At 39.3% G+C, this 72,089-nt stretch overlaps 2 protein-coding genes across 31 annotated transcripts in view; both read left to right on the forward strand.

The window, feature by feature from the left end:
• The first annotated feature begins 2,044 nt into the window (after positions 1 to 2,044).
• On the forward strand, positions 2,045 to 60,564 carry LOC143291129 (uncharacterized). Of its 30 annotated transcripts, none has more exons than XM_076600769.1 (22): positions 2,086 to 2,166; positions 6,912 to 7,018; positions 11,691 to 11,890; positions 17,297 to 17,422; positions 22,048 to 22,162; positions 22,950 to 23,033; positions 26,206 to 26,289; positions 29,131 to 29,214; positions 30,429 to 30,512; positions 32,285 to 32,368; positions 33,492 to 33,575; positions 33,897 to 33,980; positions 34,667 to 34,750; positions 36,449 to 36,532; positions 39,082 to 39,165; positions 42,004 to 42,108; positions 43,019 to 43,102; positions 45,879 to 45,962; positions 47,707 to 47,817; positions 50,659 to 50,816; positions 51,673 to 51,851; positions 52,457 to 60,564. In XM_076600769.1, the coding sequence occupies exons 2-22, from the start codon at positions 6,928 to 6,930 to the stop codon at positions 53,301 to 53,303; spliced, it is 2,940 nt and encodes a 979-aa protein (XP_076456884.1). In that variant the 5' UTR covers positions 2,086 to 2,166; positions 6,912 to 6,927; the 3' UTR covers positions 53,304 to 60,564. The 30 variants fall into 30 exon arrangements, with proteins under 30 accessions (XP_076456885.1, XP_076456884.1, XP_076456887.1 ...); XM_076600772.1 differs by having other exon boundaries at positions 42,025 to 42,108; XM_076600771.1 differs by having other exon boundaries at positions 17,315 to 17,422.
• A 5,015-nt stretch (positions 60,565 to 65,579) lies between these two features.
• LOC143291134 (zinc finger protein 706-like) overlaps positions 65,580 to 72,089 on the forward strand; it is an 11,469-nt gene continuing 4,959 nt past the window's right edge. The window contains exons 1-3 of the mRNA XM_076600803.1: positions 65,580 to 65,701; positions 71,284 to 71,435; positions 71,875 to 71,968. Of these exons, the coding sequence (XP_076456918.1) occupies positions 71,298 to 71,435; positions 71,875 to 71,964 (228 nt within the window). The 5' untranslated portion in view covers positions 65,580 to 65,701; positions 71,284 to 71,297 and the 3' untranslated portion in view covers positions 71,965 to 71,968. The remainder of the gene's footprint in view (positions 65,702 to 71,283; positions 71,436 to 71,874; positions 71,969 to 72,089) is intronic.

A 72,089-nucleotide genomic window follows, 5' to 3' on the forward strand; every position in this document is an offset into this window, starting at 1 on the left:
AAAATTTTTTTATTCCAGTCTATATACAGGGTCTAGTATGCCACACACACTGACACACCGGCACACACACATAGTACGCACACACCGGCTGACACTCACACACACACACTGACACACACACACATTGACACTGCGGTTACACACACACACACACTGGCACACACTCACACTACACACACACACATACACACTCATACACACACACACACACAGAGTGACACCAGCACATACATACACACACACACACACACACACACTGACACACACCGGCACACACACAGACACACACACTGACATACACACGCACTCACACACACTGATACACACACACACACACACACACACACACACACACACTGACACTGGCACACACACACACCGTCACACACACACACACACACACACAGACGGAGAGAGAGAGAGAATCTGTTCATGGAAAAAAACCCAATGGGATAAAAGACCATAATTTTTTTTTTTTCATCATCCCTCAATCTTGACTCACTCTTCACATTTTCTGCCTTTAAATCGTTTTTCTAACATCACGTGATCTTGAAAGCACATTCCTCCATTATTGGGCGGGACCGGACATGGAGCACTGGGAAAAATAAAAAAAAAATAAAAAAAAGAAGAAGAAGAAAAAGGCCCACCCTTCTCTCCTCTTCTCCTTCGCCCTTCCCCAACTTCAAACACACACACACATACACAAACACACACACAACACACATACACAAACACACACACATGCAAGCTTGGTCGACGGGTTGAGAGCAGAACACGCACACACATATTATCATATAAATTGTATATAAAGTGTGAATTACATAAATATAATGAAAACAACCAACCCCATACATCCTAGCTTATATAATTCCCTCCCCCACTCCTTCGCCCTTCCCCAATTTCAAACACACACACACACACACACACACACACCTATCAAAAGCCGGGTCGGGCTGGGAGCAGAACACGCACGTATATAATTTAAATTGTATATAAAGTATGAATTATATAAATAATGAAAACAATTAATGATCGTCGCATGATTGCTGGTGACAATACCGATGCTTGCGAACTCTACTACACATTTTTGACGCCATACCAGCCCGAAAAACGAGGCAGTCAAGGGACGGGCGGGATGTGGGAGGGAGAGGGGGGGGGGGAGGGCGGTGGTGTGACAACCAAAACTATTGTACAAATTGGCCTTTTATTTCCCCATCAAAACGTTTCAGTTTTAAACAGACTGACCGTGAAGACGGGCGTGATCGAATCCGAACCGGCCGGCTGAATTTCACCCGATGAAATTAAACGCGCGGGCATTTAGCCGATTGAGCGGGGCGAACGACAGACGAAGGTGAGGCGCGAACGTGGGGGGTAAGATGGAGGAGGGGGTGGCAGGGTGAAGAAGAACTCGCTCCTTCCCCACACCTCAGCGATGAGGGAGTGTCGACCAGACAGATGGTGGGTGAACAACCATGCGCACACTCCCTGTTAAAAAATTAGAGGCTTTAAAGTCACGAATCCAAGTTGATGTTGTTGAGAAACGATATCTGCACCATGTGTGCCATAAAAAAGAAAAAAATTCAACCCAGAAAATTGTTAAAATATGATCCGCAAAAAAATGTACGCGGGGAGGGGGGTGTAAGGGAGGTAATTAATTAGCGACCGCAAAAAAGGCAATATCTTGGTTCTGACGAAACATTAGCCAATATAATTTTACATAGTACTTTTTAAACGTTATATGTCCACATTCATAGCCTAAACTAGCCTCATTAATACTAAATTTTGCTATTTTGGAGCATACGAGGAAAATGAGCCCAATGCGCATGCCCAACGGGGTGGTGGAAGGTGCTTTGCCCCCCTCCAACAATGCAGAATCGTGTTTTTTCGATCTATCGTTGCTCACAATAGGTACAAAATTTTAAAATAGCTGAGAATAATTGGTATTGCATAATTTAAATCCAAATTTATGCACTTCGGGTGCCTGCATTCTAAATTTGCTTCGTGGAAGCAAAGGGAACACGCCCAAAATATATCAAGGGAGATAATTTTTCGGTACCTCTTTTGCGCCATAAGTTAAAGAAAAGACTTCCTTGATGTCCCCCGTTGGACCCCCAGATTCTTCATCCAGCAAGATTGACCAAAAACATCCAATCTTCCTGCCCTCTGGTAACTATTTTATTGGCCAATTTGAAGAAAACTTGATTTTTAAGAAACAAATGTTAGTTTCCAACCTGAATCGATTGCTCGTACGCCGGTTTTGATCGAAAATCATTTGACCCCTCCACAGCTTGTTTGTGTTTGCTGGGGAGGTGGAGGTAAAATGGGGGCGAGGTAATGGGGGTGACGCGGCAGTGAGTGGTGGTGGAGTGAAAGCTAAATTTATCTTCGAGAAATGTTCATTTTGTCATCGAATTTGATCTATTTGACTGTCTGCAGTATTTTAATGATGATATTTGAGGTAAATTCTTGCAGATTTTGCAGTTTTAAAGAAAAAGCTTATGAAATTAGATTTTTTGCGGTTGGTGGTGGGTGTTACCCACCCACCGTGACTTAGGGTTTGCCTGAGGCTGGTGAATTTGGTTTGCTATCGGGCTGTAAGTTTGGTCATTAGCTACTGTTGTTGCTTTTAAACGAAAACAAAAGTAAGATTATTACTTATTGATCAGGATTGATATTACAAGCAATCAGTCCATAATTTTTGTATAGAAGTCAATTTCTTGCTCAAATGATCGCTGTTCCATATGTTTCTTAATCAGTTAATGTAGAATTTAGATTATTTGATAAATAAAATCATTTAATCAGATGACCTGAAAAGGAAAGTTGGAACACATGGATTGCCTTCCTTTGCCCTCTCTTCCATTTCTAGACCTTAAGTTGAAATCAGTAAATTATTCAGCAATTAGTGTATTTCTGAATTACTGCAGATTAAGAAGAAAAAGGGGAGGTGAATAAGTAATTGTAACTTTTTTTTTTAATGATAATAAACAGTTTATTTCTCCTCCATTGAAACATTGATGACTGAACAATACAGGGGAAGAGTAGTAAGATAATTGGATAATTGAAGATTTTGCATTAATTAATTTAATTCCAAAGGTGATGAGCCCTGTTCATTGATAACTTTAAGAAAGTTTAAAGAAGTGGATATCCTCTTCAGCCTCAAGCCAGTGGTTATCCTTTTCAGATTACAGAGATAATCAAATATCTATATTACTATTATTGACAGTGATGAACTGCTGTACTCAGTACTGTTTCCACTTTATGAAACAAATCTTTTGCCTGTCTTTTATTGATAAATATAAGTGTGTTTATTTTAGACTGTTTGTATTAGTGGCCTTTTATCATTGGAGTGTTGTGCTGAACTTAAGTATTGGAAAAAAAATTCAGACATGTTTCTTTTTTCATATCGTACTTGTGATTAGTTTTGCTATTTTCAGTTGGGATTCAGTGGATACAGTGTCTTGTATAATTTTTTTTTTTCAATTTTATGCTTATGAATTTCTTTTAGATTAAATTTCTCCATTTGTTTCATTAGCTTTGTTTAGACAGTGAAGAATTACATGGGGTGTCAAGAAATATAAAACTAAAAGTAAAAAAGGAAAAACAGTTCAACTTTTTCTTCCATTTAAACTTTGAATAGACAGTGGGTAACTCATTGTGGAAGAGGCCTTGAGTTTATACTGAAGAGACATTGAATGAAAAAAAAGTTTATTGTCACTGCCTCATTGTAATTTTATTTATATCATAGAAGTTCTGCTTGAAGACGTCACATGATGATGATGACATACAGAACAACAAAATGCCAGAGTGTGTAGTATAAAGTGATATCCTTTCAATTAATATTCCAGTCTCTATAACAGTATAAGAACCTGTTTTTGTTGGCAGTGAGATCTTGTTCAGGATACTTGTTAATAGGCAGAATGTAGTGTTTTGGAATAGTTGTTGATTGCCATGGCAAAAGAAAATGGCTGCCAAAATGATGATCACAGTGTTTGTGCCTAATCTCTAACAGTCCAAGTTTAAAGTGAAACTTAAAAGGATTGAATTGTGTATGGGTTATTACTAATATGATTATGTTAATTTTTGTGCTTATTGTTTTTACATCTTTTTAGCATAACAGTTAATTGACTTTATGACTTCTAAAATAAACTGTTGTTAAAGCATCAGTTACATTTAAAAAAAAATCCAATTGATTTGATAGTAAGATTTAGGAGACAAAAAAGATCGCATGACATAATTTATGGAAACAAAATAAATATAGAAACGTGTCAAGTTTCAGCGCTCTGCATTTAAAAAAGTTCAGCACAGGCTTAACCTTTCTCTCCATCACCTTATAATAGTTATATTGCCTACCTTGGAATGTCTTGTCCAAGTCAACTACATGCTACTTACTGAGCTCTGCTCCTGTTCAGTGCTCTTGACATCAAACTTTGTCTCAAAACAAAATGGTTTCCCAAGTTTCTGATTTGTACAAACTGCAAGCAAAGGGAAATAACTTAACACTGTCTCCATATGTCAATTAGGAGGGAAAAAAATGGTTGACTAATATATTTCGTATGGTTTTCCCCATCAGTATGGCAAGGTAGTCTGCAGAGGCTGTAAACTCCCTTGGGTTGAATGAGTTAAAGTAAATTCAAGATTGTAAATATCTGAATAAAGAAGAAAAGAATTAAACACTTTCAGGAAAACAGTCCTGCCTTCAGTAATATTCTTCACTTTAACAAATACAACAAAAGCCTCATTGATAGTATTTAGGATTGTTGAATACATTTATACCATTTGAAACAGATGACTTTAGAATATACAGCATTTTATCAAAGCATTTCTTAACTCAGTCTCTCTTTCTGTGTACTTGCAGGTTTTGAAAGTAACTGTTCTAAATTAATGAGGGGAGTTCAAAAGAATGCTTTGTATTCTTGTATAGTTCTTTTATCTTCTCACACAGTAACTTAAAAACATTGTTATTCGAGCAGTCTGTATGCGATGAATTTTATTATGGATATAGATCTGCTGTGAAAACCTACATTTCCACCTGCTGCTTCTGCCTGTTTTTAAAAACATGTTTTAGTTTATATATAATCCATTAAAAATCATTTTGAATGCATGTGTTTGATCAAAACTTTGAATCGCTTTAGTCAGACTTCTAGTTTGATTTGTTGCATGTGAGGTTTTAAAATCAAAGGCTTTGTCAGTTTGTGTTTAAGCACCATTTGTGCAGAGTGCAAATGACATTGAAAAATATCTTTGAGATGAAACAAGTTGTGAAATTTTGGGGGGGAAAAAGGACAGAGGTTATAAGTTATTCTTGAATGTGGAACGAGCCATTACTTTTTGCGTTCAAATTTGATTTCATATAAAGAAAATCAAACTTTGCACAATGTGGAGACATTGTGTACAGTTTTTATGCAATTAACTGGATTGTTTCCTGTTTTTAATGTGTTATTGTTAGTGTCTGTGAGGTTAGATATTTAGATTTATTTCTATTTAATGATCTTCATTGGACAACAGGACTCTCTTCTCAGTTGCTGTGTTTCTCGTATGAGAAGGACTTCTTGAAAAGTCAGAAAACTAATGATTTCAAGAAATTTAACTGGTTTGTGTAAGTGGGAGAATGTGTGTTAACATTTGGATGAATCATTGGCTTCTTCTGTATGTTTAAAAAAGACAATACATTGCCAATGAAAAATTGAACGCTCTATAAAATCAGATGTGATTTTGCCATTGATTTGTTTGATTGCTTTGATTTGTTTATTAAGTCTGTATCTTTGTATTACTTTATTTTATTTCATCACCACAGTTTCACCTTATTTAAGAGAATAAAACAAGAAGAAAAATCTGTATTGTGAGACTTTTTATTTTATTTTCATATTTTTGATAGAATTGCATGCATCCAAGTGTTAAAAAGCCAGTGGTCTAGTGTAGACTTTTCAACTGTTGTCAGAAACATTTCAGGTGCATGATCATTATATGTAATTTGTGATCCCGTTGGAATTTTTCTGCTTGTTTGTGATTGTGGTTCAAGGTATTGCGCTGCTTTATGTAATATCTTGTCAATACATATGAATAAACTACCTAAAGAAAATATCAGAGTTAAGACTTTTTTCTTTCATATTTTCTGCTTTGATATTTCTTCTATCTTTAGTAACCCAGTTGAAAGAATTGATGATAAAATTACCTGACATTTTGAATTTGTTAATCAACTTTCTGTCGAATAATGCTTCATTTTGAACTTTACCACAGACTGGACCTTTTGTTATAGTACTATGCTATTATTTTATATATATACACTTTTTTTTATGAGGAAGGGGGAAGGATGGGTTGTCTATAAATGTTTTTTCTGGTCATTATCTACTTTAAACTATACCTTCTCCAGTGTATGATCAGCTGTTACTTACTTTTAAAAAAAACGTTTAAAGTTTTAATAGCTTTGAAGTTTTCACTTTTTAACAATTAAAAAAGCTAGAAACAGAATAAGACGTTCTAAAAAATCAGGTGAAAAAAATCATGAGTGTCTAGCTTTAAGAGGAAAGTGTGTTTATCGTTAATATCATTGCCAACTAATCTGAAATCCTGGTCTGCTCTAAGAAAGAAGCTAACTGTCTGCTGGGTGTGGCACACTAACTCTCTGTTCTAACAAAAGATTATTGATGATTGAAATAACCTGTTGCCTCTTTGATTTGTTTGTCGTGATTGCATGAACTGGTCATGGGTTAGGAATAGTGGACAGGCTAGAGAGAATGGACATGAATGCATTGCTTAAAAAGTATCCTTTGGATAGTCTCAGGGTGAAGGGACAGGTCAGATGCTGCCATTTCCATTGTCATGTGTTTGTGTCTTTGACTTGACTTTTTGTTTTTCACTCAGGCTGTATTATTTTTCAGCTTGAACTCTCAAATTGTTCTTCATCTTTGCAGACTTTTCTTTCTTTCCATGGATGAATTACTGAAAAATGCCAAGTCTTTGCCTAACTCAAGGCTATATGTTCAAGCTGAAGCCGTTCAGACAGTTGATACGGGTTATGGTAGGTCTTTTCCTTTTGATGATTTTTATCTGCATTAATAATGATAAACGATTTTGTCGTGAAGTTTTGTTTGATTTGCTGAAAAAATGGATGCATGCATTTTTTCTTTTAGAAGAAAAATATCATGTAAACACTTATGTCATTTGACTTCTGTGGCTCTAAGTACTTTCGCCAGAGGACTTTGGTAAAAGCTGATTTAAAAAAAGAAGAAAAAAGAAAAGGTTTTCCAGTATCCAGAGGGTAAATAGGCTATATTAGATAAAGTCTTGTTTAGAGAATAGGTGCTGTATAAATTCATATTATCTAGAACAGTAGTATTAAGTTATTAATAATTGTTTAGTTATTAATTATATTGTGTAAGGGATAATTTCTTTCTTGTTGTGTGATGGCAGTTCTATATGCTAACTTTGCAAGTTACTGAATCCAGACTATTTAAGTTTCATATGTTTTTTTGTGGATAAATCATCAAAATTTGATTATTTGCATTACTCTTAAGTGTACTGGTAGATTATTAATTAAAAAAAAAAAAAATCAATTTTGGGTTGTGCTTTCTTCAGGAGTCATTATCTCAATGCCACCACTGTTGCTTTTAAAAGGGTTGGGAGGGATTCGGTGTAATGCGGATTATCTGCAATGAAATCAATTCAAAACAGAAACAGAGACTGAGCACCACACCCTGTACCCAAATGAAACTGTAACCATAGTTGTTTTTAGACTGCAAAACTGAAGAACTCTTTAAGAAGACCAAAAACATACTGAGAACTGAGAAGAATTTCCAGTGTTCATAAGTTCATTGCTCTTTTCATCCAAACTAAATTCAGAAAAAGAACTTGAGTACCGTTAAGAGAACGGCAGATGAGAAAATGACAAAATTAAAGCCTAACAGAAAGTAACATATTTTCTAAAAGTAACAGTATAGATTAGCAATAAAATGATGAATGATAACAGAACTTCAACAACTTATGATCTTCTGTTCATTTGTAATTTATTGAAAAATAGTTATAAGATATGACTATTTAAGGTTAATACTTTTTCCAAAATTAGTGTTCAGAACTGATTCATTATTTTGATTATTAATGATGATGGAGATGGATTGTGTGTGATGCAGTATGTGTGTGACATTAAGGGTAGTCTTCATGTTCAAACTTGGATCAACCTGCATGCTGTTGCGTGAGAGCTTGTTGGTTGTTTTTACTGGACTGGCTACACACATGCACAGAAAATAATTTCTGCACTCAGTGTTTTGACATAACAAACTTTTTTTTTCTTCTTTTTTTTAACGGGGCAAAATTAACTTCCACACTCACCTTTTAAATCGTTTTTAATGATAATTACTGTGCTCTCTGCCCCAGTCTCCACCCCTTCCATCACTGTTATTCTTGTTATTCTATTGTAGACCTATACCCCCTTCTCCAGCTTCCCTTATGTAGGCAGTATGGCTGTATTGAAAACATTTATAATTAAATAGTCATATGCTATTTGATTTATGCTGATCTATTGAGTGTAGCAGATGCTGCTTAAATGAAACATTCGTCTGTCATATATAAGTTGCAGGTTAGTCAGCAGACATGAACTCTGAAACAGTTGACCTAAACTAAACGCATTGAACAAGTATGTTTCAGTGGATTCCATTAAAGTTGTGTGTAATTGTATTTTGATGCTGAAAATCATCACTGAGCCTGGTTTCTACTAAATTGACTTGAATGATGCAGCACACCTTTGTTTTGTTCTCAGCTGTCGTTTGTTGAGAATTATTGTCTTTCTGTATTTGTTGCTGGTAATTTCGGATAATCAGTTGAAGGTATGATACTTGGGGTGCAAGTCTTCAAATTAAACTCAGTTTCTGGACTGGATGGGAATATGTTTTTTTGTCTGCCTCTGAAATGGCAAGATTTTCCTTCGGTTGTTTCTGGGTACTGGCCAGATTAATATATAACAAGAGAGGCAAGGCCTTCAGGACTCACTTGTGATACACTTAAAAAAAAAAAAAAATCCAAGAGAGAAAGATCAGTTTAAAGCAAATCAACTCCCCTAGCATTAATTACAGAGTAATTTCCCTTTTTTGCTATCTGCACCAAAATGTTTGCAAAATAAATAAAACTTCCATGCTTAGCAAAAGAAGTTCCTGTTTGAACAAAAAATGATAATAATGACTGCTCTTGTTATTGGGTCAGAATATCAGATCAAAGTGCCAAGTTTAGAGAATACAAAAAATATAAATATAACAGTAAATGCAGTTTGCATATAATCAGGCTTCATTTATTATTTTTTGTGCCCATCCCAGAGGTGCAATATTGTTTTAAACAAGATGACTGGAAAGAACTGAATTTTTCCTATTTTTATGCCTAATTTGGTGTCAAATGACAAAGTATTTGCAGAGAAAATGTCAATGTTAAAGTTTACCACGGACACACAGACACACGGACACACACACACACACACACACACACACAAACGAACACTGGGTTAAAACATACTCACTTTGTTTACACAAGTGAGTCAAAAAAATGAATGGCACATTCTAGTTTGTCAGGTTGTGGTTTTAAGATAATTAGTCATTGTTTCTCATCCACAATGGAAAGGGAGAAGAAAAAGAAAAAGAGAGGCAAGGCCTCCAAGACTCACTTGTGATAAATTAAGTCCCCTAGCATTAATTAGAGTAATTTCCCTTTTTTACTATCTGCCCCAAAACGTTTGCAAAATAAATAAAAATTCCATGCTTAGCAAAAGAAGTTCCTGTTTGAACAAAAAATGATAATAATGACTCCTCTTTTTGTTGGGTCAGAATATCAGATCAAAGTGCCAAGTTTAGAGAATACAAAAAATATAAATATAACAGTAAATGCAGTTTGCATATAATAGGCTTCTTTTTTTAAATTTTTTTGTGCCCATCCCAGAGGTGCAATATTGTTTTAAACAAGATGGCTGGAAAGAACTGAATTTTTCCTATTTTTATGCCTAATTTAGTGTCAACTGACAAAGTATTTGCAGAGAAAATATCAATGTTAAAGTTTACCACGGACACACACACACACACACACACACACACAGACAACCGAACACCGGGTTAAAACATAGACTCACTTTGTTTACACAAGTGAGTCAAAAAAGATTGGCAACCCAAACTGCACTGTATACTGTATGAATTTTAAATGAAGACTTATTCATATTTGTAAGTTGCTTTGATACTAAACAGTGAAATGTCAATCCGATCTGGACAGGATTACAGAAGGGGGGAACATTCTCATTCCAGCATACACCATTTCTTTCTTTTATAATTAGATTTTTTGTGGTGAGCAAAGTATATTTGGTTTGACAGTAATTTTTTTTCTTCATGTTTTATTAAAAAGGAAAATATTTCTGGCTCTTTGTCCACCATCTTGTGTGCTTGTGTGTTTTTGTGTGGAGAGTTGAAAAGATTTTTTTATGTTTCATCAAAGTCAGCAGGTCGCAGTGAAGACAAAGAGAATAGGTTGATACAACTTCAAATTTGGTTCAAAAGTAAAACAGTGAAATGCTGATAAATGTGGGCTGACTTAGTTGGGATTCATCACTTTTCATTACACATGACAGTTGGTTGGCTTTTCAAAACTTGTTTGCGATGGCAAGCTAAGGATATTACTCAAGATGAATTTTTGCAGTTCACACTCTTTTTTTTTAGGTGTGTTTGCAGCTACTGACATAAAAAGATCAACATGATTTTTCTGCATGAAAAAAAATGGTAACATCCTCCACCCACCCCATCTCCAGTTTCCTTTTTACTTTTATGCATGAAGCATAGAGAATATGGGCAACTTACCCAGATTTGGGCCACTTGGTTACTTGCACCCCAGTGTGTGTGGTTTGCCACTTTTTGTTCCTTAAACTTAAAAAGTGCAGTGAATTGTAATTGAAATACCAGTGTGCTATATGAACATAAGAAAAAGGCATGACTGGTTTTTGTTTGTGGCTGTGTCCATTTTCTTTGATCAGAATGTTTTCTGTGGATCTGTTTTGTTGCACTGAGGCAAACACTGACTCATTCCCCAACATTCACATTTTGCTGACTGGACACGTGCTTATTTCACTTCCCACATTCCTTAGTCCTGTGCCCCTCAAGCACCAAATCCATTCAGTTCCCCCCAAAAAGATGATATGAAAAGTTTCATATGGGTACAGTTAATTTCATAAGTAGCTGAAAAACAATTTATTCAGATTAGTTTAATCTCTGAAGCACTTATAGTAGTGTTACGTAAAATGGCAAAGCTTTTCTTTTGAAATTTTGAAAATTATTTCATTAAAAAATTTTAATTGTGTTTTTGGTTTGAGGGGCCTTTCTTTGAATGCAGTAAGAATAATGTACAGAAATAAATGTAGGCTCCTCCTGTATCAGTCACAGTCACTGGCATTCACTTGATTATAGCCTTCTCAGAGTTGGGTGTTACATCCAGTGATGATTAGTCGGCTGTGCAGCAGACGGCAGGATATAATTTTAAGTCATTGAACATGAAGTACTTACTGTCACACACATGCACACGTGCACCCACACATTTACATGGACACAGGCACACATACATGTTTACACCCACCCACCCCTACATTTACTGACTCTCTCACATGTATGCACTTGCACACACACATGGTTATTTTAATAGACCTGCCTGGTGACACACTTTTCTTTTCGTGTGGCCAGGAGGGCCCCTGCCGCCAGCCTTAATGGACCAACTGGCAGCAGCGGCGGCGGCGCAATATGTGGTGCCACCTGGGCCTCAGCCCACGTCGGCACCACAGCCGCCACCTCCACCCCCCTCGCAGGTGCAGATGCCACGGACATCTGCTGCTGTTGATGCTTCTGTGCAGACTGATGTCTCCACAGTGATACAGAGCAAACAGGTGAGGATGTTTATGTTTTATTTGAATCTCACTTTGTGTGTATGTCATGTGTGTATTGGTGGTTAGATCCCTCGGGCAAGTGACATGCACACCCAGATTGTGGATAGCAGGTATTTCAAATTGCAAACATTGACTTGCATATACTCATATTCTTTCGTTCATGTATACTGTTCAGCATGTACTTGATACACGTTTTTGTGTGCTTGTCTGATGTAGATAAATTAATGGACGCTTCCAGGTTTGTAAATGTTCAGTTGCATACACTTCCACTTAACACAACACACGCACACTCGCATACACAAGCACTACTGTAAAATGCATGTTAGAATATATTCATTTTGCACACTCTTGCTCTGAAGGTATACGAAACTTAAGATGGATGTTAGCAGGGCTTCTGAAAATGTGTGAATATATGTCCTTGGAATTTGAAACTGGAAAGAATGCTCTTGAAATTTGGGTGGGTCCCTGGGACATCCAGAATATTTCAAGAATGAACACATGAAAAGAGTGGAAATCCTGACACTAGGATTGTTTCTCTGCTCTATTTCTTGGCCCAGAAACCAAGACAATGACAAGAAGTTGTGCATGCCTACCTTTGTGTGTGGCAATGCAAATTTAATTACAGTGAAGCATTAGAGTGAGCCTCAGAAGGTAGCCTGGGACCCTTTGGAATTAAGGTAAGAGTCACTGGGACCCCAAGATTATTAATTTATCAGAAGCCCTGACATTTAAGATCTTATTTCCGGTGAAATCTTCTTTATTTTATTCTTTTTTTTTTTCAGATTAGTATCATTGCTCTTAGTTGAGTGTTCGAAAAATGCATCTGATATTTATTTTTAAAGAGCTGTTTGATATGCCATGATTTGTGGGCAATAAGGCAATTTGGTCGTATGACTTCACTCTTTGAGTTAGATAAAAGAAAGATAAAAGAAAATTTCTTCTATCCATAGGTTGTGTCATTATTGTAGGGTGCACAGAATTCATAGTAAATATACTACAACCCAGTATTCCCAGATGTGAATCTTCCATATAAATATGGAAACGCATATTTTCAAGAGGCCCTCGGGTCATTCTCATGAATTGCACAAATCTGTTCAGAAATTATAGGATATAGCTACAGTGCATAGTCTTATAAAAACAAAAAGAGAACAGTTGATCCTTTCCATGCATAAAAATAAGGAAAATACTCAGAAAACTTGCATGGAGAGACCAGAATTTGCTCTCCAGAAAGTAAAAAGATCATACTCTCCCAAGGGCCTTCGCTACCTGGAATCTCCTGCCCGTGCACCCCATCAGGGCCAAGGCGGCCCACGAACCCAAGCCCAATATTCAGCATTTTTCACTGTTGCCTGTTCTCATCTCATATTGAATCAAAGTGAAAACAAAAGTAAGCTCATGTGATAACATAGGAAATGGAAACAAGAACATGAGTTAGATTATTTTAAATGCAGTGAAAAAGAGTGTGATCCGTTCTCTAAAAATCACCTGTGCTAGAACTGGTTAACATCTGACCTTGAATTCTGATGCTGAAAAACTGTTAGCATTTTTTTTCCCTCAGAATTTCAAACATTGCAGCCTCTTGACATCTTATCTTGTTTAATTTCTTCATTGTGCAATCAGCATTCTCATCATTACCAGGTCGTCCTAATGGAAACTAAATGATTTAGATTGGCTTTGTAGGTAGTAAAGAGTGGGTAACCTTTGAGCTTTTGTAGGCAGTGGTTAATGATATGGGATTTTTTATTCACTTAAGTACTGAAGTCAAGTTCTGATGATGATTGAGCACATCAGATTTGAATGCATGTTTTGACCAGTTTGTGCAATGACGCATTTGCAGGACTGTCATTGTTTTGACTGTTGATGTGGATGAGTCGCTAGCTTGGTTTAAGACTTGTGCAAGTTGTACAAACGGATGTCAAAACTGAGCTGACTTTGAATAAGTTTCTCAGGTCAAAACTGAGCTGACTTTGAATAAGTTGCTCAGGGGAGCGAGATGACCAATTCAAAAACAAAGAATGATGCATTGCCTTGTTGCCCCCGTGGTAATGAATGTACAAAATCCACTTAGACTTACTGAGACAAATGTAGACACTTGAGAGAAGTGAAGGTAGGTAATCTTGCTGTTTCATCACTATCCAACGAAAGGTAAAGCTTGTAAATGTTTTGTCTGCTGCTTGCAGTTTTATTTGCTCTGTGAGCAAATCTGTTCTTATTTTACTGTTGTTCATGTGTTGATTGTGTTTTTGCATGGTAGCAGTTTGTCTTGAAACCATGAAAAACGGCAAATAAATACAGTGCTGCTGTAGCCAACATTACACATGTACTATTATAGGTATTGTCACCATCAATGCACTGTCTCGTCTAGATGAGGTTGGGACCTCCAACTCTGTTAGGAAAAGGAAAGTAAAAAGAAGAGGGAGGGTTTGTGAGAAGAGGATTTTCTGGTGTTCACCAAAGAGTGATTTCATTAGTATTCATCGACTTCACATACACCAAAATTGTGGGACATTGTTTTGTTGTTATTGTCATTGTAAACTGATCTTCATTTCTCACTGACATCATGCATGCAGCAGGACTGTCATATGGTTTCCCAAGGAAACATACAGAATAAACTGGAAGAAGTTTCCTCTGAAGAAGAGTAATTTCTGCTGCCATTTCTGTGTCAGCAAGAGTGATACCAGCAGTTAAATGCAGATTTGATCTTGTTATTGCCATTTCCTTTTTCATTATTATCAAAGGTAAGGCATGTCACAAAAGAAAGGCCTTTATTTTGATTTCAAGACAGATGCATTGATGGTGTATGCATGTGTATTACTACAGTTTATTTGTCAGAGAGACATTGCCAAGCAGAACTGACTCTTTTTTTTGTCAATGAGATATAATGAAAATGATGTTGTGTATGTTTGGCAGATGTTTCCATCCTTGTTCCCTCTCCCCTTTTCAATCCCCTCCCTCTGCCTTCAGCATGTTGCTGACAGTTTCCAGTGGAAAGCATATGTGTTGATATGAACATGTTTATTGTCTTGTGTTCAGACTGTAGCAAATCTTTTTGTTAGCACCAAAATGGCAGCTCAGTGAACGGAATCAAAACCCAAGATACTGTTCACATTTAAGACTGTTTCTGGTTCTTTTTGCATTGTGTGGGTGTTGTTTTTTTTCTTTTTTCTTTGAAACAGTGATGACCCTTTTTCTGTGAATGGCAGTGTGAATGAAACTGCTGATCCACTTCTTGGTCACATTTTCTCAAAGTACAGAGTTCATTATGGACAGTGGAAGCAATGTTTTATTTTAAGTCTCAATAAGATAGTATTTGCTGCAGCATTAGGAAAATTAACTTAATTTTGAAACTTTTTTGTTGACAGAGATCTGTTCTTTTTTCTTTTTTTGTGATTCCAGTCACAAATCAGTTTTTGTTTCCACGATGCTCTTGATTTTTTGCTTATATCTCGCCCACTCTCACACACACACTTTCTCTATTTTTCTATCTCTCTCTCTCTCACAATGGCACATAGAACATTTGGATACATTTAAAGAGAGATGGAAATTGATGTAGTTCAGTTGCTAGATTATTCCCTTTGTTAAAATATGTAAAAATCAAAATTATTGATTTTCAGAATTCGTCAAATTACACGTCATTCACTTACGTTGTGACATCACCTCCCTCATTTTGAGGACTGACATGCAGTATTTTTGTTTTAGGGGTGATAATTCACAACATTCTTTTTACTTGCGAGTTTTCATAACAGTTGTACAGTTGAATTTTGGCTACACTGCATATACAAGCATTTTTCTTCTTAGGCCAGACATTGTAGATTCACTGTCACCACTTAGCAATAACAAGATGCAGCTGATATTTGCAAAACAAGCATTTTCATTCCAGTACATTGCATAAGAATTATGTTACAAAAAAAATGTTGTATGACCCCAAATACATTACAATAGAAACCTTCACAGAGTTGTGTATGTTTTTCTATGAAAATTTTGTTGATTTTTCATGTGTCACTTTTATCATGAAAATTTGTTCAGAAAATGCTACCCGAACCATTGTTTAGTCAAGTGCTTTATCTTCTGAATATTGACATTCACCTTTGTCACAATTATGTAGATGAAGCAGTTCTGGCTGATTCTTTTTCTTTTTTTAAATTTTTTTTATGAATGTACAAATGGGAAATGCAGCTTAAATGGTGATGACTGTACAATTTGGAAAATGATAATGAGTGATAGCAGTGCAGGGAAAAAAACTGCATCAGGTATGAAACAGTCACATGATTCACAGTATCTTGAAGTATGCACAGCCACAAAGCACCCTGTTGTCATTAGGAATGAGCAGTTAGTGCATAAAACAAGTCATCTTGTATCATAGTATGTCAGCTGCATGATGAGCAAAGATATTGGAGTGGTGAATCATACTGGCTTTATGTAACACATTTTCACTGTTGTCTATTTGAAGGATTAAAGATAGAGAATAAACTCACTGTTTAAAAAAAAAAAAAAAAAAATGCTGATGTGTTACAGAAACTGTATGTAGTGTGATGCAGAGAAGGAACTGTGGTAATGAAGAGAAGCAGTTATGATCAGATACACCATAAGATTTTCCCTGTTTTATTTTTAGTAGATTGTTTCGGTTGTATAATACTCTTGGCTTCATATATCTGTGCTAACTTAGCTGAATCAGTGAATGAGCTTCCTATTGGTCAGTTGACAAAAAATCTTTCTTACTCCTGGCTTGTATCTGTGGTCATTCAGAACTTGACTTTTAGGGATCGAAGTACCAAAATGATGCCCCGACTATTCTGCTTTTCTGTGGGTGCAATTGATCTGCCATGTAATTTTGTGTTTTAAGGGAAGACGACTTCTGCACTAGGCTAGTGTTAAGTCATTTAATTGTAGCTGTTGAATAGTTTATTTTGTATTGACATTTTCTTTTGAATCTTTTTTTTTTACTTGATCTGTATTAGTGTATATATATTTATATATGTCTTCAGGCATCAGAATTGTTAGAGAACAGTTCCAAATCTAAAATCCAGTGGGACAAAGTAACCAGTCATCTGAGCTATCTAAACTGTCTTGTAAAAATTCAGTTATCACATAAGGAATCCAACCTCCGGCACTATTTTGTTTCATGGGGTGAAAAGCTTTTCATCTTCAGGATAAGTATTATAATAGTATGCCTTAATAATTTCTCAGTGCGCTAGGTTAGGCTTCTGGAATGACCCCATCAAAATCTCAGCATAAATGTGTTGCTCTTCTGGTGCCCCTCTGGGCTGATCGAAAACATTGAGCTCGGTCGTTTTCTTTTTTTCTCTTACACAATTCTGATGCCCATGCTTAATTGCTTGTTTGTTTCATTGGGCTTGCACCTTCATCTCATTCATCTTTTGCCGCACGGGCAAATTATGCTTACAGTCTGTAACCTCTGATCAGGAAATGGCCAGAGCCCAGATAGCGGCCGCCAATCGTTTGTTAGCGTCCACCTCGTCGGGTTCCTTCAACAGCTGCGAATATTGTGGCCGGGTCTTTTCCAAGAAAGAGGTAAAGGAAACCTTGTTAACTTAACACAGCTGAGCAAAAAAAAAACGTAAAACAAAAAAAAACCCAAGAAAAACCAAAAAACCAAAAAACATTGACTGAAAAACAGGGTGCATGAGAATGGAGGTGTTTTTTTTTTTTTTTTTTTTTTTTTTTTTTTTCTCCTATTCATGTTTGATTTATTTTGTTTTGTTTGTGGGTTGTTCTTTTGTTTGTTTTTTTCTTTTTCTCTCTCTTTTTTTCTTTTTTTCAAGAGAGGGACACAGCTACCCCACTCTATCAAAGTTCTGACTGAAAAACAATTTGAAGTTAGTATTTAGCTTTTAAATTCAGACCCTTTTAAAATCAGTTGTACCCAAGTCACATTTGGCTTGCCTAATTTTACAGACATTATGAAAAATAATGTCCACTGCCCACCTAAACCTGTTGCGGTTGAATGATTAATTATCACCCTTATATTTTTGTTGAACAGAACATCACATTCCCTGGCTGCCATTTTGGTGTTAAAGATAGTGTTATATTATGTCTGATTTTGAGTGTATGTGTTTATAGTTATGCTTCACAGTTTTCTCTTTGTGGATGGCAGAATCTTGTACAGACAAGAGACACATAAAAGCAAGATTTGGAAGTTTAGAAGGTAAACAACAACAAAAATAGGGGCTGAGGAAGAAAAAAAACAACAAAAACAGGTCATCTGATGATGGAGAACTCAGAAGTTAAAAAAGATGAAGTGTGTGTCTGGCCGAGTACTCTGCATGATCACCAAATAACAAAGTCCCAAACAGTCCAGCAGATACAACACTGACATCTCTTGGTAGCAAGAGTATCCCTAAAGTTTGTATGGAAATCATCCTTGTCTGGCCATTTTTTGGAGGCTTCTGCAGATCTGTTGAGGAAACTTTAGGTTGTAATTTCTGCCTTGCCCACTGGTAAATGGTGGATGTGGAATGAAATGATTCACACGGAAAAAGAAAATAAGTTCTATAGATTTAATGGTACCACTAACCTGTTTTGCTTCTGTTGTCTTTTGAATGAATTTCAAAATTTACAACTTCTTATATTCTCTTCGGATACCCATGCTCATGCTTTATATCAACTGGAAATTGAAAACAGTATATTTCTTGGTTTGATATTACCTGGACTTGGCGCATAGAAAATAAAAAGAGAGCTCAGGATAGATTTGGAAGAAAAAAAATCGCAGAAACAATAACACAAAAAACAACAAAGCACATGCTCTCTCTCGCATACACAGACACACCTATATCTCCAAAATTTGTTCAGTGTAAGAATGTTTGCTGTAAGTGATAACAATGGCAGACATTCCTGCCCTTTCTGTTTTCCCAACCCTGTCTCAAGTCTTCCTTGATGGATTAATTAAATCTTAGCAGAATGGGCGGCTGGTTCATTTTTTCATGGTTTTGCTTTTCCAGCTTTTTTCCCCCCAGCCACGCAAACCATTTGAAGTGAAGATTGGTAGTTATTTTTAAACACCTTAACTCAGGTTTTCTATTTTGTTTACAGGTCCAACATACTTTCCTTATTCAATACTGTTTTTGCTTTGTTGATCAGTGCATTTGGCAGTGTTATACTTATTGTAACTTGTATGAGATTCGATATGTTCATTTTGAGCATCGTATGTGCATTAATAGCTGATCTGATGCACAGAGTACATGACCATCTGACAGTGATGAATGCCTAATTTTCTTTTTTCCATGCCATCAGTCACAGCATCCAGTTGTCTGAAATTCTGGGTGGAAATCCTGTATGCATGCTTATTCCTATATGAAGGCTGCTAGCACCCCAGCAGTATACCAGCAGGAAGAGTAAAAGTAAACTTAAAACATATTCAGATGTTATCAAGAATCTTAATCAAAGAAGTCAGCATTGTAACCTGGCCCAGTAAGAGGAGATGGAAGTGAAATCAAAAGAACAAAAGTGTATTTTGGGTTGATATCTATCAAATGGCATGAAGAGAGTGATGACAGTCTGGAAAACGATATTTCTTGATCAGCGATCCTCGAGAGTCCTTGGACAATGATCATAGATGGACACACTGTTCATTGAACCACAAGAACTCTAAAGAATGGTGATGCCTTTTGATGGGTCCCAACAACCAAATTATCCACATGGCCATGTGTGTTCACAGGTACAGGAATGCCAGAACTACTTTTAGGATTGTGACTGTTCTGTCTGGTCTGTGAAATACAGATAGACGTTTAGCCCTCTGCAAACTGTGCGTTCGTCTGTATAGCTGCAGCAGCAGCCACAGTGATTAGATAATTATTGGCATCATGGACATTTTGGAGGGGGTGGGGTGAGGGGGAGAATGGCAGTTACAAATAAGAAAAGTGAAATACAACAGAGAAGGGGGGGGGGGGGGGGGATCTTGCCAAGAGATAAAAATTTGAACTTTCAGGCACTAGGATCTCGTCCCTTTCTTTGTGCTGTACCCTGCCTGCTGAGACAAATGCATGGATATGCAGAAAGACGAATTCAAGTCATTAGAAGAAATGATGAGATAGGGCAAAATCTGTTCATGGCAGGGACAATGATACCCGTGTGATAAAATGATGATGGTGTTGATTATTTAATCATTTAAAATCATTTTGCTTTAAGCGCTTCATAACACAACAGTTAACTCTTTCCGGACGAAGGAATGCACACGCATTCCTACACAAAACGTATTCGGTTTCAGACGAAGGAATGGAATAGCATTCTCTGAAAGTAAAATTCCATCATGCGCTGTACACGTGATTTTGTGATTAGCCAAGCAGAGTGCGCTACTCTGGGTCACTCCATAATCGAACAGTATGATTGGTTAGTCTGAGTTGTGTGGCCTGCCTCGCACACACGCTGACAAAGTCACTGACCGGTCGTCTGCTCGCATGCCAGCCTGTTAGCAAAGCGGGCTCTTCTCAGAATGTTGTGAAGCGAACAAGGCAGTGACGGGAATGTTTTTGGGTTGCCGAAGTACTTGAAACGCTACAACCTGAAGGGTCGGACATCGAAGAGGTGGATGATGACGAAGAAGAAAGCGAATTTAATGCAGAAAGCGAGCATGGGTATGGTGATTCGGGGTGAAAAATTGGCAGTATTTTCTACATATGGCAAAACTGTAAAAATAAGATGAGAAATTTGATTTTTTTTTTGTATATGTAATAGCTCAACATGTAATAAACCAGTTCTAAAAGTTTCATTTTCTTACACAGTATTTTGTATTTTTTGTAATTTTTTTCCAAACCCTTACAAATGGGCCATCTGTGGGGAAAGGCAAGGGAGAAAACTTGTCGTCCCGTGTGAGTTAATATAGAAATACGGTCCATCAAAACAATCAGGTTGTTCCAACTAAGTAAGCTATATATCAGTCTCGGTCCATCAAAACAGTCGGGTTGTTCCAACTAAGTAAGCTATATATCAGTCAAACATACATCATTATATTAATGATAATAATGATTAAAATAACTGAATCAAAACATCACCCTTCATACAAAACACCCAGCTGCGCTGCACCAAAACTTACAATGTCCATACAAATAACCTCACACAGACATCGAAAATAAACACCAGTAGTAATCTATACATGGAAACATGCTAAAATTTCACATTGATAAAAACATCCAAAATGCACACCTGACATAACAACACCCAAAACATGCAATCTCACATGTTTTTATGATACCTGACACATCATAATACCTGAAACCAGTTCACAACACCCGAAAACTAATCTGAACACCCAAAACTGACCATGTACATCCCAACACCCAAACGGTGCACAACCCAACTACAACACCCAAAAATCAGCTCCACCCTCTCTCTCTCTCTCACTCCATCACACAGCATCTCAAGATCACACACAGCAAACAGAAACAAGCACACTCCCACACTGCCGCGGGCATCAGGAGATCGAAGAAAGGCAGTTTTAAACAGATGTGTCTGGAGGTTGGTTTTGAAGCTGGAAATGGACTCAGAGTGTCTTAATTCATATGGCAAGGAGTTCCACTGGACGGTGGTGGTGAATGTGAAGGATCTTTGACCGAAGGACATAGTCATAACAGAGGGAATTTGGAGAATGCAACTGTTTGATGATGAATGCAGTTGTTTTGTTGGAATGTAATAATGGGAAATATAAACTCACTAAGGTGATGACATTTTCCTAGTGGAGAAAAATTACTGAATTGTTCACATTATCTTTGTTGAGAGTCAGTTTTATTAGTCTTGTACTAAACACTCCGTATTATCCCTGAATTGGAGAGGGAAAAAATCTGTGAAGAAAGATTTTGTCAGTGTCATCTGGTCATATGTGATATATGGAGGGGAAAGGGGATGAGTGTGTCTCTGTGGATGAGCATTTTGGGGCAGAGGGGAAATGTTCTGAATGAAGACATTATTCCCCCCCCCCACCCCACCCCCACCCAACCCCCCATACTGCTTTTTAAATGCTTGTTCTTTTTCTTTCAGTGCTGTTACTGGTTAGCAGTTGTCAGTAACCATGTATTCCAGGACTGAGCAAAATACTTTCCATACGATGTTTCCATCCATTTTAGTTTTGTGCTCATTTTATGTTTGTGTTAGACTGCCTAAGTTCACCTGGCACTGTTTTACAATTGTCTTGATACTGTGTGCAGTATCTGCGTCGGCATGTGCGGATCCATACTGGTGAGCGACCTTACCGGTGTGTGGTCTGCCAACTGAGCTTCAGGCGTAGCCATCACCTGAGACGCCATGAACTGATGCATACAGGTATGTACATTTTCCTTTTTACTGTGCTAGAACCTTGTAGAGGTTGAACATGCTGAGATAGCAAGCGGGAAAGCATACAGACAATTAATGATAGAATATTGTAAGATGAGGTGTGCTGTATTACTTTTTGGATGGAGCTGAGGGGTGAGATTGGGGGGAGAGGGCAGGGGGAGTTAAGTGGAATAATTGATGATGGCACAGACTTTTAGAGCAGTATGTCACAGCTTGTTATAATTTGGATTCAGTCTTCATAGTTGCTGCAAATACTGTTGAATTTGGAAACAGGAGATTAATAACCTGGTCTTTCAAATGATTCAGTTGATTTTTTTTTCTAATTGATTTTTTTTTCTCAAGGCCTGACTAAGCACGTTGGGTTACGCTACTGGTCAGGCATCTGCTTGGCAGATGTGGTGTAGCGTATATGGATTTGACCGGACGCAGGGACGCCTCCTTGAGCTACTGATACTGATCAAATGATTAGATATTCTGTAGTCTGAAATATGAACGCATGAAGGAGAGTGATGTTCAGGTTATTCTGTGATGGATCTTGGTAGGGTGAGTGATGAAAAGGTTATAATTTCACCTGAAGAGCAGTAGATAAGAAAAAAGCCATAGTTATCCTGTGTCTTTATATGCAAGAGAGGGTGTGGTTATAGACGGAGGCTGCTGTTTGCTAAAATCAGCTTGAGTGGACATCTTCCTTGAGTGAGGCCTCTGAAAGGCTGGGATTGCTGGAAGTGGGTGTGTGTGTGTGTTAAGTGATGGATGTGTGGCTGGTGTTGTGCAGATATAAGACCATTTTCCTGTCATGCCTGCGACAAAGCTTTTAAACAGAAGCAGCACTTGGAGCGCCACCTGGCCAGCCACACAGGTGAGCTGCCGCTTTTAGCCCACAATTGCTGGAACGACAATCATACTGATTATGAAATGTGATTCTTAGTTAGTTTTCTTGATCACCTTACATTGAAACTGGCCATTTGGAACTGCACCTGTTAAAACATGCTGTGTAAAGAGTGTCTCGTCAGTTATTGGAGACCATGATTGTTTGTCTTTTACAAATACGGTTGGTGTAAGAGATGCTATATATAGATAAGGGTAGTTCCTAAGAAATCTTACTATTGTTGTCTATTGATTTGATGTGATTGGCTGGAGTTTTATAGAGGTTTATGAATACACATTTCTGTTTTCAGGAACTTGAGACTGTTGCTAGTTTTGCTGTCTTTTAAAATAGATATGTGTTTGTTTGCATTTCAGCTTGTAGAAATATTTATTGGAAAAAAAGAAAAGAAAAGAGGGCAACGCTTGGTCTTTCTGTGCTTATGTGTGTTCAGACTTGGAACTGTCGTGTTTATTCAGATTTTTGTGCAGCTGAAGGGATATGTTTAGCAGACTACTCTTTTTTTTTAGTTCTGTTGGTTGGATTCTGGTAAGAAGACATATTCTGAAGAGAATGTTGTTGACTGTTGTGCATAATTGTGTGTGAATATAATCATGTGTCATAATTTCAGCATATACTTAGAAAGTATGTGCTTTGCATTTGACCTTTTATTTTTTTTAACCCATCTGTTTCCACCCTTTGATTTTGATGATGAGTAAATGACCTCTTGTTACGTCCAGGTCAGTATGGGTGTAGACTTTCTCATGATCAGACTGACGTAGATGTTGTCTGGATTTACTTTAAATTCTACTGTCATCTCATTCTTTTCCAATATCATTTTACTCATTAATGTGTGGTGCCATATTGTACAATGTCTGTCTGTCTGCCTTGTCTGTATCTTTGTCATTCTTTCTGTGTCTGGTTGTCCAACAAACATATTGGTCCTGATCTTAAAGAATCTGTGATCCTTGCTTGTGGAGAGCAATCAAGATGTATTGAATGAATCTGTGAATATGCATATGTTCAATTGAAAAGTTGGGGGGTGGGGGGGGGGAGTGCTTGTACAAATTGTGAATTTGTCTCTATTCATTGGTTCCTTCCTCTTTGGTTTCAATTCATTGTTTCATTCTGTATGTTTTCTTTCTTTTAATTTCTCCCTCCCAATTATGTGCTGAGATATGTGGTTCATGTTTCATCCAACTTGATGATGATAAGAAATACAGGGGGTTGTGGTCAGCATCAACATGCTGAAATAGTTTGGGATGTCTTGGTGGTTTTTGTGTATCTTTTTGGTTTGGGCTGTTTGGTTTGTTTTCCGAGTGTGTCTTCAAGCTTGTTCAATGTGTCTAGACAGAGGAATAGCACAAGAAATGACATTTCTAATGCAGTCTCAACTTGATATCTTAGATATATATGTTTTGATTAATTTTGGTGAGAACGTTAAGTTGTATGCATGGCTTTGGTGCAGTTATTATTAATCTAGGGGACATTTATCTAAATCAGTCATGGCCATGGAGTTGTGAACTCAGTTGGACCAGAATGTTGTTGAGGGTTAAAAGCTTGCTGTTCAGCTGAGTGTACTGGTGTATGGCAACAAGCCCTAAAATAAAGTGCAGACTTGTTGAGTTCCTCCATCACAGGGTGTTTTTATGCTGGAAGCATATGGTATCTGGCCATTGACTTTTTCTCTTGCTCTGTACTATGTACCATTGTGGACTCTTTTCCTGTCACTCTCCATTCCCATAACATCTAATGTTTTACTGGGCTAGCACTAATGAACATCGATAGACAATAATGCCCCCATCTGCCACATATAGTACTGTTCTGGTGCTAATGAATATCATCTGATACTACTCTCAGTGGATGCCGTTTGTCCAGTCCAGTTGTCTCTTTGCTGTGCTAAAAAACATCATTTAGAATGGGCAAGTCCAGTCGGAAGAGAAGGGGATCACGTTTATATCACGGAAACATTTCACCAAAGAATGAAAGATTCCAACATTAGTCCCTGGAATTGGAGTACATAGTACATACCTCTCAACAAGATTTATATTTTGGAATGAAAGGAAATATTTGGTGAAGATTTCAGTATTGTACAAGAGTGGAGTTTCCAGAAAGCAGCCGTTGTAAAGAATGGAAGGTGTTTGTCATTTGCTGCCGACTTTAAACAATGCAGCATGGTAAATAATCATAAACTTGCAGCTTATTAAAGATTCCTTAGAGATGAGAAAGGATTGGGAACTTACAGGTAACAGTCCCATAGCCACTTGATCCATTAAGAAAGTGAAGGTTAAAGTAGGAACTAAAAAATATGGGTGCCATTTCATTCAGCCCATATTGCGGAATATTTTTTGGAATAACAATTTGACATGAGGTTCATAATAATTCTGCAGAGTAGCAGATGTTTGACACATTCAAATCAGAATGAATTACCACTTTTATTCATTACACACAGAAGTAAGCCTATTTGATTTATGAGTCCGTTCAGTTTATTTTGGGGGGTGGGGGGTGGAGTGATGGTTGGGCATATTAGGCCTGTTAACTTGAAAGCATTTTAATATGAGCATGTTTGTATACCTATACACATACACTTGTACACATTTGAACTCATTTGTATGTGCACACAGTGATACAGTGATCATCACTTGCACTCACAGCACATAGTCACAGATGATACAGGAGTGTATATCCCTGTGTGTTTGTGCACCTCAGCGTAAATGAAGTCTGTAGTCTCTTGACATACTGTAGACTTCATCAGAGGATTGCTTTTGTTTGCCATTTTGGCTTGTATGAATTGAAAGATGATGAGAAATACTGGTGAAGTTTGGAGAAAAAAAAAAGAAAAAAAGAAGCAGTTATCCTGCACATGTTTATGTTTCTTTTCCAATTTTGGGTCGTTGGATTTTTGATTGACCCACACCCCTTTCTGCATATATTCTTTTTACATCAGTGGCTGTTTTAAGTTCTCTGTTCTCCACCCTCAGCCTCCTTACTTGGTTTGATAGTGTGTTTCTGTCCATCATCGGTCATTTTGGATCTGGTCCATTTTCATCTTTGTTGAATGTGTGTGTGTTGTGTGTTTTCTCTTGTTTCTGATTTCCTGACTTTCTCCTCTTCTTTCCCTCTGTTCTTGCTCTCTGATGCACCCCCCTGTGTGTGCGGGCTGCAGACCTGAGGGCGTTTGCCTGCTCGCTGTGTGATAAGGCCTTCAAACAGAAGCAGCACTTGGACAGGCACCTGCACTGTCATTCTGGTGAGCTGGCTACCTGCTCCGTTTCTTCAGTCTCCCTAGGAATGGGTTAGAGCAGATGCTGGTGTAAACACCCTGACTCGTCGCAGCAAGCATCTAGGTTCTCATTCAGGATGGAAACAGTAGAACTAAGTAACTTGAAGGATACTGAGGAAGGAAATTTTTTAGTTGTCTGGTTGATGATTTACTGTATTCAGATTGAAAGATGATGAGTATTCCAGAAAATTCAAGAAAATAGTTTTTTGTTTTTAATCAAGCAGTGGAAAATCCCATTAAAATGAAGTAGGTTAATCTCAGAAACCAGTATGAGCTGTGATAGAAATGCTTGCTTTCATTTCTCACGCAGCCTCGCATGCACACACACACACACACACACACACACACACATGCATACATTTGTACATGCCATGGACACGCATTGCTTATAAATGAAAATGAAATCCTCACAAGTTCCTCCTTTTCCGTAAAGATTTTATTATGATAATTTCTAAGCTCAACCATTCTTCAGGAATCTTCAGGAGAGTTTCAGATGAAGCCATTTTGGATCAAGTTCAGAATTATAAAGGATAACTTCAGGTGAACAATGTACAACTTAACAAAGATTGGATTTTAGTATTAACATGCTTGTTGATCATCAGATTATGCAGTGCTGGATTCTTTAGAAAAAGTTATGCATGTGGTCAGTGGTCCATCAAGGAGTTTACATCTTTGACCCAAGTTACCACCATCCTCGCCCTCTGTGCGTCTGTGCAAAGGGAATGAGAAAATGAACAGTTGGAAGTGTGGCTGGCTGACTGGAAAAGAGTCCGATTGTTCCTGGACGTTATCAGATCATTTAGTTGATGACAAGTTGAAGGTGGCATTTTGGATCAACTTGGGTGGATTCCCTTATGTATGAACTGATGAGTAGTCAGTCCTTGAATAGCCCCTTTGTGGTCGGCTGAGCTCCAAACAACATGATTTGATTTGATTTGATTTGATTCGTTTCAAATGGAGAATGGTAATGTGTGTAGCTGTTGTTGAAAACTTCTGAGATTGGTATAGTCAACCTTTAGAAAAAGGCTCTTCTCACTTTCTTTCTCTGTCATTCTCAAGTTAGTATGTTTCTCCTGTCCTCTTTTCTAAGGATGCATAAAAAGAATATGAAATGATGAGATGAAACACTTTGATTGTCTACCTTTCTCAGGTGGCTTGGACCTCCCTGCCCTCCTTTCCTTTTTAATCCTTGATTTTTTTCTCCTTGAACAAATAGGGAGTCCCTTATTTGTGATCAAATGGCCTGTTCATGAAAAAAACCCATCTCATTAACTGACAGTTTGTTCATGCATCTGGGATGTGTGGACACTTGCTTCAGAGCAATGTGATTGACAAGTACAGCTATATTTTTATGCAGATTTAATAACCAACTTTCAAAGGAAATGCTAGTTGACCTGCCGCAAGTTTAAATATCATCCATAGTTTTTAGCTCTCTTTTTCTAAATTATTTTATTTTCTAAGTGTGGCACAGTGGGTGCAATCAGCGGCAGCTTGAAGGTGTGTATGATTGATATGGCAAATTCAGTCCGTTCACTTCCAGAAAAAGGGAGCAGAATACCTTCTGTGAAACCCCCTGTAGGTATGTCAGAAGTATGATCATGGAAATTTTATGGTGTTAACTATATATTTTTTTCTGTTGCTGCCTTTTTAATGCCTCCTTTATTGTTTTTACTTTCTTGGCAACACTTTTGAAAACTATTCAACAATTACCATTTTAAATTTAATTTGTTGATGCTTTTCCCCTGCCCCCCTCCACCCACAACAGATCAATTATGTTAGGATTGGGTGTATCTGGAAATAGGGCTAACTTTGTGTGCCAAAGGGAAGTAAGTGCAGGACTTGGGGGATGAGAGGCGCAGCTGATTTTGGTATACTAGTCATTATTCTCTGTGTCTGTAGATAGGTTAATGTGGGTACTGCCTCTTCATTACCTTGTTTGTACGTTGGTCGACATAACTAGGTATCCTTAATAGTGTTGGCGCAGTGGTTTACCAGCTGTTCTTTACTGTGTATGTAGGATGGTTTACTCAATTAATGGTGATCCTTCAGAGTTTTAGATGGGCCAACTTCATTACTGGCTGTTTTTCAGTGTCTTTAAATTGGTTTGCTTGTAACTGATTTTATTTCACTCTGGTTGTAGATTGCTTTACATAACTGGTGTTTTTTTCCGGCTGGCTAGATTGGTTGGTTTGATTAATGGTTAATCTTTCACAGAGGTTTTTTTTTTTTTTCTTAATACCAGTTAACTTCATAACTGGCTGTTTTTCACAGTGTCTGTGGACTGGTTCACTTGATAATTGGTGACTGGTTGTCCTTGATGGTGTCTGGAATGGATTGCCTGATCAGTCAGACGCTGTGGACAGTTGACAGTCAATGGTTGTCAGTGGCTCTAGACTTGTGTGTCTAATGCCATTGTGCAGGACAGAAGGGTTAGCTGACTGGGGAGAATTTTCCTATCGGGACCTGACAGCAGACCATGCTTCATGTGCTTGTGATAGCAGGCCAAGTATACTATTAACCAGGTTTGTAGATGATCTTGGGCAGTGACTGGAACAGGTTTGTACACAGGTGTGAGTTTTCTTTGGTGGAAGAATAGAAAGTGTCTTTGCAATCCAACATGTTAGGCTAGCTTGACACAGAAAGACCAGCATGCCTGTCCTCTGTAGCATAAGGGATAGAGTGACATAAAAGTCAGTTCAGAGAAATAGCATGCATGATGATCGGTTGCAGTTCTGTGGGGATCTACTCCCTCTGATTGATTCCTTCATTTTGTTTTCCTCTGTCCTGACCGGGTGTGTCCGGCCACAGACGTGAGGGCCTTTGGGTGTTCCCTGTGCCATAAAGCCTTCAAACAGAAACAGCACTTGGACAAACATCTACAGTGTCACTCGGGTGAGGTGCCTCCTGTTCATTCTCTTGATTGTCCCTTTCTCTCCTTCCTTCCTGTACAGCAGCCCACATAGGTCAGTGTCATCTTGCAGGTGGTCTAGGACTGGTCCTGCTGCGTGGCAACGTAAGGTGGTAGATTTCTCTCTCATAGACGTCTTTGTTGAGGAAATTGGTTTGGAGTCATTGGCGGTATTTCTTCTCTTGCCTGTCGTGAAAAGGAACTAAGATAGTGTCACTTCCCAAAACTATGAATAGAGAACAGAAAAGCTGAGCTAGGTTCAGTCTGTGACATCTCCCTGCAAATAGCTCATCAACTGTGGTTTGCACCCTGTTTTATGTTTGTTTGTTTTTAAGATCAGTATTAGCCATGGTTATGTCACAGATGTAGAAACAAGAGACTTCTATTCAGGTGATGCAGGAGAGGACAGATATGAGAAAAGCTTTGCCAGCTTTGAGTGTTAAATCATTGGAGGAGATAGGCACAAGATGGAGTCAAATTCAGGTGCTCTGTGGTTGAAGCAACACACTTTGTGATAAGGTGTAGGTAATAGTGCAGACTTACATATATGACTTTTGTTGTTCCCATCAACATGCTAATAGTAATACAGTGTGAATGGTTGAATATATTAATTCTGGCATGTTTACCAAGAGAGGGAACAGTACAAATGCTGATGTCTTGAGATGTGTGTGGCTGCTGTGTCTCTCTCTTGGCATCATCCTTCCTCTGTCTGTCCCTGTATTGCTTTTTCTCCCTGTCTTTCTCTCCTTGCCTGTTTTTTCTCTTGTCTTGATATTAAAGAAATGGTTTTCTTGCCATCTTTACTGACGACTATGTGAAAGTTGTGAAACTACATGTTTTGTTATACATACTAAAAATTTGTCAGATGTTCTCAGTGTGGTATGTTCTGAAAACAGAAATTGTCACCATTATCAGTATATTTATATTTTGAAGAAACTGTTGCCGTTTGGGTGCTTTCTGTATGTAAGAATTGATAATAGTTTCCTTAGCTGTCCTAAATCATACGTTGATTGGCTGTGCTATTTGTATGGGATCAGTTAGATTTGTCATTCACCTACCCAGTGTGATGACGCTTGTAATTCACCAGGTAAAAGACCCGTGAAAGGCAGTTAATCCTTATTAAACCGCTTGTCCCTGTCAGTAGCTTCATGGGTTCTTTCTTTCCCTCTCTCATGCACCCTTTGCCTGTGGGCTACAGACCTGAGAGCGTATGGGTGTTCCCTGTGCCATAAAGCCTTCAAACAGAAGCAGCACTTGGACAAACATCTCCTGTGTCACTCGGGTGAGCTGCTTGCTATTCTCTCTTTTCAGCAGCCACATTGTGGCTCTGATTAGAGGCACTGTATCATTTTGTATGTGATGAATAAAGAGCTATGCATTTGATTAAAACTCCGTCATTTTTATATAAAAATTTATTTCTCATCATTATTTTTAACAGTGATCCTTTCAACTTTTTTGTGTGCTCAGAATTGTGGCCTTAGTTCACCAATGGAAATAATGAGCTTTTGAAGGAGAAAATCTTTCAGCTTGTCGAGGAACGCTGACATAACTTACAGATAAAAAGTTAATTGTCATCAGATAATCTGCGGTGTTTGGTTACAAAGTAAATGAGTGTACATAATTTTCTGTGTGGTTGGATGTCTGCATTAGTCAGTCAAGGACTGCATCCCCCCTTGTCTATTCACACGTGTGAGGTGTATCATTATAATGTTCTGTATGTGTATGATACCCAGCCTCTGTGATTTTAAGATAACAATAATGTGCGAGTTGTCATGTGAAAGTATTTGAAATACCCCAGTGCCCCCCACATCAGAAAGTTTGAAACTGACAGGGATAGATGAGCTATATTTTGGTGAATTTGTTACATTTAACTTTTTAGAAAACTCACACATTCAACATAGAAAATTGTTTTGCAATATTTTGAAACGCCATTATGCTTCACATCATATTTGAAATAGACAATGCAAGACGAGCTGTAATGTGGCAGATTTTGTCAAACATCAGACATTTTATAAAATATTTCACACTAAAAATATTTGTTTATAATTTAAGTACCTGAGGGATGCTCTCTTTTCCCCCCCTCCTCCCCAACCCCCTCTGCCGACACCATTGCGAAAATAAATTATTGAGCATTCTGCTGTTGGAATAAACAACAAAACAATGTAAATAGCATTTATATGTATGTTTGTTTTTTGTTTTTTTGAAAATAATACGAAGGACTTTGTGCAGCAATGAAGCAGCAGGGCACTGCTTACAGATGGTTGCCTACTGTTAAGGCAAATGTTTATAGGCAAATGTTTATAGATCAGTAGATGACTTTTGCAAGCATGCATTGAAAAGACCTTCTACGCAGAGCAGACTATGGAGTTAAGTTTTCAAAGTGTATTAGTAGGTCATGTGGTAAAAAATGGATATACATCAGTGGAGAGAGAACAGACACTGGATGACTACCTGTATGAGAGATGGAATACACATGGATTTAAACTTGCAGTTGAAGAATATGTAGTACAGGGTGGGTGCACATTCAAAGTGGACAGAATCGTACACCAGACATTCCTCGACCACTGATGAATATTTTTGGTTCTCCCTCTTTCTTCTGCTCTCCCTCTGTCTTCTTTTTTATTAGATTTTTTTAATGGTCTATAGATATCACTTTTTATCTTTGAGCTTTTTTCTGCAAGTGCCCAAAAATCTAGTGTTAAAAGTTTTTAAGATTGAGTTGTTGTTTTTTAAGAGTGCAGCGGTTTCAGGTGTGATATCTTATATTAGTTTGTTTATAAAAACCAAAAAGCTGTACACCGGCTAGAAACGAAGTTCAGCAATCCATTTGAAAAGAAAAAGAAATCATTCTTGAAAATAAAACGGCATCATCATTGGACATTCTCACTAAAAAGAGGACAGGGAAGTTTGTTGTTTTTTTTTAAACTGAACAGAATTGGTTACTTGAATGTAGATTAGAAGGTGTAGTTACTGTCCTGTATTACAGCTGGTCCGTCTTGACCCCCACCTTCCTTGTCTTTTCTTTGTCCTGTACCCTTCGCCTGTGGGCGGCAGACCTGAGGGCGTATGGGTGTTCCCTGTGCCATAAAGCCTTCAAACAGAAACAGCACTTGGACAAACATCTCCACTGCCATTCCGGTGAGCCAGTTTGGCTGCAGAGCCAGGTCACTGTTCATTTTTGTCCACTCAGGTGGAACACTATGCCACCTGTGTTGCCCAAAATGAACCCAAATCCCCATTAGCGGCCTGGAGCACAAGTCCTGCCTAGAATAGACATGATAGGAGCAAAAAGTCCATCTGGAGCAGTTCAATCAACAAAAGTTAGACTCTTCAGCTGTTTTAGTATGATATTTTAATAAAATTGCAGTTCAGATACTTGGTTTTTCGAATTTAACTTTTTTTTTGTTTCTGGAGAGGAGCTTATTGTTGAACTGAATTTCATCAGGAACTGTTAATGGAGAAACAACTGAGCTGAAGCAGATGCTTCAGAAATGAGAATTCTAAGGACTGAGAGCAGTTTGAGATCAGGAGTTTTTTTCTTTTTTTCCCGAATGTTTCTGTTTTTTTGACAAGGTGTCTTTGATTGGCCTGCTGTGTGTTTATGGCCATTTCTAGATTAGTGTGAAAACAAAATATAACAAACATCCTGATCTTTACATCATCCCACTGCCATGCTGTTGTTTGCAGTTAAACAGAATGTCTAGACTGTGTATGTGTGGATACAGTCTTAGTTATTCATGTGACAAGGAGTGTCCGTTCATTGTGTGTGTGTTTCTGGAGAATTGAGGACAGTTGGAGGACAGAGAACAAAAACCCACAGTAGAAACACCCACAAAGAATTTGAAACAGATTGCTCCAGTAATGAAATCGGGTATCACCAGTCAAGCATGTCTGGTGTATTTTTAGAGTTGCTGTGTTTATGTCTGCATATCTCTGTTTGTTAGGGTTTTGTGGGTTAGCTGTCAGTGTGGGTCATATTGATACCATTTGCCCAGCAAACAATAGCAGGATTAATAAGTGTTCATGAGCAAAACAGTGGGTAGTACATGATGGTACAATTGTGGAAGGAATCTCTAAAAGTCCATGTAAACACATGCGCGCACGCACACACACACAGAACCACACAGTAACACAAGAGCATGTAGCTCACTTTTTTTTCCTTCAAAAGAAAACCTCAGTTTAAACACAAAAAAGGCCATAAGTGAGGTGTGATGGTCTTTTTTTTTTCCCTCTGTCTTGCACCCTGTCCTGTGGGCGACAGATGTGAGGGCCTTTGCGTGTTCCCTGTGCCATAAAGCCTTCAAACAGAAACAGCACTTGGACAAACATCTCCTCTGTCACTCGGGTGAGCAGCCTTTGGCATCAGTCTCAACAGTTTTGCTCAGCAAACAATATAATAGGACTTGGATGTAGAAGGAATCATACACGCACACAGACACACACACACACACACACAAATACACACCACACCACACCACACCACACCACACACGCACACACACTACACTACACTACACAACACTACACTACACTACACTCGCACAGTCACATAAGTGCAGGTAGCTCACTTTTGAAATTTCAAAAGAAAGCCAGCACAGTACAAGGCCCGTAGAGGTGTGATGGTCTTTTTTTCCCTCTGTCTTGCACACTATCCCATGGGCAACAGATGTGAGGGCCTATGCGTGTTCCCTGTGCCATAAAGCCTTCAAACAGAAACAGCACTTGGACAAACACCTCCTCTGTCACTCGGGTGAGCAGCCTTTTGGCATCACTCTCAACAGTTTTGTTTCCCTCCAGTTGTTTTTTTTTTGGTTACAATTGGACAAGGATTACAAAGAATGGAAGTGTCTGCCTGCCTGCTTGCCTGTGGACTGTTATTTATCACAAGCCGCCCTATGCAGAGTAGAGTGTGTATGCATGTGTACGTTACATTTTTTTGGTTCCTGAATCGATTGTGGAGGATGGGGTATAGGTTACTAGTAAGAACATTCAAAAAAGTGTGGAGGAACAAAGCCTGTTAAGGAAATGCCTGAAACATTGTACACTGAAGTTCTGTTCCATTAAAAAGATGGAAATATCAGTTGAGCAGGTTTGGTACTTTTTTCTTTTTCTTTGTCAAATTAGGTTTTTATATATGGATAAGAGCTGTGCATACAGTTGGATCAGTTGACCACTTCATGGCCATAAGGTTAGCTCAGCAAGCTGCAAGATCTGTTTTATTTGTCAGTAGGCAAAGAAGTGGCTGAAAATGTGAAAAGTACAAGGGTTTTACATTACATATGCACACTCAGTGTCTCTTTTCTCCTCTGTCTCTCATACACATATTCACATAACTTGTTCCAGAGAACACCACATTTTAGAACACAAAAAAGGCCATAAGTGAGGTGTGATAGTCTTGTTTTCCCTCTGTCTTGCACCCTGTCCTGTGGGCGACAGATGTGAGGGCCTTTGGGTGTTCCCTGTGCCATAAAGCCTTCAAACAGAAACAGCACTTGGACAAACATCTCCTCTGTCACTCGGGTGAGCAGCCTTTGGCATCAGTCTCAGCAGTTTTGTTTTTGTTTTTTCTCCAGTTCTTTCAAAATTGGGCAAAGATCCCCAAAGGGAGTGGTGTTCACGCCTCTCTGTCTGTGCCTGAAAAGCCCATTTCTGGCCAGCTGCCAGACTGATTTTGGTATGACATGCATTAGTGCATGAAAGGACTTAAAAGAAAAATGTGGAAATGGAAAAGGCCCTGGGCCTTGCATCAGTATTGCTGGGAAGGTAAGGTGTGAACATACACCATGCTGAATTCATTTCTCAGAAAAATTACTGACTTTAGTCAGTCTGGATGCAAGTTGAACAGCTGTAGCTGCCAAAGTGATTATGACAAATGGAAAAGAGATAGCATTTATTGTGTTCATTCCAGTGTATTTGAAGAGGCTTGCACTGGAAGAGGTGTTCTGTACTTCTTTATTTTAGATACCACATCAACTGGAAAATCATTCATGTGGCTTGATAGGGCTTTTTGTTTTTTGCTAGTTAATTTATTTTTAGTGCTTCATTTATGCATTGTTGTAAAGAGAATGGGACAAATATCGATGCAGTGAATGGCAAAGGAATCTGTCATAACTGAAAGTTTCTCACATAAACTGAAGGCTTTCTGATTTATAGGAAGTCATACAGTGGAGTCCTCTTGACATAAGAGCCTGGGAACAGGAGAAATATACTTGTGTTTACCACTACTGGGGGGAAGAAAGTGGGGCCTCCCAGTGTGTCAAGTTGGTGGTGATGGTTAGTGAATGCAAAACAGTTCACAAGACTTTGCACATTCACCTGACCACATTTTCCACGGCTGTATGGACTGTGAAGCAAATCCAGGTCAGACCAACCACCAGTGAAATTCTTAAGTTCATTTAGTAATCACACAACAGAGCAATCAAACAATGGAATAGCCATGGTTCAAATGAAGTCCGTTGTGAAGTGTGTGATCTTAAACTGGTTTGTGAACTGGAGTAGTTAGTACACAGTGTCCGAGCTTATCAAAAACTGTAGTATTCATTTGAAAGTAACCATTCAAACCAACTCCTCTGCTTCATGAGCATATGATAACTGGTGTACCCTTGCAATTTGCTGTGTTTGATAGGATAATAGAGAAACAGATTATACAGGCTAATGTTAGCTGGACTCCACTGTATTTGAAACTCTTTGTAGTCACTGTACATGAAGGATTAGTAATCCACTGCTTATGTCTTAGCAGTTATTCTATGTGTATGGAATAGTATGTTTGCCTGTGACATCTTTTAGACTTGGGGTATTTGTTCAGACTTGTTCTTCTTCTTTTTTTTTTTCTTTTTTTTTCCCTTTCTTTCTTTCTTTTTTTTCTTCCTTTTTTTTCTTTTTTTTTTTTTTTTGTGTGGGTGGATGGGTAGTTTATTGTCCAGAGGGGTGGTTGGGGGAAGGTGGGTATTCCCAGCTGCTTACACATTGGGGTGCGTGCACATGTTCACTCAGAAGCTTCAGTCCTCTGAGCCTGGTCACACGATATGTCAGATATCTGCCAGACTGCTGAAAAACTGCAGTGGCATCAGTTACCTGTAGTGTTGTAATGAAGGTGTCCATGGCACCAGGTAGTGGTGGTGTTGTCCGTCTGTGATCCTGTCTGCCCCCCACCCCAGCTTTGCATTCCCCTCATTCATTCACTGTTTTCCCTTTGTCCTGATGAACTGGGGGCCACAGACGTGCGGGCGTACGTGTGTTCCCTGTGCCATAAAGCCTTCAAACAGAAACAGCACTTGGACAAACATCTCCAGTGTCATTCGGGTGAGCTGCCTCCTGTTCACTGTCTGATTGTCCCCTTGTCTTCAGAGCAGCTCTGATAGCTCAGTGCATTCGGCCATCTTGTCTCTCCGTCTGCTTTTTGGAATTTCTTTTGGGGGGCAGTTAGGGTTACAGTCTGTCTCACTAACAAACATCTTTCTGAACCAGACTGCATGTCTACCTCTGCTTCGTTACAATTAAAACTCTGCTGTCATCAGGAAGAATTTTGTATAAGCATCAGATCACAGCAAAAAGTAAGCTAATGGTTACTGATGTAGTTTTACGTTTTGTGACCTGTTTTGTATTTTTATATCAATTTTGGTATACTTATTTTACGTTTTTCATTACAACTCGCACTTTGTTGTTATCTTAAATTAGATGGGAAGAGATGGTGATTTAAATGAGGCAAGATGAAAGATTAGATATATACTGTTGTAGTTTGATGTGTTCAGTAGTATTTCTTCTTTACTTGTTTATCAAAATTATTCTAAACATTTTCCAGACTGGATCCCCTCCTCCCCCCCTTCCCAAGTGTGTTCAGTGATAAAAAGACAAAAGTACTTTCTCCAAGATGAGTCCTTTTGTCTTAAATCTGGCAAAAAAAAACAAAAAAACTTGCTGTCAGTACCCCCTCCTTCACGTCTTGCTTAACCAATCATACTGCATTTTTATACCAGCAGGTACACGATGGAAAAAGCAGTCGCTTGTCTGTGGCTTTGCTAAGATCAAGAATCCTTTCTTTGCTGTTGACATTGTACTAAATGATGAAAATATCTCCTTTTCCTTCTACTCCATGCTCCAACAATCTTCTTGATAATCTCTGTCTTGCTTTAGAGACTTAGAATATTTCAAAGTCCTGGTGTGCTTTATTATAAGTCTATTGAGAGAGACCACTTTGAAAATAGGAAAACCGATATTTAAGCCTGTAATGTAGTTGAAGACTTGTAATTGGATTGAGTTATATTGTGTCTTAGTTGTGAAACTTTTACCTCTCTTGAGAATTGTTCGCAGAAGTGATGGCACATGATGTGTTTACAATGTAAACATTTAGGATATGGAACCATCACAGACATTATCACACCTGATTAAAGGATAGTCAACTTCATATCTGATTAGTTGTCAACATGTTTTATAATCATTGTGTAAAACAGCGGTAGAGAAATTGAGCTCTTTTTCATGAAAATTAGGGAGAGAGGAACTGAGTTCTTTGTATTCTATGGCCCTGTGAGGCAGATATTTTTTTCCACTTTACATTCACTCTATCTTTAAAAAAAAATTCTTTCATTCCAAAGATCTGGCAGGTTTCACAGTATTTGGTTACTTGCACAAGTACTAACCAGTACAGATCCACCGTGTCCTTGTACAGCCAAGTGAACTCAGCTGAAAACTGTGCTTTGCTGAAAAAAGAGTGACTGTCAACATTTTGACACATACTTTGGAGATTTGTTCAGTTCATAATCATTTTGGTTGTTTCTGTCAAGGGTTTAGAAGTTTACTCAATCGTAGGAGGGTATAGAATATATATATATTCACCAGGTGGTTGGATTTCAGGACAGGTGACCAATCTAAGCCAGTCACACCGTACAAGATGAGCCATTTGCATCATAAGCAAAATGGCAGGTCATGATTGATGTTGTGAAAGAGAAGTATCAGAGGAGTTTGATTGATCTGGAAACAACATGAAGATTCCTTTATTCATGCATGAAAGTGTATCTTTGCATATTACACTGGAAGTATGTGAGCAGTAAGGCATGATTTCAACTTAAACTTGTCGTCAAACTTGTTCATACATTATCTGGCGTGACCTTTTTTTTTTCTTTTTTTTCTTTTTTTAATCCTTTATTTCTATTTTATTGCTCAATTAATCTGATCAGATCTTTTCAATTAGTTATACTGTCTTGGCTGCCTATAGATACAACCATAATCATGAAAATGACCAAAATTGAGCTTTTCAAACAATACAAGGAGTAAAAACAAACTACAAAAACAATACCTGTGCATTGTCTGGAGTACTGATACATGGTCCTCTGTACTTGGTTTTCACTTGCATTATATGTCTTGGAACTTGGGGTTGTGAGAGGAGGGGTGAAAGGGAAAGGTAAGAAGTGGGTTTTGTGAAATGAGCCAGGATGATTCTGGATGATCCTGACTACTCCCCTGGAATAGAAAGTTACAAATGCCCACTTGAAGACCGGTCACCAACATACATCTCCAGTATGTTGCACATTTGAGTTGGTCACAAACGCACAGTTTCCAACTGAAAATTCAACATTGAGCTGTCATTCCTGAAAGGAAGGTCAAAGATAAAACTGGTCATTCTGAGGTGGATCCTGAAGACTGCCATGGTTGAAAAATTAAAGACTTAACAGCAGATTGAGACAGATAATCGAGACCCTTGACAGTTTCAACCTCCTCTTCAGACTGAATGCTGTGAAACCTGCCACCACCCCACCCCATCCCCCTATCGTCTGTTGAGCTCCTCTCTCATTTCTTTCTGTTTGTCTGTCTGTCTGTCTTGTCTCCCTGCATGCACTGCTGGGTGCGGTACACAGACGTGAGGGCGTTTGCCTGCTCGCTGTGTGATAAGGCCTTCAAACAGAAACAGCACTTGGAAAGGCATCTGCAGTGTCATTCCGGTGAGCTGCTTGTTGTCTGCACACTCAAACCTGTCTAGGGCAGCCACTCAGAGCCAACACTCTCCCCTGACAGGCCACACCACTAACAGCACAACCCTGTCTCTTCTTTTTACTACCCCCTAGCAGAAACTGCATCACGTCTTCCCCCCACACATACACTAAGTGGAAGGGAGGAGGAGGGTTGGTGGGGTTTTTTTTTTTTTGTTTTTTTTTTTAACCCCCAAAATTAAAGTTTTAAATAGAAATATTGACCTGAGTTTAAATTTTGAGAAGGGGTAAAATGGAAGTCGTAAACAGGATTGGGTTTTGAAATTTTTCACCACAGTGAAAATGGCTCTTGGCAGAAATTTTACCAAAGAATGTCTCCGCTGACTTAGAAGTAGAGTGATCAGGAAACATTGACAGGTGATAAAAATCTATAATTCATTTTTCTTCTTCTTCTTCTTCTTCTGCGTTCGTGGGCTGCAACTCCCACGTTCACTCGTATATACACGAGTGGGCTTTTACGTGTATGACCGTTTTTACCCCGCCATGTAGGCAGCCATACTCCGCTTTCGGGGGTGTGCATGCTGGGTATGTACTTGTTTCCATAACCCACCGAACGCTGACATGGATTACAGGATCTTTAACGTGCGTATTTGATCTTTTGCTTGCGTGTACACACGAAGGGGGTTCAGGCACTAGCAGGACTGCACACATGTTGACCTGGGAGATCGGAAAAATCTCCACCCTTTACCCACCAGGCGCCGTCACCGAGATTCGAACCCGGGACCCTCAGATTGATAATTCATTTTATTTCAGGGAATATTTCATAAAAAGAGGTTTTCCTATACTTGATGAAGGATTTTTCTGTATGCTTCACAATTCAGATGTGTAATTGGTGATGGTGGCTCATGGATTGTTGGTTATTGTACCAGTTTTACGGCCATATTTAAGGGCACTAGTTAGGCCACTTACCCCTTGGATTTAATTACATTTACAGTATGTTTCTGACACATTTTAAAGGTAAGTAACTATATATTTCTCATCATCTCTAAATTGAATTGTGCAAATGGTCACAATGAAATGTTCGTTCAGCCATGAAAATTTTCAGTTGTGCCAGGAAAGGATATGTTTGTCAAATGAATTCCATGGAAACAAACAAGCCCCCCCCACCCCCCAACACACACACACACACACACACACACACACACACACAAAGCGACAGAGGAAAACAATATTGGGGGATGTTTACTCAATATTATGAGAAATTAGTGCAACTGTTGGTTATGCACACAGCTAATCAAAATATGACATGAAATCCCGCCTGCTCAGTGGTCTTCAACTGCAGCAGTAAGATTTTCTCCCCCACCCAATATGTCTGAAGATGATTCTAAAAGCACAACAGGAATCAGTGAGGGGTCTGTTTGATTCCATTCTCTTCATACAGTACATATGTTGACACTGTGACAGAATACAATGTGTTGTGCCTGGCTTTGGGGTATTGTGCCATTGTACAGGCTACTCACGTCTGTGAAATGGGAGGTGGACGAAGTCAGTTGAGATGGAGGGACCTGAGAGTGCAGTGCTATTGAGTGAAGTGGCTGTAGCAGACAGATTTGACTGTGTACATACATTGCTCTTTGGGTAGTCCTCTGGCTGATACAGTTCTGTGTCCTGTCATCTGACCCTCCCCTCTCCCCATTACACACCGCAATACCCCCACCCCCAGGCCTCCACTCTCCCTTGATAGGCCTCTACCAGTTTGTTTCAGTTCGTAAGGAATAGTTTTTTAATTCTTATTTTTCTTTTTCTTTTTCTTTTTCATCAACAAGCATTTTATTTCTTTGGTGTTTGTGTTTTCTTTTAACTGGAAAAATGACACAGCTCACACTTACATGAGTGTGTGTATGTGCGAACATGTGTGAGCGTATGTTAAAACACTAGTGGTATTGAAAGTTACACAACCTTAGTCAAATGGGTACTCACTTTTTTTTAAGATATGTGTATTGTATGTGTTTTTGGAGGGGGGAAAAGCACATCGGGATTGAATTAAAAACTGATAGTGCTTTGTGTAAGAGAAAGATCAGATGCATTTGTAACCTACGTGCGACCTTTTCCTGATATCATCTGCAAAAAATAATAAATATAACAAAAGCAAATGTATGGGTTGTATTTTATGATTCATTAGTAAATATGTTTTATGTCATCAGTCCTAAAAGTAACACAGTATATCCTTCAGGTAACAGAGCAATCTTTGCCAGATCCTAATCTAAATCATACTTCAGATTTTATTTATCTGTTTGCTAGTCCTTCATTTTGTATTCTTTTGTTTATTTTTTATCAAACTCTCCCTAATTGTCAGAAAGTTTACATAACTTTGATGTTTTTTTGTGTTTTTTTCTTCTTCACTCCTTTGAGAAAGATGTGTGTGGGTGTTTGTATTGTTATTGTAGTACAGTTCGCTAAAGAGCATTGTAACCAGATAACCTTAACAATTGTATTCGTAAAACAGTTGAGCTCATTACAGTTACATTTTAGGGATAACTTGTGTTTAAGTGCTATAGATTTGATAATGAAGAAATCTGTTTATGAAGAAAATATATATTTAAAAGAATGAGTTGAATTAATAAAAGTAGGATGAAAAGGTGAGGTCATTATTCTACCTGCCACTCTTCGTTTGACTGTTCGGTTTACATTCATAATTACACTCCACTTTTGGCAGGTACTTTATCTTTTTTGTGTCTTTTTTTTAATAATTATATTTTTTCATTATCATTTTTTGAATACATCAGATTGATCTGTGTATGTTTTTCTTTTTTGCTGTTGACTCCTGTTCAGTCTCATCTGTGATCACAGATTCTCTGTCTGCTGACACAGATCTGAAGCCGTTCATCTGCTCGCTGTGCCATAAGGGCTTCAAACAGAAACAGCACTTGGATAGGCATTATCAGTGCCACTCGGGTGAGCTGTTGTGGTGCACACAGTCAAACCCTCCACGGCGGCCACCCTCAAAAGTAGAGGACAGTGTTGTGGTGAAAGAGGCCACCCCATGGCTAAGGGCCCCATTGGACCCTCCCTGTGTGGTCTGAGGAAGGGGGAGGGGAGGGCACGATGACCTGCGTAGCAGTCGACCTGTCTGGGGGGTCACTTTTCCCTCTTGTCTCTTGGGTGGCCGCCTTGGATGGGTCGGACTGTTACGTGTTTTTGTTCTGGTCATCGGTGTTGTGTCCCGACTTGTCCTGTTGGGTCTGGTGGTCCTGTCTCTTTGTCCTGGTCCCCAAGGCTGGTAGGAAAAGAGGAGTATGGAAGAGGTATGCTTGTGTGTACAAGTTGGGCAATGTTCTGATGCCACCGCTGTTTTTAAATCTGTTCCTTTTGTTTTTATAATAAAAAAAAATAAATAAATAAAAGGAAAGGGAGGAGAGGGGGAAGGAGAAAGAAAAGAGGACCTTTGTGGCTGAAGAAGCAAAGTGACATGTGGCACCTCTTGTAAAAATGTGCAGTGGCTGGGATTAGGTTCTGCGAGTTATCTTGTGATATCTGAGGCAAGTTGGGGATAGTCATGTATTTTCCATTTGAAAAAAAATTGTTTTGTAACTTGGCTTCTGTTTACTTAATTTTTTTTGACACAGTTGAGACCATGATAAATATGATAAATAAATTTTCTTGTTGCCAAATGGATGCATTTTTCTGTGCAATTGTCACAAAAAGAATTTCTAAAATTTCAGTCATTTAGTTATATATATACCAATTGTATTATGGTATATATATATATATTTTGACCCCTTAAAGGCCCAGTGTTGTGTTTGTGGTGTTTTCCTGTTATTTGTGGGTGTCTGTGTGACTAACCACAAGCCCCCCAAATCTGCAGATGTAAAGCCGTATTCCTGCACAATATGTGATAAAGCCTTCAAACAGAAGCAGCACTTGGACAGACACCATCTGAGTCACACTGGTGAGCTGATGTTTTCTTTTTGTGTTAGTTGAAAGCATTGTGTGCTTTGGGCAGTGAACCTGTAGTTCTTCAGCAGGCAGCTTTTTGTATCCATCCGTGTGCATCATGACCATCGTGTAGTTCTTGTCCAAGACGGAACCTACCCATCATCATCTTCATTCTCATTCATGCTTTGAAGAAAAGAGCGTTCTCTTCCTTTGTCTTTGATTGTCACCCCGCCCCCCTGTGCTGGAAGTGTTGGTGAGCACTAAATGTTACGTGACAGTGTTGTATGAGCATGTTGTCGGCGCACTGCGTCAAGTGGAGAATTGGAATCTGCAGGACATAGGAGGCATCGGCCTAGCCTTGAGGGTAGCATGGTCTGTGTTCTTTTCCATGGCAGGTTGTATGCACCCCAGCGACTTTTTTGTGTGGTCCCATAGTATGTAGGACAGTGCGGAGATCTGATCCACCTGAAGAATATGCACCATCTGCAGGATCACATGCCGTTATTTGATGTAATTGGGGCAAGACATTCATTTATGATAGACATTTTTGCTCTAGTGTCTTGCTTTTTGTCTTTTGGAAGAGAATTGTGGACTAAGATTAGGTAACATGAAATGTGGATTTGTTGCCGATATAGTGATGTCCTTTGATTTATCAAACTTAGGAGAGGACCTCAGTACATAGGCATCATACAGGTGGTATCTGTTTTTGGATATGGCGTAGGAAGGGGGAAAAGGAAGAGGGGTGCTGAGGAGGGGGTCAAATTATTTTTTTTATTAAAGTGTTTTTCCAGTTGTGGAGAGGAAATGCATTTTATTGAGACGTCCCACAAAAGTGATGTGCCCTCAGCAAAATCAAAATTCATTCTGTTATAGGTAATATGGGAAGTGGTCTACATTCTTTACATCTAGGTTTTTTTGGAACTGGATAAATGATTCTATTTTGTCCAGTTTTATCAAAACTTAATCATCTTTACCACAATGATTTTTTTTACTCCAAAATATCTGAGGCTGCTCCTTGGCTTGGCTAGAAATTTTCACTTCTCATGTGGCGGGAAGTTTTATTCTTCATTACCTTGTAAGAGATCTGGTTTGGTTGGCCAGTGCCAAGAAATAAGAGATTATTAACAATGTTATTGGGAATGCTCCAGCCATTAGTAGGCTTCATCATTCTTTCTTTTGTAATCTTGTGTGTGTGTGCGTGTAAATGTGAGGAAAAATTGAGTCTGTGACATTGCTGCTGTGCTGACTTTTGCATTTATAGAAGTGTAAGAAGGCTTCTTTTTTTCTCCCTGGTTACTGGTTTGTCATGATGTAACCCACCACAAGGTTTAGATCTTTACTTTTTTTTCTCTCTCTCTCTCTCTCTCTCTTTTAGTCGTTAGTTGGGATTTGTCTGTCATCATTCTTAGACCATGATTTCACTAAAGAGAGAGAAATAAAAAAAATAAAAAAACCCAACTAATACAGTGACCAGTTGCACAAAATGTACCCTTCCCCCACCCCTTCCCTTTTCTCTGTAAGTCTCTCTGAAGTCCGCTTTAATGCTGCTTTCTTGTCAAATGCATATTGCATCAGACTTTTCCCCCACATAAGAACCTAAAAACTGTATGCAAACTTCCCTCCCTGCCAAACTGTCCATTGTCATCTGCCTGTCTTCTACTTGTTGCACTAACATTGATGGTAGCTATTTGCTTAATGAAAATGGAACTGAAGAATGTGGATGTATTGTGCCACAGTGGTCAGTGTCATGGGCTGATGACTACAAGGTTAAGAGTTTGAATATCTTCACAGACAGAAATATTATTTAGGGTTTTGTTGGAGTCAGGGTTTCTGAAAGGAAATGATAAAGTGGCTAATAATGGTTATTTTAAGTGTTTCAGTGAATTTCCTATTGAGCATGTCGAACTTCGGAGGGGAAAAGGGTGGGTGATGCATGTCATGGCTTTTACATATTTAAAGATGACAAAGCTTAGAATATTCCACCCACATTTCCCCTCTGGTGGACTTGACATGAAAGGTTCACCTGCATTGTCATTCCAGCAGTTGTGATTCTTCACTGGTTCATGCTTTGAGTACATTCATATCAGTCTGGAAAATGCACGTGTGAGATTGCATGACATACACTCAGTAGTTACTCCTGTTATTTTATCCATATCATTTATCAGATGTGCTGTGCTGTATGTTGGTGTCATTTATCCTGTACTGCAAATTAAGGTACCCTGTTCTCTTGTACTGCATCTATTGCTACGCTATTGCCATCAACTGGAGCTGGGATTCTCCAGCTAAGTGTGCTTGAGTGGTGGGTAATGAGCAGTTCAAAATGTGATTGTGCAGATAAAAATTGGCTTAAATAGTTGTTAAGTAGCAGTAGCATGTCTTGTTCCAGCAATTGTGTGGGGAAAGCAGCAGCTGCCCTGTGTAGGCCTTAGGTTGATAGATTAATAATTGACAGCAGAGAATTAAGTCAACTTTTTAGTTACTTGCACTTCCTCTTGTCTTCTTATTTTCTGTATTTTATTTCTCTCTTTCTATCTCTTTTTTTAAAATTAAAAAAAAAAAACTGCCCTCCAAAGAAATTTCTTTTCTTATTAACTTAAATTGGAATTACTGACAGCTTTTTTTTTTATAATTTTTTTTTTTTTTTTAATTTTTTTTTTTATGTTGCTAATCTTGTCTACCAGTTTTATGCGAACACTGCAAGTGTTTGGCAGAGTGTGTGTGCTCAAGGCTGGCAGTGGCCGTGCGGAATTGTTGACAGAGGTCACTGTTGCTGATGTACCCATTTTCAGGAGAGAAGCCATATGCCTGCCACATGTGTGAGAAAGCCTTCACCCGCAAGCAGCACCTGGACCGCCACATCAAAATGCACACAGGTCAGTCCTCCTAGCACACTGACTGACTGCAGCCTGTCGTTAGTTGTCTGAGGGACGCATTGAATGTAAATTGCGTTTCGGTTGAGGTAGGGCAGAGGAATTTCATGTTCCTGTCTGTGTGCTGTCTCAGTGGACACTGCAGTCGAAGCAGATAAGTTAGTAATGAAGTGCAGCAGGTAGAGAATTCGACTCGAGCAAGGATGTACAGATTTTTTTGATTTTTTTTTCGGGTGCTTATAATGGCAAATAAATGGTTTTATGGATGAAGTGGTTGTGGAGAATAAGTGACAAATATTGGTTTTCTCAGTGTCTGGATATAACAGTGTTCTCTTGCTCACCCTGTTTTACCATGGTTAACTTATGAGTTTGATGAGTTTGACTGGCCTGTCTATACTTGATCTGTTAGTAATGTAACTCGTGATTTTAAGCATTTGAAGACAAGGGTTATAATTATATAGTTTTCCCATCATCCTAATCCAAGTAAATGTAAACTGCTACTACCTTGAAAACGTCGTTGTGAGTGTACACATATAAAAGAGAAAATACTTTTGTTTGAAATGTTTTGATTTATGCTTTTGTTTGGTTAATAGTTGAAAAATAGGATGCACATACCGAAATGGGAACAGTGAACATAGTTTTATACAAATAATGCAGAACTTTTTGCCTATTAACACAAAAATGGCAGGTTCCCCAGGGGAAAATAAAGATACAAAATGCACTGAAATCTGACTTTCCAAGTTTGGCAGTGATCAGGATAGATTACAGTTGGAAGATTGATACATTGATAATTAGTGTTGTCATCATCAGGTTGTCAATAAACCATTTCATGTGAGAAAGCCTTGCTGTTTGTCTTTTTTTATTATTTATTTTACTCTATCTGTGGATGTTGACTCTTATTTGATATGTGCACCACAGTGCCTAGTACTAAAAAACAAACAACACACACACACACACACACACACACACACACACACACACACACACACACACACACACACACACACACACACACACACACACACTTAATAGGATACTGCACACAGTATTGATGCATATTCTTCCTTGGTGTGGTTCTGTGTAATGATTGGCATTATTTGGGTTTATGACTTTTTCATGACAACACATTTCAGCAACTTACTTGTCATTTGAGGTAATAAACACATTCTTTCTCTCATGTGTTCATTTTTTTCCTTTTTTTCTTTTGTTTTTATCTCCTGTGGACAATAATGTATCATATTACAGCAACAAAGAAGTATTAAAAAAAAAAAAAAAAAATCTTGCAGCACAGTCGAAATAAAAATGTACTGTCAGACATTCATGTTTATATTTATTATTCTTTGTATATTATCTGAATGGCAAGGGTTTTATTGGGAAACCAAACAGCCAGCCAAATCCAGCAGCTAACAGACTTAATGGTGAAGCGAGGACTGAATGCGAGCTCTTTGCCCTTACTGCATTCAAGCAAATAACATCTGATGGTAAACTCCACATCACTCCCACCGTGCTGAAAGTTGTTGTCATCTCCAGTACAAGGTAATGGTATCCTGCAGCAATGCCTTCACTGACTCAAAACTGTACTGTAAAAGTATGGCATAATCTGTCCATCTTCTCATTGTGCACGGTCAGGGCTGTGATGAAGATACGCTGCCCAATCCAATTCCTTCACAAAACCTAATAGTGTGGTACAATGTAATAAAGTTGGCAGTGTCAGTCCCACCACAGTGTAGTATTGTGTTTGACACAGGGGAGCTGGAACGCACATACAAGTGCCACGTGTGCGAGAAAATGTTTTTCCGCAGCCACCACCGCGACAAACATCTCAAGTCCCATGGCATTTCTGCCTTGGAGACCAAGAGTGAGTTATGCTTGTTGGTTGTTGGATGACGCTTTGCACTCTGCACTCCTCTCTGCCTGGCTGGCTCCGGCCACCGGTCAGGGCTGACACTTGATTCGTGGTTCTCCTGGGCCCTGCTTCCCTTCCTCTCTCTGCACTTTGTGGCAGGCTGGGGTGCCGGTCCTGGTTCACCGGCTGTAGGCCACTGCTTCTGCACTGTATGCTTTTCTGTCTCTGGCCCTGAGGGGTCCGTGCTGGACCTGCTGTAGACCCCTGCTTCTGCACTGTTTTCACTGGCTACACACCCTGTACTAGTGCTTGCTGCCCTCTGCAGTACACAACACTCTTTTCTCCCCTGCATCTGTCTTTTCTCTCCTCCTCCTCCACCCCCCTGTGCCCCTTGTACCCCTTCTGCCACCCCCCTTCCCCCCTATCTCCCCCTCCTTCAATCCCCTTTCCCTCATGGGCAATTTCAGACTGGATTTCTTTGGCTGTGTAGGCAAGAGTCCAGCCTATTGCACACTTTTCATAAAACCTTTGGGGTTTTTTTTTCTTCTTGTGGAATGTCCAGTTTCTATTTTTGGTCCAGTGTTTATGTAATGATCATGTAAGGTTTGGGGGGCAAGCCTGAACTTGTGACCAGAGTAAACAGATGTGAAATGAGATAAGATGGAGGAAAGATCAGGTGTTTTTTTTAAATTTTTTATCATGATCTCTGCTGTGACAGAGATTTTGAGGCAAGTCTTGGTGCACTTCCTGTGGCTGTCCATACCACAGGTGCTTTTCACATGGCTGTGCCAGAAACCCATGGATAGAAAGATGAAACTGATGTTACATTGGTAAGCATCATAGATGAAACTGAGATTGGAAAGCACCAAAGCTTATCTAATGTTTTTATGTTAATGTTACTGATAGGTTCACACGAAAAATTATGCACAGTGCTTTCCGAAGACCCTACCTGACTACACCATTGAAATTATTTGAGATGTGAGTCTTTGAGCTCTTTTCAGATGGCTTTTTCTTCCCCCCCCCCCCCTTTTTTTGTAGTTTACATTCCTGTATTTCTTTTTACTTAAGACTTTTGGTATTGTTTAATTATTGGCTACTTGACATTCATTATCTGTCTGTTGCTGTTGCATTCACCTGTTTCACAATTTTATGAAATTCTATTTTTTAACATTAGGAATTGCAGATGCTAAATCCCATTTTCTCCCTCAATCATATATCATTGTCCTCACAACGTGCACATAACATTCCATTGAAACCAGTGGCCATAGTTCCACTGTCATCTTCAGCTCTTTTGCACTTCCTTTTTAGATTGCCATGCACATGAAGTACTGCTTTGAACGTATAACCGTAAAGATGTAGAGTAAGGTGGGTTTTCCTGTGTTCTTGGTGGGTAGTTTTGGAGAAAAAAGAAACCTGCTTGATTCCAATTCAACCACTTCTGTTCATCAAAGAAAGCTAAGAATTATGAAAGCAGCCCAGATGAGATGTCATCTTGTGTCAACATGTGCAATTGTTTGAATTGATGATAAATGATTTACTTGATTTGAGCATGATCTTTAGCATTTCTCTTGAGTTTTTTGTGATAAGACTTTTTTTTTTTTTTGTTGTTGTTTTTTTTTTTTTTGGATACCATCCAGTTAGTTGAACCATGCTTGTGTTCATCCATCAACCATCAGAGTATATCTCATTGCTTGTGTCGACCTGATCGCTGTTGCTTTTGGCTTTGGTGTGAAATGTGTGCACTGGTCTCGTGATATGCACTTGTACTTATTGGATGTGTGTTCATAGGCATGTGTATTTGCACAAACTGAGAGGTCCTCAGAACTACTTGCCTGCTTGTTGTATATTGCACTTTTGTTTTCTTTTCTGTTGAAGAGACTTTGCCTCTGTTGTTGGATTTGTGTTTGAAACGCAGTCTGCTATTGTTGTGCCTTTTTAGTTTCGTTGTTTTGGAATGTGTTTCTGTGTGAGCATGCATGTCTTAGTGAGGTGTGTGTTATGATAGTGGGTGTATATTTTAGAATATATTAGATATACTTAAGCAGATATGAAAAAATAAATCTTTGGAAAACTCTCCTGTTGGTCTTTTTTTTTCCAAGACATTTTCCTTGATGGCTTTCAACTTTTTTTTTTTAAACTGGTTAGAGACAAACATGGAGACATGCTTTGTGTGTTTGAGTGGGTTGGGGTGGGGACAGACTTTGATACAAACTCTAACTCTAAGCTGACAGTATTAGTCTTGACCTTTGTAAAGGACCCAGAGAGAACCTTAGAAAGTTTGGTAGTAATGGGATTTTGTTTTGCCCCTCTATATTGTACTTCACATAAGGCAAAACCCTTTCACACTGCCTTTCACATTCATTCTCTTCTGTGAACTGGCTGGGGAGACTCCGGCATGGAGCTGAAGGCTGGAGAGGACTGGTGCCTCACACTGCAACTGATGATTTTCTGTCTTCTCTTCTAGTGGCCACGGGTAGCAAACATGGTCCTCAGACCTCTTTCCTTCTGATCAAACAAGTCACTGACTGTAGTGAAACATGAGTAGCGTGTGCAGCACATGGAGGTACCAGTCTGTCCACATGCTCAACAAGTTATTGTAGAATTATTGGGCTGATTTTGACTCGGATCAGTGGATGCAGCATTTAATGTTTAATGCTGTTTGTGAAGCATTGTTAGGTCTTGAAGTCCTTGGATTCATGAGGGATATTCATGCCCATTTAAGGGGTCTGAAAGCGTTAAGAACATGTTGCTGTTCAAGCACTTGGCTTCCTATCTGTGCTTAGCTGAAGGTATTTGCCTGCATTGTTGGCAGTGGGTGTTAGCATTTAAGTGGCCTTGTGTTTGTGTTGTCAGGTCGGTCGTTAAACTTCTCCATGATCAACATTGACCTGTCCAAAGCCAGCAATGTGGATGGGCTGACCAACACCTCCGCACACAGTGCGTCCAGTGACTCCGGCAGTGACACTGACGATGATCAGAAGCCACCCGTCTCTGACAAACCAAACTCACAGGTAGGCTTGGCAGTAACACTGTCGGCAGGCACAAGTCTCCTGTCTAAAATCAACCTCACTCTCTAGTAACATTGACAGTGACATTGACTGCCAGTCTGCCAACAGCCACCCTGACACTGAGAAACCAGACCTGTTCCTCAGGTGTATCTGGCAGTTACTCAGTAGTTGAAGAGAAAAGGTGAAAGCTGCCATTGGGTCCCTTCCTCTTCAGGGACCCATTCCTCTTCAGTCTCCCAGTCTCCTCAGTCAGTTCAGACAGTGGGTAGTGAAGTTGCATGAAGACAGAAGCCGGTCCACAGGAATTTCTTCTAGTGACATTGACTTCTTTTTTCTTTTTTTCTTTTTTAATGTTTGATGGAGAAACCACACAAACTTTTCACCTGTTATGGGGTTTGTTCTTCATTGTTTTGTTTGTTCTGGTGCAAGCCTGGCAATACATGTGTTTGGTTATGTTTTTGACACTCGGTGTTTATAAAAGCATGTGCTTGTTTTGTAACAAAAACAATTATTTGGATGGTTATTGACCAAAACTTAGTGTGTTGTCTGTGTTGTCTGCTATGTGTGTTGGATGTGTGGATGTTTTGTTGGGTCAGTGGTTGTCATCAGACACCAGGAATCAAATTGTCGTGAGACACAGTGGTGAAATTGTTCCATCTCCCCGTGTCAACACAACAGAATGTTAGAGAATGGGACATGAGAAACAAATTATTATGATTTGTGTAGCTACACACTGTACATGAGATATCTTCCTTGCTTGGCTGTCATGTTCTTTTCTGCATTCATGAAGTGATGGAATTGAATTCCATCCTCACCACCCCAAGCATGCACTCTGGAGCAGAGTGGTTTCTGTTGCCAGGTGAGCAAAATGGTGGAAGGATGTCGCAAGCGGAAGACACACTCCCCCGTGCGGCTGACCCCGGGAGAGAAGAAGCGCAGCAGCAAAACCGCGGGCACCAGCACTGGCACCAGCACCACAGAGACCAGTGGCCAGCAGACCCCCAACATGGGCAACCAGCGCAACACCTTTGAGTACAGGTCAGTCCCTCACCTGTTTCCTTGTTGGGGAGTGAAGTGGAGCAGAGGGGTGTAGGTGGATGTAATGAATAGGGAGGGTGAAAGTGGGAGAAAAGTAAGTATACTTTGCTGACAGTTTTATCTTCCATGCCCAATATCAAGATTAAGGCCTCTTTAACTGCTGTATTCTGTGCCCTCCAGATTGCAATTAAGGACTTCTCTGAAATTGCAAGTTTGTAAGCCTATAGCTGCCTTTGCAATGGAACCAGTTGCCAAGCAAGATGACAATTTGACACGTATATTTAATTTTATTCATAGTAGCTCAGAGACAAATTGACACAGACATTGCAGTTGTATTAGCTCAGAGCAGAACACTTATTCTTTCCATCTAAGCAAAAGACATTCTCCACTGCTCCAGCACTAAATGAACAGTTGAAGGGCAACTACTGGTCAGTTTTATTCACACTTCTCAGTTTGTAAATTAGATTTCAGAGTTTTGATTAACAATTCACTCCCCTGTAATTAGAATGTGTACAAGTTATGAAAAGGAAATGCGTTTTTTTGAAAATCATAATTCACTTTCTTTTTTTTCTTCTTCTTTTTTTTTTCTTTTTTTTTTTTTTTAGCACTATCCGTAATGACATCGTGTTCCCTCGCAATGAGGCTGTCAACGCCATGGCCATGCGAGATGGGGCTGGGGGCAATGGTAACCAGGGGGGCACTTTAGGACAGGCCACAGCGACTTCTACAGATGGGGGGATGCAAACATCACACCCCCTGGGCAGCACCAGTGGTCAGACGCTGGATGCGTTGCAGCAGCAGCAGCAACAACAGCAGCAGCAGCAGTTCTCGATGGGGGGCATGAACTGTCTGACGACGGCCCAGCTCCAGCAGCTGCAGCAGCAGATGGCAGGGGGCAAGGTAGACGGGGCCACGCAGCACCAGGAGGGAAGCGCCACCCCCAAGACCTCACAGCCCCTTGTAGTGCCATCCTCCCACTTCACCTCCGCTTCTAAACTGCCAGAGCTCCAGGGACCCAAGTACACCTCTGCTGCTGCTGCCATCGCCGGCCGTCAGCTTCAGCAGGCAGGCGTGGGGGTGGGGGTGATGGAACAACCCATGCACTTTAAGTCAGTGGTGGGCACCCAGGGAGCAGGGGCCCCACACCAGACCTGGCCCCCCACCCTCAACTGGCCCCCACGCCTCTCCCTGATGCCGGACGGCTCTCTGCAGGGCATGCCCACCCTCACCACCTATGGCACGGTCAACATGGCAGACCTCAACCAGGTCAGCGGGGCGGCCATGTACACCGCCCAGAAGGCCATGGAGATGAGGATGGCAGCTGGCCTGCACCGCCCACCTTCCATCGGGGGCGAGTCCTGGGTACCAGTCAGTGGAGCTGATCGTGATGCACAAAGAGGGGGACCCAGCACAAATGATCGGCGTATATATAGTCCTCAACCTAACACCTAAGTAGTACCATGTTGATGTAATAACAGCCCCCAGCCAAACACTTTAGGTGGTGTGGTTCCCCAGCTGGGAAAAAAGAGGTGGAGGTGGTGCAGTCCTGGTGACAAGTCTTCATCTGCCTCCAGCCTGTCAGCATTGCCCCAGCCACAGGTGGACTACCAGTGGACAGGTGATTGGCCAAACCCAGCTGCATTAATGTGGACCTTGAGAGTAATCCTGTTGTTCAGAAGGGAGGGCTGCTGCTTGTCTTGTCTCGTCTTGTCCCAGTCATGTTTCTTGCTACCTTTAATCACCCTTGTGACGGTGACTGTATGTTGACTGTTTTGTACAGGAGTTAGAAATGTTTCCTTTGTCCTTTCCTTCAGACATGCATATCATAATAAAGAGTCAGAAGCTTCTGCAGGAAAGCTGTGGTGAAGGTAAAAGCCCAGGTAGAAAAGCATCCCCAAGTTTATCCAGAATAGTGTCAAGGGTGGTGGCTGGTGTAGGGCCTTGCTCCATGTGGGTCAGCTGCCCGGTCTGCCTGCCTTGCCTGGGTTTGAGCTTGGTGTTTGACACCATCTTGCAGCTCTGTAACATGGATGTTGAACCTGGAGGGGGTTATTCTGTTTGGCTTGACATGAGTTTCTGTCTTGCCTTCTCCTTTCCCCCTCACATCTCTCTTGATGTCTCCCCTTTTGCTGGTTTCTTGTTTTGTTTTATTTAGATACAGGAATTTCCGAGTTTCAAACTGTATAGTGCGCACATTTGATTTTACTAATTCTATAGATTACAGCATGGTTAACAAATCTGTTAACATTGTAAGCATTATCTCAGTAATAGCTTTTGCACATAACTAATGCCAAAACATGTTTATATTTCTGCATGTAGTATATCACAGAAATATGCCCTGGGAACGCTGATGAATTATTTGGTCATTTCATTGTCATGTTTATTCACTGAATGAGGTGATGAGGACACCTATGTCCCATTCATGCTTATCCCAGCAGTCCGCATTGTCTCAAAACTAAATATATCAAAACCTGGCCAACTGATCACACTTGATGGACAGTTCCTGCCATGCCCATTGCCAGATAACCACTGCCCCATTCTGGAAACTAGAACTGAAGCAACAACATCTTACTTGGTGGAAAGTTTGTTGATAATGTAAACATGTGACTGGCAGCAAGTGTTCGGTTTATGGATTGTAGCCAACACACAGCATGATAGTGGCAGCTGTGGGGAAAATATGCGCAAAGCTGTGTCACTGTGTGCATAAAACAAAAATATGGGGTGGGGTGTAGGTGGGGGGGGTGACAATCTAGAAAGAAGTGACTGGTAAGAAGCCTGATTCTTCTTCAGCTTCAATCTCAGTCACAAGTTGCTTTTGACTAAGAAAAGACATTCTGCCCTTTTACACCCACAGGAAACTGCAGATGGGTTACAGGCGGAAAATGTAAGTCTCAGCCTAGTTGGATAGCATTCTGCCTATCACCAGCAGGTGTCTGTCTATCCTAGGAGGAAGGAAGAGGGCGGTTGTCTGATGGACAGAAATCCATTGTCGCGACATGTCTGGAATCTGAGAATGCTGGAACTAAGCACATTGTCTGGGTATCTGGGAAAAGTTGTGTGGCTGTCATCTAATAGAAAATTCATTACAAAACACTGTCACCTAGCAAGTTACTTGGGAGTCTCTGGAAACAAATAACTATAGTATGGCAGAGATGGAATGGTGGTCCAAGGCAAGAGAGTGGGGGGGAGCAAAAAGAGACATGATCATATAGGAGGTCAAGAAGGAAGAGGATGATAAAAGAGTCCAGAAGGCAGGCCAGCAGGGGCAGTGGACAACATGGGTAAAGGAGCCTCAGCTGGAGCAACATGTGGAACATGGCCCCTCTGAGGATCAGCTTCATCCCAAGATCTGTGTATGACCTTCCCTCGAATACAAACTTAGTGAAATGGGGGAAAGCATACAAACTTAGTGAAATGGGGGAAAGCAGATGACCCTGTGTGCCCACTCTGCCATGGCAAACAAACAGTGGAACATGTCCTCAGTTCATGCAAAGCAGCATTGAGCCAAGGACAGTACACATGGAGGCACAACCAAGTGCTAAAAGAAATCGCACACGTGGTGAACACTGTCCAAGGAGCATCAACCCCACCAGAGTACCGCTCGGCAGAAGGCAATAAGTCTGGCCAGGAACAGCATCCAAAGTTTCCAAAGCATGGAAACGTGGGCTGATTGATGGTGCTGAAGATTGGGAATGTACAGTTGATCTACCAGAAGGGAAGAAACACCCAGAAATCATCAGCAAGAGCGGCATGAGACCTGACGTACTCCACTCCAAGGCAACGAAACAAGCGATTCTGATTGAGCTCTACTGTGCCATACAAAAGCAGAACGGAAGAAGCCCACATCTACAAGACCGAGAAGTATGCTAGTCTAGCCAGCAGCCTGAGAGAATCTGGCTTCCCGGCCAAAGTCCTCGCCAAAGAGATTGGTGCAAGAGGGTCTCTTCTCTGAAGACCTTGTGCTGTCCAGCTCTCCCTAGAGTTTCTTATCTCTGGCAAGTTAACTGCCTATACAGTTCTGAAAGTGGTTTGGTCATTGTAAGAAACAGGGGTGACTGTAGTTGCAGCAAGCTGCTTGAGTGTAATACAAAGAATTTTTTTTTAAATTGTGGACAGCAACAGATTGGCAAAGGATGATAACAGTTTGACGGAGGGGGTTTGGGGGGAGGAAGAAGTACCAAAAGTCATCTGATTATCACGACGGGTGCAATAGCCGAGTGGTTAAAGCGTTGGACTGTCAATCTGAGGGTCCCGGGTTCAAATCACGGTGACGGCGCCTGGTGGGTAAAGGGTGGAGATTTTTCCGATCTCCCAGGTCAACATATGTGCAGACCTGCTAGTGCCTGAACCCCCTTCGTGTGTATATGCAAGCAGAAGATCAAATACGCACGTTAAAGATCCTGTAATCCATGTCAGAGTTCGGTGGGTTATGGAAACAAGAACATACCCAGCATGCACACCCCCGAAAAACGGAGTATGGCTGCCTACATGGCGGGGTAAAAATGGTCATACACGTAAAAGCCCACTCGTGTGCATACGAGTGAACGCAGAAGAAGAAGAAGGTTATCACAACTGTCACTTGATAGTGGCATGGTATCCATTCAAAATGAGGAGAAAAGAAAAGGCACCTTCTCAGTGGAATTGTTTTTTCAAGCACAAGTTTCTGATACACTGTGGATAGAAATGTGTTTGTTTTTAAAAGGGCTTTATGTTAGGTTGTCGATGAATGTCAGTGTTAACACTATTGTGGCTGTGAAGAAGAAAGCAAGACCAACTGTTTTAAAGGGGGCTGCAGTAATGAGTAAACAATGACAAGGGAGGGTAGGGAATGTAAAAAAAGTGGCAGAATTTGGTATATACAGACAGATTTCTGTACATATTTTGTTGTTGTTTTAAAATGTAAATACTGATAAATAGTGGAAATATTTCAGATTGAAGCTTGTGTATAATTAAAAAAAAAAAAGAAAAAAAAAAAGAATGTGAAGTTTAGGGGTGTTGTATTTGATGTTTCAAGTTATTGATGTTATATTTTCTATATCATAGAATAAATTACCTTTGTGTACCATATTTGTCTTTAAATTCTTATATGGTTGAAAAACTATGGTGGATTGTATTTGTAAACAGATGCTTTGACTCCTGATCTTTGTGTTTTATATGTGCCTGTTGTACACATACCTATGTCATAATGTCCTGTTTACTTTTCACAAATCCTATGGTGTAAGTATGCATGTCTTCTCCATGCTGTTAGTTGATTATGATGTGATGTCAATGTAACTGCTTAACATTTGTGTGTAGCTGCTATGTTTGGTGCACTTGTATGAACAAGAGACAATCCAGATATCCATTTGACATTGTGTACAATTGTGTGAGTTGACATGGATGAATTCCTGTCTCTCCCCACAGTGTTTTTGGGGAGTTGTTGCATGACAACATGTCTGTGTGTTTCTATTATTGTGTTTGTAGTGGAGGGAATTTGTAGTACTGGGGAATGACCGTGTTGTGAAGGCTTCTGAGTGATGATCTCTGCAGTGTCAGGTCTTTTTTCCCTTCTGTCTTTATCATTCTGTCTGCTTGTCTCCACGGTTCTTAAGCTGATCTGGTCATGGCTTTTGGGTACATCCATTGGCATCCCTACATGTAAGCCACATGTATTATTGTCACCTCCAGAATTGTACATCAGAGACCCAATGTCTGGGATTCCTGTATTCTGACATAGCAGACATGTCTCAAAGAGAGATTTACAGGTAATCAGGCTTTTGAACCATCTGTGCAGTAAGTGTAGGGAGGGAAATTTTCCTTACAGATCTGACTTGACTGCATTTGAATGAGTAGATGTTGGCAGACAAGAAAGGTAAATGTGTGCACATATGCATCTATGGAAACGAAAGTGGATCATATTTTTCCAATGGTTACTGGACTGGAAACTTGTCTCCTTGTGGTGGTGATAAGATTTCAGTATGACTGATGATTCCTTTTTTCTTTCTTTTTTTATTTATTTATTTTAAAAAAAAATTTTTTTACAGGTCTATAATATCAAGATCTTTGCACATTCTGTTTGTTTAAAAAAAAATTGTTTTTTAAACTCGTGAAAAATTAGCTTGACAGTGATCCACTTGGCAACACTGAGATTTGTTAACAGTGTGGAGATACATTTCTTCTTTGTCCTGGTTCTGTTGTCTTAACTTCACTTTTCATCTAGAGGTTTTTCATTTTGAGCCTTCTTTTCTTCTTTTTTTTTTTTTTTTTTTTTTCCTTTCTCTAAGTAACATTTACGTAAGTTCATTTATCTATTGCTTTCAGACTTCAGTCGTTACTTTCAACAGTTGTACATTGTGTACTTCATTAAACTCGAGACTCAATTTAAAAGACAACACTGTCAGTTTAAAAAACAAAAAAACAATCTGTTTCTGTCACAACTTTGATCAATGAAATCTAATCCGTACTGCGTAAATCTCTATAAGAGTGGTATAAAATCACAGAGTGTTTTAAACGTAAATCTTCAACTTGATTTTCATAAACTCAGGACTGCCTGTTTTAAAAAAACAACACTGCAGTTTTTAAAAACATCATTCTGGTCTCTGTCAGAACCATGATCGATGAAATCTAATGCTTTTCAATGTTAAATCTTCGAGAGTGGTATAAAATCACAGTGTTTTTTTATGCAAATCTTCAACTTGATTTTCGGGGGATAACAGTGAAAGCAAAAGGTTGGAAAACAGGTAGATGTCATGATTTTAATTCCAGCTGACCTTCCAGTTCTTTCTGGAACATTCCTTGGATATTGATTATTATATGATGAATTTTGCATTAAAAAGCAACAACAACAAAAACCACAGATTTTACACCACTCTCCAATAATTTGCCTTTCAGACACCTTGATCAGTATGTTTTGGCCAGGAACTACAGGAAGTGAAGAGCCGTTGAAATCTTGTAACATGGGATAGACCTGGTTATGATTCCATTTGGATGCGGTTGGGGGATGGTCCAGCAATTTCATTAATTGCTAGATTCGTTTCTTTGGAGCTCAGGCTAGTGGACACACCAGAGATTTTGACCTTGAACCTTTAGGTCACAAAGTGAAGTAAATGGTATTTATATTTTGTACCTGTGTATCTTTCCTTCTACCAATTTTGCTGAAACTTCACATGCAAAGATAGGAAGGGACATTGACATGATGTACAAGCAAAATGTTTTTCTTCTGCCATTGTACACGGGGATTTCCTATGTATTTTTGGACCAGTTGTGATGCTGTTCACACTGATGGGCACTCCTGGTAATGTCTTTTCATTGTGGTGACAGTCTTGATTACACAGGATATTCTTCAATTCATGAGGCCTCAACATTCCAGGTTACATACACAGTATAGTTTTGCATGAAGGTCAAGATCACTTGGGTAGAGCTAGTAGGAAAATATGACTTGACGTCTGACAAATTGTCTCCACTGTTTCATGTTGGCTTTAGTTGGATGGTGCACCGTAAATCTATGTCTGCAGATCATCAAAGCTGTCAGAGTTTGCAAGATCAGGCCTAGCACCTGTGAGCACTATCTTCTGTTGTCATTGTCTGTATAAATTGTTACTTCTTCGTCAGAAGTCAAGTCTCTTCTCTCAAGCTGTTCCAGTATGGTCTTTGTCCATCCCACCTAAGTTGGATGTTGGTGAAAAGTTTTAATCATTTAGCAGTTCTTTTATTATTTAAGGTTGTTTTTAAGCTTTCCGTATTCATGTACCTTATCTCTTTTTTTATTTGAATTTGCATTTCCCCCCCATGATATTTGTTTTAAAGTGTTGTGTTGATATGATTATTTGTTTTTCACAGACAGGACTGTCCTCCAATCATGTTGTGTTTGAGTGTTCAAGCCAAGTTAACGACCAGTGGCCACATCATGCAGATACTATACATTGATCAAAACACCACCTCCATATAGCATTTTTAAGCTTTTACTTTTACAAATCGTGCTTTCAGGTGTAAACCGATTTATTTGATAGAAAAGTGTCTGTACAAGTTTTATACATGTATGCATGAGGGCTGTGTTCACTTGTGAGTGAGATCATGAATGTGTTCACACCTCAACATGCACTCACACGATTGTATATAGATTTACATATAAGTTACATGCTGCGGCATATTTTGATTTGGGCAGGTTTTGGGGGGTTCGTTTTTTGTTTTGTTTTTTCTTTTTTTAGCATTTGTCTTGGGGAAAATGTTCAGTGTTACACTGAGATTGTTGCTGAAAATGGATGGTTTGAAGGGCATTTGTCAGAATTTGCATGGTGTCTCCAAGAGTTATACGTAACCTCTTTTCAGAATGTGGTACGAAAAAATGTGGCTTCACATGTTTGAAATGGCCAATTCTCCAAAACAATAACAATCTTTGATTTTAGGAAGGGAGGAGTTATCAAAGGAGGAGGTTCTGATAGTGTGTGAGAAGAAAAAGAGAAGACTTCGTTCAGTATGGCCTGTGTGCCTGGGTGTGTGTGTGTGTGTGATGTGTCAGAGGTTTATTGTTAATCCAATAACTACTGCTTCTTTGTACTTTTGTTGTTTGCTTACTTGTGTATTTTTCTTTCCCACCCACCCCAACCATCCCTATTCTGTAAGGAGAAAAAAAAATGCTTGTGTTGACACTTGTAACGTGACTTGTTTGTTTTTGTGGCATATTACAACATGATTGTTTTTCACTAGGGAGGAAATAAAATTCTGTCATTTTCAATGCATGTGTGATGTGGTCATGTGTGACGATCAGGATGGAACAGAGTTTTTGTTACATAATGCTGTCCCATTCACAAATATGTATGAAAGTCAGAGTTTGTGCTGCTTAATTTTGGTATCAGAATCATGGTACATTTATTATCTCGTGTACAAAGTCATGTTGGAAAATCTGAAGAAAATTCCATCTGTCTCTTGCGTGTTCTTCACTGTCTTGCTCTAATTCTCGGTTGACCATCAGCTCGGTCTTTCCTGAACTAAGCCCACATAAATCATGAATTCTTAACTGTAATTGAGAAAACACTGACCAAAACATTTTTTTCCTTGAGAAAAAGACAGAAAAAAAACCAATGACAAGTCTGTTGCAGCGGTTTTATATGATGCTGGTAATTCTTTTCCCATTTTTCTCGGAAAAGTTTCTGAGACAGACTATAGAGTCAGTAACTGGTGAGAATTTTTACTTTAGATACAGATTATTTTGTTTTTCTGTCTTTGAAACATACATAGACATGCATAAACTGTTAAATGTGGTTTTGGGATAAACAACCAGATAGAAGGAAAAATGTGTGTAATGTCAACACAGGCTGATGTACAGAGGCATATCTACAATACTGGCTCCTTGTTTGTCATATCTCAGGTGGACATTATGCCAGTCTCATAGCTCCACATTTAGGTCAGACTGCAAAATGAACCATTCTATTTTTAGTTGATGCAGTTGCAATTTAGACCACATGTTTTAGCGTATCCAAACCTACAGTTTGGTGTGGTCACTCTGGGGAATCAGATGTGACTGCACAGTTCTCTCTGCTCCGTTTATGTGAAGGGGGAAAGCACTTCACTGTTTTCAAAATGAATGCATCATTTCAACAAAAATATCTTTTTTCCCCAATACTGTTTCTCCAATCTGGATCACACACTTGACAAAGAGATGCCAGTGTTTTTTTTGTCTAGATACAAGCTTCCCCTTCACCTAACCCACTTGTCACTTGCTTAGTAACTCTAATGACATTGTGAAGAACTGACCTCAGTCGCAGATGGAAGAGCACCACACTATATAAGAACTGTTGTCTCGTAAGTCTCTGGCCATTGAGAGAAGCCAGACATGTGTTCAGCTATAGAAGTAACAGTTCACAGTTGCATTCAGCTGATACAAACAATATCGGACTGATGAGAAAAAAAACTACAGTGGATGCAGCTGCTGAGTTGTTTGAACACTTTTTGTAAAGTAAATTCATGGCCTTGGGTCTTTGAAGTCTGGTTCAAATCCTCGCAGCATCCCAGTTGGTCCAGCCTCCCACATTATGTGCAGATTTGCTTGCTTAAGTCTTTGTAGAACATAAGCAGATCGATCTCATGAATATGCATGTAAAAGATTCCACAGTATGTTGATGTTTCATAGAGTATGGAAATGGGAGCATGCCCACTATGCACCCATGCCTCTGAACCAAATGTCACTATGTGGCTGTCTGAATGTGGTTCTAGTTCTGCATTTCAAAATCCCACTTGCAGTTCTGAGTACTAAATTTGTCATTTAATTTATTGTTTTTGTCTATAGCAATTACAGTGTTTGGATTAATAGAAAAAACAAACTGATTAGGAAAAAAGCTTTCTCAAACCTATACTGATGTTCTCAGTGAAAGAATGCCGCCCTGTCCAAGAAGGTTGGTGATCATGACATTTCAACTTTTTAAAGTAATTGATGCCCATGTAATAGACATGACATGGAAAGACAAGTGTTCATTGTATCAAGCCCTTTGGTTTATGAAGTTTATGGATTGAATGTTGGACAGCCCAAGTATGGCCTCCATAGATTGCTGGACTAAACAGAATATGAACTGAGACAAAAGCTAGCAGACTGCAGTACTTGTTGGATTGTGATTTTTTGTGTGTGTGTGGATAGGAATTGGCAGAAGTTAACACATAGGTACACAAAGGATCCTTCAAATATTAAATGAGAGCTACTGTAAGCTTAGGTTTGCTTGGAGTTCTACCAAATAGAAGTATGTTCCAAAAGAATTACATGGTAAGTCTTTATTTGTTCAAATGAATGATGGGGTCGTATTTCTTTCAGGGTACCCTTCAGTAGAACTCTGATCAAATGTGAACTTTCTGTAGCAAGCCTTGTTTAATCTTTTAATTCTGCCCTATGAGAGGGGCCACCTGAGAACTGCCAGTTGAGAATTGAGCATCCAAAAGGCAGGATTGCATAACTTTTGGTGTGTTTTTATATCCATATGAGTGTCCAGTGGGTTTAAGAAAAGGAACACGAAACTTGCACCGCTCTCAAACACACAAGGTAGTCACCTGAACAGCCAGGCAAAAAGTAGTCACACATGGTTAAACAGTGAATGTATAAGATGCCATCCTTGAAGAAGATGCCCCTATTTTTGGACACATGTCAGGAAATAAAGTAATTTTTATCATCAGCTGCTCCAAAGGTACACAGTTATTACACGCACATGAGTTCTTGTGTATGTTTTCAAAAGAAAGGAGCTGACATCAGAGACACTGAATTTAACTTTCATTCCTGCAGCACAGTTTTCCAGTTTACAGGAATTTTACCCTTCATTCCTGGAGACCTGAAAACCGTGCAGCAGAGAATTCCCCCTTTCCTTCCAGCAGCCCCGAAAATCGGTTCTGGCAGTAAGCGCTTTGAACTTCATGCTGAGTCGTGTCATCAGCGCCTATCCGTGACTAGGTCACTTGCAGAGCAGTGTTTATGAGTGGAATGGATGCCAGACACCCCCCTCCCACTCCCTAGGCTGTGGGAAAGTGGACACCGCTACATTCTTGCCTCTGTGCAGTGTAGACACACGGACACAGAAAAATGGAACGTGTAGAAAATTCAGGACCAGTTTTATGACGAGTTTTAAAATGCTGTGTCAGATTTCGATCTGTTTAAACTGAATGATGAGGAGAGAATGCAGTTAGCTGCTGCTACAGAAGCACAGACAGTGGTTGATGAAAAATTCAAAAAGTCTCAGAAATCAGTACCTCTTTCATACGTTCTTTCTCTTCTCTAAATCCAGGAATGAAGGGAATATACCTGTGGTAGGAATCTTGGAACAAGGGGGAATAATAGTTCATAGAAAAATAGGAATGAAAGAGTTAATGGTCTGAAACAATGGAGTGCGTGGATCATCTCGGAAGATTGTCACTTTACTTCATGAAAGTGATTTTTTTTTTTTAAACCACAAAAAACAACCACCAAAAACCCAGCAAACTACGGAAAATGTCTGCAACTACAAGCCTGATGGGGACCACACTCTTGAACACCCCAGCAGTCCACGACAAATTTATGGCTGTTAGGTTTCCATGCAGGAGTGGTGTGAAGCGGTGGCTCAGTGGTTAGATGTCTACCTAGTAAGCAAGAGAATCTGAGCACACAGGTTCAAATCACACACTCACCAGTATTTTCTCCTCCATGAGAATTTTAGTGGTAGCCTGCACACAAGTCATTCAGATAAGACAATAAACTGAGGTACCATGTGCTCTTAGCACCCATAAAAGAACCCATGGCAATATAAGGTTTGCCCCTGGCAAACTTCAGTTTAAAAAAAAAAAAAAAAAAGATTGTCAGTTGCATTAAAATCAAAATGACATTGTTACATACTTTTGACAATACTTCATGATAGCCATTTTGTTCACATTATTTTGACCATAAGATGTGCAAGCCTGAGTGGAGCACACACTACAAACACACTGGAAGTCCACAGTAAACAAATGTAAATTATGTTTCCATATGTGACACCCACCAGGGGATTGCTTGGCCTGCTGCTTAGCCATTTGAATTGTATTCAGTAGTGCCTGCTTGGATTCAACAAGCAAGACACTATTTCATGGACCCCCAACTGATTACCATGATTGTTTTGCCATGAAGCAAAACTGAGTGAGTAGCTCCACTGGAGTGGAGGAAGGTGGCAAAATGGTTAAGACGCTTATCTGCCAGTTCAGTGTCCACGGGGGTCTGGGTTTAAGTCCTTTTCTTGACCTCACCCCAAAGTTTGATTTTCCAATTAAACTAATGGTCAAGTCATTTTGATGAGATGATAAATCGAGGTCCAATGTGCAGCACACACTTGGCACACTGAAGAAGAACCCATAGCAATAAATGAGTTACATGTTTATGGGGGTATGGGTTTAAGTCCTTTTCTTGAGCTCTCCCCCAAGTTTGATTTTCCAATCAACCTAAGGGTCTAGTCATTTTGATGAGACGATAAGTCGAGGTCCAATGTGCAGCACACATTTGGCACACTGAAAAAGAACCCATGGCAACAAATGAGTTACAAGTCCTTCAGCAAAATTCTTTAGAAGAAATCCACTCTAGTAGGTACACAAATTATCATAATATGCACTGATGGTCTGACAAGCATGTGGGATAAATTCTGCTGGTCAGGCATCGTCCAAGCAGATGTGGTGTTGTGCAAATGGATTTGTCCAAACACAGCGACACTTCTTTGAGAAACTGAACACCACCACCTTCCGTCAACATTCCTCCAGCAGGACCTGTCAACACCACACTATTTGACTCTAACTTTAAATAAATATGGAAGGGCAGGGTGGGGGATAAGGGTTAGTGGGGAGGTTGAATCTGAAGTTACTATGAGAACAGAACATGAAAAACCACAGAAAATAAGAATCGGTTCCATTTTTCTTTTTCTTTTTTTCTTTCTGAATTTGTAAGACAATGAATGAGGATGATAAAGATGCTAATGGTTAGATCCATTTAGGTTTGAAATGATGTGACATAACTAAAGAAGAAACATAAAAACATTTACATATATGTGCAACCTGAATGTGTCTGCTTTTTTCAGTCGGGTATTAAAAGATAGAAACCAAAAGAAGACTATAATAAACTATTAACAAAATGTTGTAGGAGTAAAAAATGATTTGTATTATTGATAATCTTTTGAGTCATAGCAGAATCGAATTTTTGTCCCAAAGTGCCCGTAGGATTGTCAGAACGTGCACACCTCCTACACCTATATTCATGGCATTAAAGGAAATCGATATCCGGTTCAGGTTCGTGTGCAACATCCGTAATTTCCTTGGTGTTCCGCAACCGCTCTGTGACGGAGTTGACTCTTGTGTTTGTTGTGCACATTTTACTTGGATTTCTTTGGGGATTGCCGGATTGATCCGTGAGTATTCAACGGTTTGTTTGTAAGATTGTCTCAACATTTATTCTGATGATAACATGAGGAAATAATTATATGTAGATATGGACTTTTTTGGTTAAGATTCTGTCTTTCAAAATGTGTGGGATATTGAAAATTTGAAGTCAGTTGAGTTGGAAAATCCTACAATCTTTATGGAATCGATACAAAGCATATCTGCCGTGTTTTTCGTTCTCTCATTTTTTCTCTCTGTCTTTCTTTTTTCGGATCCCCTCTAACTTCTGTCACATACTATTACATAGCGCGGCAGAATCCCCAGCCCTTTGTCAGTTTGTGTCGGGCTGCTTTTTCACTGTTCCAGCACCCTGCCACTTTCCGCTTGCTCACCCCGTATTTGCAAGCACGAAGCATCAAGCCCTTTCACGAAACATTGAAAAAATGCAAGAAGTGGAGCAAATGATAATTATGTATACTTACGTTGACCAACAGGAAGTTGGAACTGGAACAAGTGGTATTGTTTAAAAACGAAAAAATAGAAGACATAATCAGTAAATAAATTCAGCAAAAAGAAAAAAAAAATCATTTCAGAGAGGTATTATTGAGTGCCAATTTGTAGAGAAAAGGTTATGGTTAACTCAAATCACATGAAATGCTCACATAACTCAGTATACAGAAATAGAACTGTATCATAAGAAAGAGCCAGATTATACAACTGACCATGAACACTTGAATTAGAGAAGGGATCACTTAATACATCTACAGGACCAAAACTTTTAAAAGGAGTAAGAATGAAAAATACTCCCAAAAATGAAGTATGGTTGCCTACATGACAGGTTAAAAAAAGTCAGTTATGCATGTAAAAACCTACTTGTTGTTGCACAGTACTATTATATGTAAACATGGAAATTGCAGACTATGAATGAAGAAGAAATGAAAAAATGATGTTTAAGTTTAACAAATGGGCGCAATAGCCAAGTGGTTATAACATTGGACTCAATCTGAGGCCAGGGTCCCGGGTAGAATCTTGGTAACTGCGCCTGGTGAGGTTTTTCTGATCTCCCAGGTCAAGATATGTGCAGGCCTGCCAGTACCTGAACCCCCTTTGTGTGTACACGTGAGCAGAAGATCAAATATGCATGTTAAAGATCCTGTAATCCATGTCAGTGTTTGGTGGGTTATGGAAACAACATATACCCAGCATGCACACCTCCCCCCGACGCCACGCCCCCCCCCCCCCCCCCCCCCCCCCTGAAAATAGAGTATGGCTGCCTACATGGCGGGGTAAAAATGGTCATTCAGGTAAAAGCCCACTTGTGTAAATATGAATGAACATGGGAATTGCTGCTAACAAACAAAGATGTTCAACAAAGTTGGATAGCACGATAGAAATATGGAGAGGGAGGGTTATGGGGCACATTGTTCAGTTAGTCCATAGAGCTGTTCTTCCAAGTTCAACAATGAAATTCAGATTGGAATGAGCATATGTGCAAACCCTTATAAAAATAAAAGATAAATAAAAAATGGGATAATGTACAAATAACTAGGTTTTGTCAGTCTATATCATAGTATATGGTTAAAGTGTTAATGTGAAAAATCTTCGAAAGGTTTTGGACCAGACACTAACTGAAGTCTTGAGAGCTGAATGAAAAGGCTATTAGTATTTTATAAGTCACATACTACTAAAGTGTATATAAGTCTACTTATAGTATGTGTTAGGGGGATGGCATTCTTCAGCAGCACTGCAAAAAAGAAAAAGTAAACACCGAAGAGTGACATGATGCTTACGTGGGTTAACTTGAAAATCAATAATCTAGTCTCTTTTTTTGTAGGGAAAAAAGTATATTGTCTCATTTTTTGGAGGGGTTAATTTTCTCCCCATTTAAACCAAACAATGTATAGGAGAATCTTCAAAGGGTCACACTGACAAGCTTATAAATGTAAAGAAACTGAAAAATACACATTGCTTTTTTTTCTTTGCTTTTTTTTCCCGTTATTTATGATGATATCCCGTTCGTCAGGTCAGTATGCATTTATTCAGATTCCTAATATTACTTTATTAATAGTATTAATTACTGGTTATTGATATCCTCCATGAACAGCTCTTTGGACAGCCAGCCAGACAGAGTAAAACTGGCATTTTGTGCTCATTTTGATATAATTTACTTGGGTGAGACTTGGCTTGACTAGTTGAAGCAGAACAGTTGTAGACAGCCCAGTGTGTGTTAATCAACTATGTGTGTTCAATTATTCCTGCTAAGCCGTTCGAGTGCATGTTGCACTTTGTGTGGAGTGTGCTTGTTGTGTGTGACTGTGCATATGACAACGATAATTACGTTTGTTGTATTTGGTTTGTGTGTGTGTGAGTGTGTATGCGCATGTGCGTGCGTGCGTGTATGTGTAACTGGTTCATTTGAAGAAGACAAATTTTTGTTTGTTTACAAAGTTCAAGTTTGTTGTTGCTTTATAAATTATAAAATTATTATTTGTTATATCCTAGAGAAAAAATAGTTCTTTCACAAAATCAATGTTAAGAAGAATAGGAATGTAATCAAAATTAAACTGATAATATCAACAGCAATAAAACTGAAGCAAAGGCTTTGAAAACTTAGCAGTCCCTGAGAGCGAGATGGTTGGACTAAACTGTTCCCAAGTTGCATTTTAACCTCCACATGCAAACACTGGTAATCCCTTGGCCCAAAGCCAGCTGTGGCCTCTCCTCCTCACTCCCTCCTTTGCCCTCCACTTTGACTTGAACCCAGTCCCTGAATGATTCACCGCTTGGCCAAACTGCAGACCCTAGATCAGTAGATGGCACACCTCTGTGCTTTCACTGTTCCAGCAATGAAAGCTGTGGCAAAGCAAGTTTCATTTCACCTGCTTTTAAATTTAGATGTATTATCATGGGTGTGGCTTTACACTGGTAAAGAACTGATTTATCTTCTTTAATATTGTGATCGCTTTAGAACCCATATCTGTTATCTGAGGTAAAATTTGGTTTAGCTTTTTATTGGAACTTAGTGCTGACACATGTACTGAGTAATGAAGTTTTCTGACATTCAGCTAGACTCAGAGTAATGATGGTCTTACTTCAAGGGGTGATCAGTCAACCTGTGGATGATTAATAGGTTTTTTGGGGGGGTTTTCTGGGGTTTTTTTGTTTTTGTTTTGTTGTTGTTGTTGTTGTTGTTGTTTTTTTTATACTTTAGTTTGATTAATAGAATATTACGAACTGGTAAATTGCGTAAGTATGGCAGCAAATTGAATCTAGAAGATAACATGTTTTGAACTGGGTCTGGTGTATTGTTTGCAGGATGTACCCAGTGCATTCAGTTACAGAGTGTTGACTTTTTCAATAAACAGTTGATTCAGTAATGATGTGATATGATTATTGGTGTTTGGTGTAGTAAGTCACAATGTATTTTTGAATTGTTGACTTGGAAAAAAAAAGTAGTCAGTAAAGTAAATGTGTAACTGTAAGCATTATTTATGTAATGGCATGCAAATGTTTGATTGTGACATTGAGATTGCAAGTGATTTTATAATAACGATGATTTTTTTTTTTTTTTTTTTAATATCAGTGGGCTATGTTTGTATATTATATATTTGGGAAGACTTTATAAATACTGTAGTTGGTGCTTGCTGGTCATAATGGTTCAGACAGGTTGTTCATGACATGATTTTTTGGGGGGAGAGGGGGGGTTGGTGTGTGTGTGGGGGGGGGGGGGGGGGGGAGAAGAAAAAAAAGAGAACTCAATATTAAATATTGAGTTTATTAGTTTATGTTGTTGAAAAAAACAAAAATCCTGGTCAGCAGATGTCTTGAACCCCACAAGTGCCCATGTTCCCAGTGACAGATGCATATTTGCAAGGGGTAAATATGGAGGGGATGGGAAAGCTTTGGAAGAGGGTTGGAAAGAATGTGAACCAGTACTGGCAGTAGACTGTAGTTGCCCCCGTTTGCCTCCTCCCTTTTGGGGGGGTGGGGGGGGGGGGGGGGCAAGATGGGCACAATGTCAGGTGGCCTACAAGTGTCATTCAAGTTGATTAATTGTGTTATATTTTTATAACCTGCATTTTGTTTCACACTCATACTGTGGAAGGTAGAACTTATGATTTGTGTTATGCCTGTTTCCTCTTTTGAAATAGCCTGGCACTTGTTTCAGAATGGCCAGTGTTTACAATAGCTGAATGGGACTTTCAGTGTAAGAATGTTGGAATTGGCGTATGGTGTTAGTTTATCCAATCTGAATCTGTCCCCCATGTCAATATATTTTGTAAGTGCTTTAGAGCAAGTAACATGTTCAGTTGGTGCCTCAGTGATCCCCTTCATCAAGTTCATATGTGTTCATAGTATGTACAGAAGATAAGCAAGCATATTAAGATGCTGCAATTAGAATAGAATAAAATAGAGTATGTCTTTATTACCAAGTGTACCGGGGTCACAAGGAATATTGGGGTGGGTGGGGGGCGGGGGGATATTACATAAGAAGATACGAACATAAATCAAAAATCATACACAAACACAGATAAAGTAGAAATTAGGATACATACAAGTGCATATCAATATAAAAACTTGTGCATACACACACACACACACACACACACACACACACACACACACACACACACACACACACACACACACACACACACGCATGCATGCACGCACATGCACACACACACACACGTTTGAACAGAAGCAGCATATTACATAAGGATGGGGCTGATGACTAGATCTTCAGGTAGATGGCTTTTGATAACTAGCATCTGATGAAACACAATGTTGTACTCGGCATTCACACAGCCGAAAATGAAGTATAGCTGTCTACAATGTACATGGTTGAGTTGAAAAGTTTACAAATTCATTATATACATAATGCATGGACATAAAAGCCCACCACTCATTAAGTACTTAGCGAGCATGGGACTCACAGCCTACAAAGGTATAAGAAGAACAAGAGAGGCAAGGCCTTCAAGACTCACTTGTGATACACTTAAAAAAAAAAAAAAAAAAAAAAATCCAAGCTTTTTATGTATTGAGTATAATTTCAAAATGTAATGTTTAAGATGAGAAAGATCACTTTAAAGTAAATTAAGTCCCCTAGCATTAATTTCCCTTTTTTTTTTTACTAACTGCACCAAAACGTTTGCAAAATAAATAAAACTTCCATGCTGAGCAAAAGAAGTTCCTGTTTGAACAGAAAATTATAATAATGACTGCTCTTGTTGTTGGGTCAGAATATCAGATCAAAGTGCCAAGTTTAGAGAATACAAAAAAAAATATAAATATAACAGTAAATGCAGTTTGCATATAATTAGGCTTTTTTTTTTTTTTTTTTTTTTTTTTGTGCCCATCCCAGAGGTGCAATATTGTTTTAAACAAGATGACTGGAAAGAACTGAATTTTTCCTATTTTTATGCCTAATTTGGTGTCAACTGACAAAGTATTTGCAGAGAAAATGTCAATGTTAAAGTTTACCACGGACACACACACACACACACACAGACAACCGAACACCGGGTTAAAACATAGACTCACGGTGTTTACACAAGTGAGTCAAAAATGGCCAAGGACAGGTGAACATGTGGCACAGACCTATGTGCAGGGTAAAGAATCAGGATGGCCCGTGGACAGCAGAAGATCCAGTCCCAACAGAAGTCACAGAAGAAAGCGGAGGCCAACAAAAAGGGACACAATCTTCATGAGCAGAAGAAGGCTGCGGCCAAGGCCTTAGTACACAGCTGCCCTGTCTGTAAGGTAAGCTGTGCTTACTTAGTGTGTGGGGTCATCTCAGTTTGAAGTGATATAATATGTACGTCTGTCCACCTTTGGATTGAGAGAAAAGAGATGATGAAGACATTTCAGGCCTCACTCACCTGGTCTAGGTGGCTGTATTGTGTAAACTTGGAAACAAAAGTTGTTCACTTCAGGTGGGGAAAAGGAATACTTACGATTCTGCTCAGCAGTGTTAACATTACAAAATACACACTGACAGACCTAGAATGTTTTTGGTTTTGGGTGATTTGAACACAGTTAGATTTAATTTTTAAAAGTAATTCATAAAGTTGTCTTGACTTTTCTGAATGAGATTTATCCCCTTGAACTGCTGAAGAGCCCATGCCATTGGCTGATCACAAGGGAAACAAGGCTGTCCTAAGTATCTAATGTGTGTGTGTGTGTGTGTTGTTGTTGTCAGGCCCAGATGCCAGACCCCAAGACTTTCAAGCAACACTTCGAGAACAAACACCCCAAGGAACCTCTGCCAGACTGCTTGAAGGATGTTTGACAAGGTATGCATTATTTAGTGCTGTGTGTGAATATATACATGTGCAATGCATGCATTTATCTGTCTTAATTATATATATATATATATATATATATATATGTAGATGTGTGTGTGTGTGTATAACC

The sequence above is a fragment of the Babylonia areolata genome, chromosome 16 (genome assembly GCF_041734735.1).
Source record: "Babylonia areolata isolate BAREFJ2019XMU chromosome 16, ASM4173473v1, whole genome shotgun sequence".
NCBI lineage: Eukaryota > Metazoa > Mollusca > Gastropoda > Neogastropoda > Buccinidae > Babylonia > Babylonia areolata.

Coding starts and splice junctions, on each gene's coding strand:
- LOC143291129 (XM_076600769.1), top strand. CDS start 6,928: ATGGATGAATTACTGAAAAATGCCAAGTCTTTGCCTAACTCAAGGCTA. Junction 34,751..36,448: donor ACATCTCCTCTGTCACTCGG/GTGAGCAGCCTT, acceptor TGGGGGCCACAG/ACGTGCGGGCGTACGTGTGT. Junction 51,852..52,456: donor CGCAACACCTTTGAGTACAG/GTCAGTCCCTCA, acceptor TTTTTTTTTTAG/CACTATCCGTAATGACATCG.